The sequence below is a fragment of the Scyliorhinus torazame genome, chromosome 1, assembly GCF_047496885.1.
Source record: "Scyliorhinus torazame isolate Kashiwa2021f chromosome 1, sScyTor2.1, whole genome shotgun sequence".
In the NCBI taxonomy this organism is placed as follows: domain Eukaryota; kingdom Metazoa; phylum Chordata; class Chondrichthyes; order Carcharhiniformes; family Scyliorhinidae; genus Scyliorhinus; species Scyliorhinus torazame.
In genome coordinates, this window is record NC_092707.1 from 406,661,009 (window position 1) to 406,730,397 (window position 69,389).

The 69,389-nt window shown below is 52.6% G+C and overlaps 1 protein-coding gene across 2 annotated transcripts; it reads left to right on the top strand.

Moving 5' to 3' along the window:
* The first annotated feature begins 11,745 nt into the window (after positions 1-11,745).
* Positions 11,746-45,311, top strand: fuca2 (alpha-L-fucosidase 2). 2 transcript variants are annotated; one of them, XR_011948728.1, is made up of 8 exons: positions 11,746-12,099; positions 13,831-14,018; positions 24,332-24,671; positions 26,415-26,625; positions 33,041-33,231; positions 40,192-40,300; positions 40,408-43,035; positions 43,077-45,311. XR_011948728.1 is itself a non-coding variant. In XM_072514313.1 (7 exons), the coding sequence occupies exons 1-7, from the start codon at positions 11,897-11,899 to the stop codon at positions 40,546-40,548; spliced, it is 1,383 nt and encodes a 460-aa protein (XP_072370414.1). In that variant the 5' UTR covers positions 11,746-11,896; the 3' UTR covers positions 40,549-45,311. The 2 variants fall into 2 exon arrangements, 1 of the variants encoding a protein (XP_072370414.1); XM_072514313.1 differs by having other exon boundaries at positions 40,408-45,311.
* Positions 45,312-69,389: the final 24,078 nt, after the last annotated feature.

Below are 69,389 nucleotides of genomic sequence, written 5' to 3' on the forward strand. Positions count from 1 at the left end.
CCACCCTCAACCAAGCAGGCAGACCGGTAGCGTTCTTTTCACAAAGCTTCACCACCTCCGAAATTCGACACTCCTCGGTCGAAAAAGAAGCCCAAGCCATCGTGGAAGCCATGCGGCACTGGAGGCACTACCTCGCTGGTAGGAGGTTTACCCTCGTCACCGACCAACGATCGGTTGCCTTCATGTTTGACGATACGCAGCGGGGCAAGATCAAGAATGATAAGATCTTGAGGTGGAGAATCAAACTCTCCACCTATAACTACGATATAGTATATCGTCCTGGGAAGCTCAACGAGCCCCCAGATGCCCTGTCCTGCGGCACATGCGCCAGTGCGCAAGATGACCGATTACGTGCTATCCACGCTGACCTCTGCCACCCGGGGGTCACCCGGCGCGCCCATTACATCAAGGCCCGCAACCTGCCTTACTCCACCGAGGAGGTCAGAGCTATAACCAGGGACTGCCAAATCTGTGCGGAGTGTAAACCGCACTTCTATCGACCAGGTAAGGCCCACCTGGTAAAGGCATCCCGGCCCTTTGAACGCCTCAGTATCGATTTCAAAGGGCCACTCCCCTCCAATAACCGCAACACATACTTCCTTAACATCATAGATGAGTTCTCCCGCTTCCCGTTTGCCATCCCCTGCCCTGATATGACCACCCCCACTGTCATTAAAGCCCTGCATAGTGTCTTCACCCTGTTTGGTTTCCCCAGTTATGTCCACCGCGACAGGGGCTCATCATTCATGAGTGACGAACTGCGTCAGTACCTGCTCAGTAAGGGCATCGCCTCGAGCAGGACTACCAGTTATAACCCCAGGGGAAACGGGCAGGGGGAGAGGGAGAACGCGACGGTCTGGAAGACCGTCCTACTGACCCTACGGTCCAGGAATCTCCCGGTTTCTCACTGGCAGATGGTCCTACCCGATGCGCTCCACTCTATTAGGTCCCTCCTTTGCACGGCCACAAACCAGACCCCTCATGACCGTTTGTTTGTTTTCCCGAGGGGAGCTACCTCAGGGGCTTCGCTTCCGCTCTGGCTGATGCCACCGGGTCCAGTCCTCCTCCGAAAACATGTTCGGAGCCATAAGACCGACCCCCTGGTAGAGAGGGTCCAGCTCCTGCACTCCAACCCACACTGTGCGTACGTCGAACACCCCGATGGCCAGCAGGATACCGTCTCCCTCCGGGACCTGGCGCCCGCAGGCTCCAACACCACTCCCACTACTGCATCTCCCACACTATGTCCCGTCCAACCTCCCATGTTCAGCGCCCCCACCCCTTTATGGTTCCCGCGCTCCCTCCCACCCGCCGCACCGGTCCACAGGAATGAAGCTCCGGAAGAGCCGCTCCCGGAGTCCACGCCTGTGCCTGCTCCGGACCCACTTCCACAGCCACCCGAATAGGCTGCAACACCAGTGCTTCGGCAGTCGCAACGTACGATCCGGGCACCGGACCGACTGAATCTATGAGCCCGTCACCCCCGCCGGACTTCATTTTTTAATCAGGGGGTGAATGTGGTGAATGTATAATTACTGATAATTCACCAGTGCACTGATGTTATTAACCCTGTGGGCTCTACCTATGGGCCATTGTGTGGCTTCACCCACAGGGAATATGTTGGGGCATGTACGGGCTCCGCCCATGGCTCCACCCCCTTTACAGGAAGTATAAGAGCTGCTGACCTGCGGGGCCACCTCCAGTGTTGTACCGGTCGCAGGCAGGCTCAGTTCTAAGCTGATTAAAACCAAGGTTTACTTCTCCACGTGTCTTCGAGTGAATAGATGGTCGCATCACCGAGCAGGGGATTTGGTCCAGGTAGGGTGGTTTTTCGAAGTGTCGGTGCAGACTCGATGGGCCGAATGGCCTCTTTCTGCACGGTAGAGATTCTATGATTATTCCAGACTCATTCCATTTCAGATGCAGCTGTAGGTAGGACTGAGTGGAAGCTTAAATTCTCCACCCAACAGTATCGGCAGCACCTTCGCCACACAGACTGAACAGCTCAAGTTAAGTTGGAAGAGAATTTGAATCTCTTGTATTTTTGGGAGATCTGTACTTCTTCACAGTAGAAACAAAGGATGAAAAGGTTTGTCACACCGTAGGTTACTGAACTAGCTGGTCAGACCTGATTAGAGAGCTGCTCACAGTCTAAAGTGAAAGAGAGGGAAAATCTCGCGCGGGCAGGATTCTCCGGCCTCCCAGCCGCGTCTTTCACGGCAGCGGGATTCTCTGCTCCCACCGCACTCAGTAGGATTTCCCATTGGAGCCACCCCGCACAGCCGGGAAACCCGGGGCCAGGGTGCATTGGAGCCATCCCGCACAGCCGGGAAACCCGCGACGAGGATGCATTGGAGCCACCCCGCACAGCCAGGAAACCCTCGGCCAGGGTGCATTGGAGCCATCCCGCACAGCCGGGAAACCCGCGGCGGGGGTGCATTGGAGCCACCCCGCACAGCCGGGAAACCCAGGGCCAGGGTGCATTGGAGCCATCCCGCACAGCCGGGAAACCCGCAGCCGGGGTGCATTGGAGCCATCCCGCACAGCCGGGAAACCCGGGCCCAGGGTGCATTGGAGCCATCCGCACAGCCAGGAAACACGGGGCCAGGGTGCATTGGAGCCATCCCGCACAGCCGGGAAACCCGGGGCCAGGGTGCATTGGAGCCACCCCACACAGCCGGGAAACCCGGGGCCAGGGTGCATTGGAGCCACTCCGCACAGCCGGGAAACCCACGGACGGAATGCATTGGAGCCACCCTGCACAGCCGGGAAACTTGCGGCAGGGGTGCATTGGAGCCATCCCGCACAGCCGGGAAACCCGGGGCCAGGGTGCATTGGAGCCACCCCACACAACCGGGAAACACGGGGCCAGGGTGCATTGGAGCCATCCCGCACAGCCGGGAAACCCGGGGCCAGGGTGCATTGGAGCCACCCCGCTCAGCCGGGAAACCCGGGGCCAGGGTGCATTGGAGCCACCCCGCACAGCCGGGAAACCCGGGGCCAGGGTGCATTGGAGCCATCCCGCACAGCCGGGAAACCCGGGGCCGGAATGCATTGGAGCCACCCCGCTCAGCCGGGAAACCCAAGGCTGGGGTGCATTGGAGCCACCCCGCACAGCCGGGAAACCCACGGCCGGAATGCATTGGAGCCACCCTGCACAGCCGGGAAACTTGCGGCAGGGGTGCATTGGAGCCAACTCGCACAACCGGGAAACCCGCGAGCAGGGGTGCATTGGAGCCAACTCGCACAACCGGGAAACCCGCGAGCGGGGTGCATTGGAGCCACCCCGCACAACCGGGAAACCCGCGAGCAGGGGTGCATTGGAACCACCCCGCACAACCGGGAAACCCGCGGCGGGACTGCATTTGAGCCACCCCGCACAACCGGGAAAGCCGCGGCGGGACTGCATTTGAGCCACCCCACACAGCCGGGAGACTGGCGGCGGGGGATGCACTGGAGCCACCCCGCACAACCGGGAAACCCGCGAGTGGGGGTGCATTGGAGCCAACTCGCACAACCGGGAAACCCGCGAGCAGGGGTGCATTGGAGCCACCCCGCACAGCCGGGAAACCCGCGAGCGGGGGTGCATTGGAGCCAACTCGCACAACCGGGAAACCCGCGAGCGGGGGTGCATTGGAGCCACCCCGCACAACCGGGAAACCCGCGAGCAGGGGTGCATTGGAACCACCCCGCACAACCGGGAAACCCGCGGCGGGACTGCATTTGAGCCACCCCGCACAACCGGGAAAGCCGCGGCGGGACTGCATTTGAGCCACCCCACACAGCCGGGAGACTGGCGGCGGGGGATGCACTGGAGCCACCCCGCACAACCGGGAAACCCGCGAGCGGGGGTGCATTGGAGCCAACTCGCACAACCGGGAAACCCGCGAGCAGGGGTGCATTGGAGCCACCCCGCACAGCCGGGAAACCCGCGAGCGGGGGTGCATTGGAGCCAACTCGCACAACCGGGAAACCCGCGAGCGGGGGTGCATTGGAGCCACCCCGCACAACCGGGAAACCCGCGAGCAGGGGTGCATTGGAACCACCCCGAACAACCGGGAAACCCGCGGCGGGACTGCATTTGAGCCACCCCACACAACCGGGAAAGCCGCGGCGGGACTGCATTTGAGCCACCCCACACAGCCGGGAGACTGGCGGCGGGGGATGCACTGGAGCCACCCCGCACAACCGGGAAACCCGCGAGCGGGGGTGCATTGGAGCCAACTCGCACAACCGGGAAACCCGCGAGCGGGGGTGCATTGGAGCCACCCCGCACAGCCGGGAAACCCGCGAGCGGGGGTGCATTGAAGCCACCCCGCACAACCGGGAAACCCGCGAGCGGGGGTGCATTGGAACCACCCCGCACAACCGGGAAAGCCGCGGCGGGACTGCATTTGAGCCACCCCGCACAACCGGGAAAGCCGCGGCGGGACTGCATTTGAGCCACCCCACACAGCCGGGAGACTGGCGGCGGGGGATGCATTGGAGCCATCCCGCACAACCGGGAAACCCGTGAGTGTGGAATGCATTGGAGCCATCCCGCACAGCCGGAAAACCCGTGAGCGGGGGTGCATTGGAGCCAACTCGCACAACCGGGAAACTCGCGAATGTGGGTGCATTGGAGCCACCCTGCACAGCCGGGAAACCCGTGGCGGCACTGCATTGGAGCCACCCCGCACAACGGGGAAACCCGCGGCGGGGGTGCATTGGGGCCACCCCACACTGCCGGGAAACTTGCAGCGGGGGATGCATTGGAGCCACCCCGCACAACCGGGAATCCTGCGAGCGGGGGATGTATTGGAGTCATCTCGCACAACCGGGAATCCTGCGTGCGGGGGTGCATTGGAGACACCACGCACAACCGGGAATCCTGCGAGCGGGGGATGTATTGGAGTCATCTCGCACAACCGGGAAACACGCGAGCGGGGGATGTATTGGAGTCATCTCGCACAACCGGGAAACCAGCGAGCGGGGGTGCATTGGAGCCACCCCGCACAGCCGGGAAACCCGCGAGCGGGGGTGCATTGGAGCCACCCCGCAGAACCGGGAAACCCGCGAGCAGGGGTGCATTGGAGACACCCCGCACAACCGGGAATCCTGCGAGCGGGGGATGTATTGGAGTCATCTCGCACAACCGGGAAACCCGCGAGCGGGGGTGCATTGGAGCCACACCGCACAACCGGGAATCTTGCGAGCGGGGGATGTATTGGAGTCATCTCGCAGAACCGGGAAACACGCGAGCGGGGGTGCATTGGAGCCACCCCGCACAGCCGGGAAACCCGCGAGCGGGGGTGCATTGGAGCCAACTCGCACAACCGGGAATCCTGCGAGCGGGGGATGTATTGGAGTCATCTCGCACAACCGGGAAACCCGCGGCGGGGGTGCATTGGAGCCACCCCGCACAGCCGGGAAACCCGCGAGCGGGGATGCATTGGAGCCAACTCGCACAACCAGGAAACCCGCGAGCAGGGGTGCATTGGAGCCACCCCGCACATCCGGGAAACCCGCGAGCGGGGGTGCATTGGAGCCAACCTGCACAACCGTGAAACCCGCGAGCAGTGGTGCATTGCGAATGGTCGGAAAATCCCGGCCCAAGTGCCTCTGATGATGTCACCACATAATCACGTGACACACTACACTGAGCGACATTGGTCACAGTACATAACATCCCTTCCTCTTTACTTCACTAGTACGGCAACTAACATTAACTTTTACTCTCGCGGCTTCCGGTGGCAACATGTAGGTGGAGGTCACACGTTGGGTGGCTCCTGCTAGAGTCTTTGTTTTTTGGGTCTTTATGCCCGGTCTCAGGGGTACGTTTTGGATGAGTTGATGTGGGAAGTTACATCGGAACATAGGAATTAGAAGCAGAAGTCGGCAAATGATCACTTCGAGCCTGCTCTGCTATTCAATCAGATCGTGGCTGATCTCTTCCTGGTCTCAAATCCACCACCCTGCCTGTTCCCCATATCCCTTTAACCCATTTTTTATATCAGAAATGTATCACTCTCCTCGAAACCATTTAATGTTTCAGGGTCCCACCGCACTGTGGAGCAGCGAGTTCCACAAATTCACCACCCTCAGCGAGAAGTATTTCCTCCTCATCTCAGTTTTAAATCTACCGCCTCTCGACCAATATCCGCGACCTCTCGTTCTAGAAGAGACTTAAGGAGTCGGTGGAACGTTGAAGCCACCAAGGATGGTTATAGTCTGCTTCCACAGTTACCAGGTGTTGGCTGGGCTTGCGAGGGAGATGAGAGGGGTTGGCCCATCAAGATTTTCACCCGTGGGATCGGGAGTGTTCGTTTTTTCTCCCCGGTGCACAAAGTGTTTTCGAGGAATGATTTTTTTTGTGGTGGAAAAGACACTGTTGGCTGGAGTTAAGAGGGCAGAGTATTCAGTAATTGTGGTATTGGATCACGCTCCACATTGGATGGACATGGTCCTGGAGAAGGGTTTTGGCTTAGAAGCCGGGGTGGAGGCTTGATGTGAGGTTGTTGGCGGACAGAGATTGTGTGATAGGATGGGGAAGGTGAGGAGTATGTGGGGTTTCACTGTATGGGATTGGCTTTCGCCATCTGTGGTTTGGGAGGCTCTGAAGGCAGTGGTGAGGGGAGGTGTTTTTGTTTAAGGCTAAGGTGGATAAGAGGAGAGGGAGGTACACTAACGAAGAGATTTTGGAGGTAGACGGTGTGATGTTCCTGGTGATGCTAAATTCAGGATGGGTGGCGTAGTGTTCACAAAGGCCACAGAATAGCTTTAACTTCAACAAAGCTATGATGTTATAACACTACTAATTTGGATTTGACACATACTCCTAAAATATTATACAGTTGATTGTTAACATATAAACGCCACTCATCTACAATGAGTGAATGAATAGGATGAATTCAGGGTATTTTTCGTTGCTCCAGGGAATGAGGCAGGTGTGGCCCTTCTGTTTGTGTTAGCGATAGAGCCTTTGGCCATTGCACTGAGGAGCTCAGAGTTGTGGAAGGGGATTGTGACTGGGTATAAGGTTTCCTTGTATATGGGTGATTTGCTGTTGTACATTTCGGAGCTGGGCTCCTTGGTGGGGGACATAATGTGTTTGCTTCAGGGATTTGTGACATTTTCAGGGTATAAGCCAAATTTGGGGGAAAGTGAGTATTTTGTGGTTTGCTCTCCAGGGTTGGGGTAGGGGAGTTGCCGTTCCATATGGCAGCGGCTCATTTTAGGTTTCTGGGGGTGCAGGTGACTTGGGACTGGACAGATCTTCGGAAGTTGCCAAGGGGGCGGTGCAGACTCGATGGGCCAAATGGCCTCTTTCTGCACTGTAAATTCTATGATCTCGGGGTTTTGCATGTGGATATGGAGCCTGGTCCCCTGAGGCCGTATTCGGGGTATCGGAGTCGCAGATTGGAGCGGGGTCAGGTGTTTTAACCTTCACCTCGCTGATTGCTCACGGGTTGTCCTGTTGGGATGGAGGTCAGCTTATCCCTCCTGTGGCCCCGGGGTGGCAGGGGGATCTGCTGGAGTTGTTAGCCCTGGAGAGGTGAAATATGCGCTAAGGGGGGAGCTAGTGACGGGTTCCACGAGAGTTGGTGGTTATTCATTCTACATTTTGGAGAGTTGGTTACTGTTGAGGTGGGGGAGAGGGAGGAGGGGGCTTCTTATTGGGTGGGGGAGGGATTTAAGGTGTTGGGTGTGTTTATTTTGTTGTAGAATGTAAAATGTAGTAAATAGTAACAAAAATACTTTAAAAAACTTTTACTCTTACTCACTATAAACAACATTTATTTCACCAAGAATCATTATTCCCACATCAGTACGAGGGTCCTTTTGATGGAGGTTGGTTCCACTTCGGCAGAATCCGGTGTTCAGGAGTGTTTGCTTTCACATTCTCGGTGGTCTGTCCCACACTTGGTCCAGGCACATCATCGAATAAAGTTGCTTCTTCTTCAGCTTCTCCAGATGCTATTCATTCAACTGCTGCAGAGACTGAATTCGGCTCAGTCATTATCATAGACTCAGAGATTTCCAAACCTTGAGTGTTAGCTGCTGGCCATTCAGATACCGACCCTGCAAATACTCTGTTTGAAGTGAGGATTTGATTTGTGTGTCTCTTCTAAATTCTCTGAAATGCACTGGCTGGTCTGAAATGCACTGGCAGGTCTGGACTGCACTGGCAGGTCTGGAATGCACTGGCAGGTCTGGAATGCACTGGCAGGTCTGGAATGCACTGGCAGGTCTGGAATGCACTGGCAGGTCTGGAATACACTGGCAGGTCTGGAATGCACTGGCAGGTCTGGAATGCACTGGCAGGTCTGGAATGCATTTGCAGGTCTGGAATACACTGGCAGGTTTGGAATGCACTGGCAGGTCTGGAAAGCACTGGCCTGTCTGGAATGTACAGCTACTCTGGAATGCACTGGCAGGTCTGGAATGTACTGGCTGGTCTGGAATGCCCTGGCTGATCTGGAATGCACTGGCAGGTCTGGAATGCCCTGGCTGGTCTGGAATGCACTGGCAGGTCTGGAATGCACTGGCAGGTCTGGAATGCCCTGGCTGATCTGGAATGCACTGGCAGGTCTGGAATGCACTGGCTGGGCTGGAATGCACTGGCAGGTCTGGAATGCACTGGCAGGTCTGGAATGCCCTGGCTGATCTGGAATGCCCTGGCAGGTCTGGAATGCACTGGCAGGTCTGGAATGCACTGGCAGGTCTGGAATGTACTGGCAGGTCTGGAATACACTGGTAGGTCTGGAATGCACTGGCAGGTCTGGAATGCCCTGGCAGGTCTGGAATGCATTGGCAGGTCTGGGATGCAGTGGCAGGTCTGGAATACACTGGCAGGTTTGGAATGCACTGGCAGGTCTGGAATGCACTGGCAGGTTTGGAATGCGCTGGCAGGTCTGGAATGCACTGGCAGGTCTGGAATACACTGGCAGGTCTGGAATGCACTGGCAGGTCTGGAATACACTGGCAGGTTTGGAATGCACTGGCTGGTCTGGAATGCACTGGCACTATGGAATGCACTGGTCAATCTGGAACCCCCGTGGCAGATTCAGAAAGCAATGATGGGCCTGGAAAGCACTGGCCAATCTGGAATGTCCTGGCAGGTCTCGAATGTACTTGCAAGTCCCAAATGCACTGCCTGGTGAGACACGGTCAATTTGGCTGGAGACGAAGTTGAATTCAAACTGAGGCTTTATTAGTATCTGAAGTGTGGCCTCCTACAGCAGCTGACAAAATGGCTGCGAGCTGGAGGCCACGCATATTTATAACCTGCCTCCTGGGCGGAGCTAGCATGCAGGGGCCCAGGTGAAATACAACCCTTAATATGGGAACACAGTGGTTTACCACACTTGAAATGAAAATGAAATGAAATGAAAATCGCTTATTGTCACAAGTAAGCTTCAAATGAAGTTACTGTGAAAAGCCCCTAGTCGCCACATTCCGGCGCCTGTTCAGGGAGGCTGTTACGGGACCATTACCTGGTCTGTAATGTACTGGTCCGTCTGGAACTTACTGGCTGGTTTGTAATGTACTGGCCCGCCTGGAATGCACTGGCAGGTCTGCAATGTATTGACTGGTCTGGGAACCACTGACCATTCTGGAATGCACTGGGAGCCCTGGGATGCACTGGCCAGTCCAAAATGTACTGGCTGATCAAAAATGTACTGGCTGGTCTGGAATGCACTGGCAGGTCTGGAATGTACTGGCCAGTCTGGAATGTACGGCTACTCTGGAATGCACTGGCAGGTCTGGAATGTACTGGCAGGTCTGGAATGCACTGGCAGGTCTGGAATGCACTGGCCTGTCTGGAATGTACAGCTACTCTGGAATGCACTGGCAGGTCTGGAATGTACTGACACGTCGGGAATGCACTGGCAGGTCTGGAATGCACTGCTCAATCTGGAATGCACTGGCTGGCCTGGAATGCACTGACCAGTCTGGAATGTACGGCTACTCTGGAATGCACTGGCAGGTCTGGAATGTACTGGCAGGTCTGGAATGCACTGGCAGGTCTGGAATGCTCTGGCCGGCCTGGAATGTACGGCTACTCTGGAATGCACTGGCAGGTCTGGAATGTACAGGCAGGTCTGGAATGCACTGGCTGGCCTGGAATGCACTGGCCAGTCTGGAATGTACGGCTACTCTGGAATGCACTGGCCAGTCTGGAATGTACAGGCAGGTCTGGAATGCACTGGCAGGTCTGGAATGTACTGGCTGGTCTGGAATGTACGGCTACTCTGGAATGCACTGGCAGGACTGGAATGCACTGGCAGGTCTGGAATGTACGGCTACTCTGGAATGCACTGGCAGGGCTGGAATGCACTGGCAGGTCTGGAATGTACGGCTACTCTGGAATGCACTGGCCAGTCTGGAATGTACTGGCAGGTCTGGTATGTGCAGGCAGGTCTGGAATGCACTGGCAGGTCTGGAATGTATTGGCAGGTCTGGAATGTACGGCTACTCTGGAATGCACTGGCAGGACTGGAATGTACGGCTACTCTGGAATGCACTGGCCAGTCTGGAATGTACTGGCAGGTCGGGTATGTAGGGCTACTCTGGAATGCACTGGCAGGTCTGGAATGCACTGGCAGGTCTGGAGTGCACTGGCCATGTTTGGAATATACAGGCTGCTCTGGAGTGCACTGGCAGGTCTGGAATGCACTGGCCAGTCTGGAATGCACTGGCAAGTCTGGAATGCACTGGCAGGTCTGGAATGTACGGCTACTCTGGAATGCACTGGCCAGTCTGGAATGTACTGGCAGGTCTGGTATGTGCAGGCAGGCCTGGAATGCACTGGCAGGTCTGGAATATTTTGGCAGGTCTGGAATGTACGGCTACTCTGGAATGCACTGGCCAGTCTGGAATGTACTGGCAGGTCTGGTATGTAGGGCTACTCTGGAATGCACTGGCAGGTCTGGAATGCACTGGCAGGTCTGGAGTGCACTGGCCATGTTTGGAATATACAGGCTGCTCTGGAGTGCACTGGCAGGTCTGGAATGCACTGGCCAGTCTGGAATGCACTGGCAAGTCTGGAATGCACTGGCTGCTCTGGAATGAACTGGCAGTTCTGGAATTCAGTGGTTGACAATGTGCTAGAGGCCGATTGAACCGAGGCATTTAAAGCGAAATTGGATTGTGATCTGAAAAGGGAGAACATGCGTCAGTATGTGGAGCTGGCAGGAGAATGGCACTGATGAATTGCTCATTAAGAGCTAGTGCAGGCCTGATGGGCCGAATGGTCACCTTCTGCGCTGCAGCAATTCTGTAAATCTTTGATTCTGTGATCACCATTCTCCAGTTTCCTATCTCAAATCTAAGTAGCTGGCTGGCATCGTCATCTATCCTGAGCCAATTGTCGAAGCCGGAAGGTCAATTTAAACGGTCAGAACTGAGCTGAGTAGATATGTGTCCGGGATGTTTCCAGAGATATAACCTAGCTGCTCAGTGAAGGGTCATCACAGCCGTGATCTGAGTGAGGAAGCGGGGCTCAGTGACCGGCTGCTGGCGACACAGGGATTTCAGTGTTGCATTTTCCCACAACCTGGTTATTTCAGGCAATGGACAGCTAGCTGACAAGAAATAGACAGACGGATGTTACAGCGACCAAGAGTGAAATGTGCGAGGTGCAGCAGTTACAAAGATGTCCAGTAACAATTCACGGTCTAATTGCTGTTGGCATACTGCTGGTTAGTTCGGGCAGCGCAGGGAGGAGTCAGCGGAAGTTGCAGAGAGAGCCCTCCTCCTGGCCACTTCCTGGTTGCAGTGAGTGGCAGTGTCAGCGCTGGCAGCAGGCACTGGCAGTGTTGGCACTGGTTGCAGTGAGTGGCAGTTTTGGCGCTGGGAGCAGGCAGTGGCAGTGTTGGCTCTGGGAGCAGGCACTGGCACTGTGTGAGTAGCCATGCTGCCCTCTCTGCCCAGCTGCAGTGTGTGCTGCGGGCTGCTGGCTCTGCTCTGCCCCCCCGGCTGTCAGTCAGTGTCACCTCCCAGCTGGCAATCCATCGACTCCCGCCCCCTGCCCCCCTGGTATGACCAGGCCAAGTTCGGCATCTTCATTCACTGGGGGGTCTTCTCCGTGCCCAGCTTCGGCAGCGAGTGGTTCTGGTGAGTGAGGGAGGGAGTGGGGGACTGAGTGAGTGAGGGAGTGAGTGGGGGACTGAGTGAGTGAGGGAGTGAGTGAGGGACTGGGTGAGTGAATGAGTGAGGGACTGAGGGAGTGAGTGAGGGACTGGGTGAGTGGGCAGCGATGTGCAGCAACAATGATCAACAATAACACTTCCTCCTCTCGCTGTAAACCTCCCACTGTCTCTGCTTTACTTCCGCCTCCATCACAGCTCCTGTGTTACTTCCGCGTGGTTGGGTTTGTGGTTCACACCGGGATTATCCCGGGAAATTCCCGCCCTGCCAAATGCAACAGCCCAGAGGGCAGAGCTTACTGCTCATTGTCCAGTTGGGGTTGATGGTCACTCACTGTGGTTGATGGTCACTCACTGTGGTGAGGTTGGGTTTGATGGTCATTCGCTGTGGTGAGGTTGGGGTTGATGGTCACTCACTGTGGTTGATGGTCATTTGCTGTGGTGAGGTTGTGGTTGATGGTCACTCGCTGTGGTTGATGGTCATTCGCTGTGGTGAGGTTGGGTTTGATGGTCACTCGCTGTGGTGAGGTTGGGGTTGATGGTCACTCACTGTGGTTGATGGTCACTCACTGTGGTTGATGGTCACTCACTGTGGTTGATGGTCACTCGCTGTGGTGAGCTTGTGGTTGATGGTCACTCACTGTGGTTGATGGTCATTCGCTGTGGTGAGGTTGGGGTAGATGGCCATTCGCTGTGGTGAGGTTGTGGTTGATGGTCACTCACTGTGGTGAGGTTGGGGTTGATGGTCACTCGCTGTGGTGAGGTTGGGGTTGATGGTCACTCACTGTGGTGAGGTTGGGGTTGATGGTCACTCGCTGTGGTGAGGTTGTGGTTGATGGTCTCTCTCTGTGGTTGATGGTCACTCACTGTCGTGAGGTTGGGGTTGATGGTCACTCACTGTGGTGAGGTTGGGGTTGATGGTCTCTCGCTGTGGTTGATGGTCACTCACTGTGGTGAGGTTGTGGTTGATGGTCACTCACTGTGGTGAGGTTGGGTTTGATGGTCACTCGCTGTGGTTGATGGTCACTCACTGTGGTTGATGGTCACTCACTGTGGTGAGGTTGTGGTTGATGGTCACTTGCTGTGGTGAGGTTGGGGTTGATGGTCACTCACTGTGGTGAGGTTGTGGTTGATGGTCACTCACTGTGGTTGATGGTCACTCGCTGTGGTGAGGTTGGGGTTAATGGTCATTTGCTGTGGTGAGGTTGGGGTTGATGGTCACTCACTGTGGTGAGGTTGGGGTTAATGGTCATTTGCTGTGGTGAGGTTGGGGTTAATGGTCATTTGCTGTGGTGAGCCTGTGGTTGATGGTCACTCACTGTGGTGAGGTTGGGGTTAATGGTCATTTGCTGTGGTGAGGTTGGGGTTGATGGTCACTCGCTGTGGTTGATGGTCACTCACTGTGGTTGATGGTCACTCGCTGTGGTGAGGTTGGGGTTGATGGTCACTCACTGTGGTGAGGTTGGGGTTGATGGTCACTCACTGTGGTGAGGTTGGGGTTGATGGTCACTCACTGTGGTGAGGTTGGGGTTGATGGTCACTCACTGTGGTGAGGTTGTGATTGATGATCACTCACTGTGGTGAGGTTAAGGTTTGTGGTCATTTTCCATTAACAGTGTCTATAGGTGGAAATGGCCACACCATGCACCACCGTCTGGCAGAATTAATAGCACCTGTATTATTTGTGTTTTTATTTCAGGTACTACTGGCAGAAAGAAAAGTTGAAACCCTATGTGGAGTTTATGGAAAGAAACTATCCTCCGGGGTTTACCTACGCGGACTTTGCTCCCATGTTCTCTGCTTCCTTCTTCGATGCAGCAGAATGGGCTGATGTCCTCAGTGCCTCAGGGGCTAAGTATATCGTCTTGACCTCCAAACACCATGAAGGTAACGGACTATTCAATACACCGGCTTTAGACCCATTACCGAAATGGAGCAATCCACCAAAAATGGAGCGAATTGGTTCGAGATTGGCATAGAAGCTGCAAGGATCAAATGTGCAACTGGTCATAACTTTAATTTGAAGCAGAGTTTATTCTTATTTCCCAATTCTGCATCATCAGGTGGAATTTATATTTTGTTTTTCTGTAAGATAATTTTAAAGGGACCGCAGGAGCAGGGAGTCCTCCAATCAGCTTCTGGTTTATTATTTATTCATTTGTGGTATAAAGGCAGCTCTGTCTAGGTCCATCCCTGTCTGGGTCCATCCCTGTCTCGCTCCATCCCTGTCTGGGTCCATCCCTGTCTCGCTCCATCCCTGTCTCGCTCCATCCCTGTCTCGCTCCATCCCTGTCTGGGTCCATCCCTGTCTCGCTCCATCCCTGTCTCGCTCCATCCCTGTCTTGGTTCATTCCTGTCTCGGTCCATTCCTGTCTCGGTCCATCCCTGTTTCGGTCCAATCCTGTCTCGGTCCACCCATGTAACGGTCCATCCATGTTTCGCTCCATCCCAGTCTCGGCCCATCCGTGTCTTGGTCAATCCGTGTTTTGGTCCATCCCAGTCTCAGTCCATCCCTGTCTGGGTCCATCCCTGTCTGGGTCCATCCCTGTCTCGGTCCATCTGTGTGTCGGTCCTTCCCAGACTCGGTCCATCAGTGTTTCGGTCCATCCCTGTCTCGGTCCATCCCTGTCACGGTCCATCCCTGTCTTGGTCCATCCCCGTTTCGTTCATTTCCTGTCTGGGTCCATCCCTGTCTGGGTCCATCTCTGCCTGGGTCAATCCCTGTCTGGGTCCATCCCTGAATCGGTCCATTCTAGTATCGGTCCATTCCCTGTTTCAGTCAATCCTTGTCTGGGTCCATCCCTGTCTGGGTCCATCCCTGTCTGGGTCCATCCCTGTCTGGGACAATCCCTGTCTGAGTCAATCCCTGTCTGGATCAATCCCTGTCTGGGTCCATCCCTGTCTCGGTCCATCCCTGTCTCGGTACATCCCTGTCTCGGTACATCCCTGTCTCAGTTCGTCCTTGTCTGGGTCTATCCCTGTCTCAGTCCATCCCTGTCTGGGTTCATTCCTGTCTCGGTCCATCCCTGTCTCGGTCCATCCATGTCTCGATTCATCCTTGTCTCGGTCCATCCATGTCTCGATCCACCCCTGTCTCGTTCCAGCTCTGTCTCCATCCATCCCTGCCTCGGTTAATTCCTGTCTCGATCAATTCCTGTCTCGGTCCATCCGTGTCTCGGTCCATCCGTGTTTCTGTCCATCCCAGTCTCGGTCCATCCATGTCTCGATCCATCCGTGTTACGGTCCATCCCAGTCTCGGTCCATCCCAGTCTCGGTCCATCATTGTCTGGGTCCATCTTTGTCTGGGTCCATCCTTGTCTGGGTCAATCTCTGTCTGGGTCCATCCCTGTCTGGGTCCATCCCTATCTGGGTCAATCCCTGTCTAGGTCCATTCCTGTCTGGGTCCATCCCTCTCTGGGTCCATCCCTCTCTGGGTCCATCCCTGTCTGGGTCCATCCCTGTCTGGGTCCATCCCTGTCTCGGCCCATCCCTGTATCGGTCCATCCCTGTCTGGGTCCATCCCTGTCTGGGTCCATCCCTGTCTCGGTCCATCCCTGTCTCGGTCCATCCCTGTCTGGGTCCATCCCTGTCTCGGTCTATCCCTGTCTCGGTCCATCCCTGTCTCGGTCCATCCTGTCTCGGTCCATTCACGTTTCGGTCCATCCCTGTCTTGGTCCATCCCTGTCTTGGTCCATCCCCGTCTCGGTCCATTCATGTCTCGGTCCATCCCTGTCTGGGTCCATCCCTGTCTGGGTCCATCCCTGTATTGGTCTATCCCTGTCTCGGTCCATCACTGTCTGGGTCCATCCCTGTCTGGGTCCATCCCTGTCTGGGTCCATCCCTGTCTCGGCCCATCCCTGTATTGGTCTATCCCTGTCTCGGTCCATCCCTGTATCGGTCAATCCTGTCTCGGTACATTCACGTTTCGGTCCATCCCTGTCTTGGTCCATCCCTGTCTTGGTCCATCCCTGTCTTGGTCCATCCCCGTCTCGGTCCATTCATGTCTCGGTCCATCCCTGTCTGGGTCCATCCCTGTCTGGGTCCATCCCTGTATCGGTCAATCCCTGTCTCGGTCCATTCACGTTTCGGTCCATCCCTGTCTTGGTCCATCCCTGTCTTGGTCCATCCCCGTTTTGGTACATTCATGTCTCGGTCCATTCATGTCTCGGTCCATCCCTGTCTGTGTGCATCCCTGTCTGGGTCTATCCCTGTCTGGGTCCATCCCTGCCTTGGTCCATCCCTGTCTGGGTCCATCCCTGTCTGGGTCCATCCCTGTCTTGGTCCATCCCTGTCACAGACCATCCCTGTCTTGGTCCATCCCTGTCACAGACCATCCCTGTCTTGGTCTATCCCTGTCTGGGTCCATCCCTGTCTCGGCCCATCCCTGTATCAGTCCATCCCTGTGTCGGTCCATCCCTGTCTCGGTCCATCCCTGTCTGGGTCCATCCCTGTCTCGGCCCATCCCTGTATTGGTCTATCCCTGTCTGGGTCCATTCCTGTCTGGGTCCATCCCTCTCTGGGTCCATCCCTCTCTGGGTCCATCCCTGTCTGGGTCCATCCCTGTCTGGGTCCATCCCTGTCTCGGCCCATCCCTGTATCGGTCCATCCCTGTCTCGGTCCTTCCCTGTCTCGGTCCATCCCTGTCTGGGTCCATCCCTGTCTGGGTCTATCCCTGTCTCGGCCCATCCCTGTATTGGTCCATCCCTGTCTTGGTCCATCTCTGTCTTGGTCCATCCCCATCTCTGTCCATTCATGTCTCGGTCCATCCCTGTCTTGGTCCATCCCTGTCTGGGTCCATCCCTGTCTCGGCCCATCCCTGTATTGGTCTATCCCTGTCTCGGCCCATCCCTGTCTGGGTCCATCCCTGTCTCGGTCCATCCCTGTAATGGTCAATCCCTGTCTCGGTCCATTCACGTTTCAGTCCATCCCTCTCTTGGTCCATCCCTGTCTTGGTCCATCCCTGTCTTGGTCCATCCCCGTCTCGGTCCATTCATGTCTCGGTCCATCCCTATCTGGGTCCATCCCTGTTTCGGTCCAATCCTGTCTCGGTCCACCCATGTAACGGTCCATCCATGTTTCGCTCCATCCCAGTCTCGGCCCATCCGTGTCTTGGTCAATCCGTGTTTTGGTCCATCCCAGTCTCAGTCCATCCCTGTCTGGGACCATCCCTGTCTGGGTCCATCCCTGTCTGGGTCCATCCCTGTCTCGGTCCATCCGTGTGTCGGTCCTTCCCAGACTCGGTCCATCCGTGTTTCGGTCCATCCCTGTCTCGGTCCATCCCTGTCACGGTCCATCCCTGTCTCGGTCCATCCCCGTTTCGTTCATTTCCTGTCTGGGTCCATCCCTGTCTGGGTCCATCTCTGCCTGGGTCAATCCCTGTCTGGGTCCATCCCTGAATCGGTCCATTCTAGTATCGGTCCATTCCCTGTTTCAGTCAATCCTTGTCTGGGTCCATCCCTGTCTGGGTCCATCCCTGTCTGGGTCCATCCCTGTCTGGGACAATCCCTGTCTGAGTCAATCCCTGTCTGGATCAATCCCTGTCTGGGTCCATCCCTGTCTCGGTCCATCCCTGTCTCGGTACATCCCTGTCTCGGTACATCCCTGTCTCAGTTCGTCCTTGTCTGGGTCTATCCCTGTCTCAGTCCATCCCTGTCTGGGTTCATTCCTGTCTCGGTCCATCCCTGTCTCGGTCCATCCATGTCTCGATTCATCCTTGTCTCGGTCCATCCATGTCTCGATCCACCCCTGTCTCGTTCCAGCTCTGTCTCCATCCATCCCTGCCTCGGTTAATTCCTGTCTCGATCAATTCCTGTCTCGGTCCATCCGTGTCTCGGTCCATCCGTGTTTCTGTCCATCCCAGTCTCGGTCCATCCATGTCTCGATCCATCCGTGTTACGGTCCATCCCAGTCTCGGTCCATCCCAGTCTCGGTCCATCATTGTCTGGGTCCATCTTTGTCTGGGTCCATCCTTGTCTGGGTCAATCTCTGTCTGGGTCCATCCCTGTCTGGGTCCATCCCTATCTGGGTCAATCCCTGTCTAGGTCCATTCCTGTCTGGGTCCATCCCTCTCTGGGTCCATCCCTCTCTGGGTCCATCCCTGTCTGGGTCCATCCCTGTCTGGGTCCATCCCTGTCTCGGCCCATCCCTATATCGGTCCATCCCTGTCTGGGTCCATCCCTGTCTGGGTCCATCCCTGTCTCGGTCCATCCCTGTCTCGGTCCATCCCTGTCTGGGTCCATCCCTGTCTCGGTCTATCCCTGTCTCGGTCCATCCCTGTCTCGGTCCATCCTGTCTCGGTCCATTCACGTTTCGGTCCATCCCTGTCTTGGTCCATCCCTGTCTTGGTCCATCCCCGTCTCGGTCCATTCATGTCTCGGTCCATCCCTGTCTGGGTCCATCCCTGTCTGGGTCCATCCCTGTATTGGTCTATCCCTGTCTCGGTCCATCACTGTCTGGGTCCATCCCTGTCTGGGTCCATCCCTGTCTGGGTCCATCCCTGTCTCGGCCCATCCCTGTATTGGTCTATCCCTGTCTCGGTCCATCCCTGTATCGGTCAATCCCTGTCTCGGTACATTCACGTTTCGGTCCATCCCTGTCTTGGTCCATCCCTGTCTTGGTCCATCCCTGTCTTGGTCCATCCCCGTCTCGGTCCATTCATGTCTCGGTCCATCCCTGTCTGGGTCCATCCCTGTCTGGGTCCATCCCTGTATCGGTCAATCCCTGTCTCGGTCCATTCACGTTTCGGTCCATCCCTGTCTTGGTCCATCCCTGTCTTGGTCCATCCCCGTTTTGGTACATTCATGTCTCGGTCCATTCATGTCTCGGTCCATCCCTGTCTGTGTGCATCCCTGCCTGGGTCCATCCCTGTCTGGGTCCATCCCTGTCTGGGTCCATCCCTGTCTTGGTCCATCCCTGTCACAGACCATCCCTGTCTTGGTCTATCCCTGTCTGGGTCCATCCCTGTCTCGGCCCATCCCTGTATCGGTCCATCCCTGTCTCGGTCCATCCCTGTCTCGGTCCATCCCTGTCTGGGTCCATCCCTGTCTCGGCCCATCCCTGTATTGGTCTATCCCTGTCTGGGTCCATTCCTGTCTGGGTCCATCCCTCTCTGGGTCCATCCCTGTCTGGGTCCATCCCTGTCTGGGTCCATCCCTGTCTCGGCCCATCCCTGTATCGGTCCATCCCTGTCTCGGTCCTTCCCTGTCTCGGTCCATCCCTGTCTGGGTCCATCCCTGTCTTGGTCTATCCCTGCCTCGGCCCATCCCTGTATTGGTCCATCCCTGTCTTGGTCCATCTCTGTCTTGATCCATCCCCATCTCTGTCCATTCATGTCTCGGTCCATCCCTGTCTTGGTCCATCCCTGTCTGGGTCCATCCCTGTCTCGGCCCATCCCTGTATTGGTCTATCCCTGTCTCGGTCCATCCCTGTATTGGTCAATCCCTGTCTCGGTCCATTCACGTTTCGGTCCATCCCTCTCTTGGTCCATCCCTGTCTTGGTCCATCCCTGTCTTGGTCCATCCCCGTCTCGGTCCATCCCTGTCTTGGTCCATCCCTGTCTGGGTCCATCCCTGTCTCGGCCCATCCCTGTATTGGTCTATCCCTGTCTCGGTCCATCCCTGTATTGGTCAATCCCTGTCTCGGTCCATTCACGTTTCGGTCCATCCCTCTCTTGGTCCATCCCTGTCTTGGTCCATCCCTGTCTTGGTCCATCCCCGTCTCGGTCCATTCATGTCTCGGTCCATCCCTATCTGGGTCCATCCCTGTCTGGGTCCATCCCTGTATCGGTCAATCCCTGTCTCAGTCCATTCACGTTTCGGTCCATCCCTGTCTTGGTCCATCCCTGTCTTGGTCCATCCCCGCCTCGGTCCATTCATGTCTCGGTCCATTCATGTCTCGGTCCATCCATGTCTCGATTCATCCTTGTCTCGGTCCATCCATGTCTCGATCCACCCCTGTCTCGTTCCAGCTCTGTCTCCATCCATCCCTGCCTCGGTTAATTCCTGTCTCGATCAATTCCTGTCTCGGTCCATCCGTGTCTCGGTCCATCCGTGTTTCTGTCCATCCCAGTCTCGGTCCATCCATGTCTCGATCCATCCGTGTTACGGTCCATCCCAGTCTCGGTCCATCCCAGTCTCGGTCCATCATTGTCTGGGTCCATCTTTGTCTGGGTCCATCCTTGTCTGGGTCAATCTCTGTCTGGGTCCATCCCTGTCTGGGTCCATCCCTATCTGGGTCAATCCCTGTCTAGGTCCATTCCTGTCTGGGTCCATCCCTCTCTGGGTCCATCCCTCTCTGGGTCCATCCCTGTCTGGGTCCATCCCTGTCTGGGTCCATCCCTGTCTCGGCCCATCCCTGTATCGGTCCATCCCTGTCTGGGTCCATCCCTGTCTGGGTCCATCCCTGTCTCGGTCCATCCCTGTCTCGGTCCATCCCTGTCTGGGTCCATCCCTGTCTCGGTCTATCCCTGTCTCGGTCCATCCCTGTCTCGGTCCATCCTGTCTCGGTCCATTCACGTTTCGGTCCATCCCTGTCTTGGTCCATCCCTGTCTTGGTCCATCCCCGTCTCGGTCCATTCATGTCTCGGTCCATCCCTGTCTGGGTCCATCCCTGTCTGGGTCCATCCCTGTATTGGTCTATCCCTGTCTCGGTCCATCACTGTCTGGGTCCATCCCTGTCTGGGTCCATCCCTGTCTGGGTCCATCCCTGTCTCGGCCCATCCCTGTATTGGTCTATCCCTGTCTCGGTCCATCCCTGTATCGGTCAATCCCTGTCTCGGTACATTCACGTTTCGGTCCATCCCTGTCTTGGTCCATCCCTGTCTTGGTCCATCCCTGTCTTGGTCCATCCCCGTCTCGGTCCATTCATGTCTCGGTCCATCCCTGTCTGGGTCCATCCCTGTCTGGGTCCATCCCTGTATCGGTCAATCCCTGTCTCGGTCCATTCACGTTTCGGTCCATCCCTGTCTTGGTCCATCCCTGTCTTGGTCCATCCCCGTTTTGGTACATTCATGTCTCGGTCCATTCATGTCTCGGTCCATCCCTGTCTGTGTGCATCCCTGTCTGGGTCTATCCCTGCCTGGGTCCATCCCTGTCTGGGTCCATCCCTGTCTGGGTCCATCCCTGTCTTGGTCCATCCCTGTCACAGACCATCCCTGTCTTGGTCTATCCCTGTCTGGGTCCATCCCTGTCTCGGCCCATCCCTGTATCGGTCCATCCCTGTCTCGGTCCATCCCTGTCTCGGTCCATCCCTGTCTGGGTCCATCCCTGTCTCGGCCCATCCCTGTATTGGTCTATCCCTGTCTGGGTCCATTCCTGTCTGGGTCCACCCTCTCTGGGTCCATCCCTCTCTGGGTCCATCCCTGTCTGGGTCCATCCCTGTCTGGGTCCATCCCTGTCTCGGCCCATCCCTGTATCGGTCCATCCCTGTCTCGGTCCTTCCCTGTCTCGGTCCATCCCTGTCTGGGTCCATCCCTGTCTGGGTCTATCCCTGTCTCGGCCCATCCCTGTATTGGTCCATCCCTGTCTTGGTCCATCTCTGTCTTGGTCCATCCCCATCTCTGTCCATTCATGTCTCGGTCCATCCCTGTCTTGGTCCATCCCTGTCTGGGTCCATCCCTGTCTCGGCCCATCCCTGTATTGGTCTATCCCTGTCTCGGTCCATCCCTGTATTGGTCAATCCCTGTCTCGGTCCATTCACGTTTCGGTCCATCCCTCTCTTGGTCCATCCCTGTCTTGGTCCATCCCTGTCTTGGTCCATCCCCGTCTCGGTCCATTCATGTCTCGGTCCATCCCTATCTGGGTCCATCCCTATCTGGGTCCATCCCTGTCTGGGTCCATCCCTGTATCGGTCAATCCCTGTCTCAGTCCATTCACGTTTCGGTCCATCCCTGTCTTGGTCCATCCCTGTCTTGGTCCATCCCCGCCTCGGTCCATTCATGTCTCGGTCCATTCATGTCTCGGTCCATCCCTGTCTGGGTCCATCCCTGCCTGGGTCCATCCCTGTCTGGGTCCATCCCTGTCTGGGTCCATCCCTGTCTGGGTCCATCCCTGTCTCGGCCCATCCCTGTATTGGTCTATCCCTGTCTCGGTCCATCCCTGTATCGGTCAATCCCTGTCTCGGTACATTCACGTTTCGGTCCATCCCTGTCTTGGTCCATCCCTGTCTTGGTCCATCCCTGTCTTGGTCCATCCCCGTCTCGGTCCATTCATGTCTCGGTCCATCCCTGTCTGGGTCCATCCCTGTCTGGGTCCATCCCTGTATCGGTCAATCCCTGTCTCGGTCCATTCACGTTTCGGTCCATCCCTGTCTTGGTCCATCCCTGTCTTGGTCCATCCCCGTTTTGGTACATTCATGTCTCGGTCCATTCATGTCTCGGTCCATCCCTGTCTGTGTGCATCCCTGTCTGGGTCTATCCCTGCCTGGGTCCATCCCTGTCTGGGTCCATCCCTGTCTGGGTCCATCCCTGTCTTGGTCCATCCCTGTCACAGACCATCCCTGTCTTGGTCTATCCCTGTCTGGGTCCATCCCTGTCTCGGCCCATCCCTGTATCGGTCCATCCCTGTCTCGGTCCATCCCTGTCTCGGTCCATCCCTGTCTGGGTCCATCCCTGTCTCGGCCCATCCCTGTATTGGTCTATCCCTGTCTGGGTCCATTCCTGTCTGGGTCCATCCCTCTCTGGGTCCATCCCTCTCTGGGTCCATCCCTGTCTGGGTCCATCCCTGTCTGGGTCCATCCCTGTCTCGGCCCATCCCTGTATCGGTCCATCCCTGTCTCGGTCCTTCCCTGTCTCGGTCCATCCCTGTCTGGGTCCATCCCTGTCTGGGTCTATCCCTGTCTCGGCCCATCCCTGTATTGGTCCATCCCTGTCTTGGTCCATCTCTGTCTTGGTCCATCCCCATCTCTGTCCATTCATGTCTCGGTCCATCCCTGTCTTGGTCCATCCCTGTCTGGGTCCATCCCTGTCTCGGCCCATCCCTGTATTGGTCTATCCCTGTCTCGGTCCATCCCTGTATTGGTCAATCCCTGTCTCGGTCCATTCACGTTTCGGTCCATCCCTCTCTTGGTCCATCCCTGTCTTGGTCCATCCCTGTCTTGGTCCATCCCCGTCTCGGTCCATTCATGTCTCGGTCCATCCCTATCTGGGTCCATCCCTATCTGGGTCCATCCCTGTCTGGGTCCATCCCTGTATCGGTCAATCCCTGTCTCAGTCCATTCACGTTTCGGTCCATCCCTGTCTTGGTCCATCCCTGTCTTGGTCCATCCCCGCCTCGGTCCATTCATGTCTCGGTCCATTCATGTCTCGGTCCATCCCTGTCTGGGTCCATCCCTGCCTGGGTCCATCCCTGTCTGGGTCCATCCCTGTCTGGGTCCATCCCTGTCTTGGTCCATCACTGTCTCAGACCATCCCTGTCTGGGTCTATCCCTGTCTCGGTCCATCCCTGTCTGGGTTCATTCCTGTCACGGTCCATCCCAGTCTCGGTCCATTCCTGTCTGGGTCCATCCCTGTCTGGGTCCATCCCTGTCTGGGTCCATCCCTGTCCGGGTCAATCCCTGTCCGGGTTCATTCCTGTCTCGTCCATCCCAGTCTGGGTCCATTCCTGTCTGGGTCCATCCCTGTCTGGGTCCATCCCTGTCTCGGCCCATCCCTGTATTGGTCTATCCCTGTCTCGGTCCATCCCTGTATCGGTCAATCCCTGTCTCGGTCCATTCACGTTTCGGTCCATCCCTGTCTTGGTCCATCCCTGTCTTGGTCCATCCCCGTCTCGGTACATTCATGTCTCAGTCCATCCTTGTCTGGGTCCATCCCTGCCTGGGTCCATCCCTGTCTGGGTCCATCCCTGTCTGGGTCCATCAGTCTTGGTCCATCACTGTCTCAGACCATCCCTGTCTTGGTCTATCCCTGTCTGGGTCCATTCCTGTCTTGGTCCATCCCAGTCTCGGTTCATCCTGTCTGGGTCCATCCCTGTCTGGGCCCATCCCTGTCGTCTGTCCAACCCTATTTAGGTCTATCCCAATTTAGGTCCATCCCTGACCAGCTCCATCGCTTGCCTTGACAGCCACTTTCTCAGGTTTACTATTTACAAAGAAGTTGGTGTGATAAAAGCAAAATGATGTAAATATTCAGTTGGTCTGGCAGCAACAGTGGAGATAAACAGAGATACTGTATCAGCTTGATGATCTCCTTTATGTGATTTATTTAGGCTTTACACTGTGGGGATCGAAGTATTCCTGGAACTGGAATGCCCTTGACTCTGGTCCTCATCGTGACCTTGTTGGAGAGCTGGCTGATGCTGTTCGAAACCGGACCCAGCTAAGATTTGGCCTTTACCATTCCCTCTTTGAATGGTTCAACCCGGCCTTCCTGCAAGATGCTGCAAATGTGTTTAAAACCAACAAGTTCCCCACCACTAAGAGCTTGCCTGAGCTGTATGAAATCGTCAACAAATACCGCCCGGAAATCCTGTGGTCTGATGGAGATGGAAATGCTCCTGACACCTACTGGAACAGCACCGGCTTCCTGGATTGGCTGTATAACCACAGGTACTGACGGGCCTGCGTACACAGGTGAACAATGGCTTGTACCAATTTGAACCCCTCTCACCTGGCAGGAACTCAGCCGGGACGGGATGTTAAAGAAAGGGTACTGACTACCCCTGCCGTAATCCCTTTCCCAATTCTGATCCCATGGCCTTTCCCTCTCTGATCCCACTCCCCACTCTGATTAATCGATAATCAGTGAGGGAATCCAGGGTTATGGGGAAAAGGCAGGAAAGTGGAATTGAGGATTATCTATTAATCAGGGTAGCGAAAAAATATTCATTAGCACCTCTCCTATCTCCTCGGACTCCACGCACAACTTCCCACTACTGTCCTTGACTGGCCCTACTCTTACCCTAGTCATTCTTTTATTCCTGACATATCTATAGAAAGCTTTCGGGTTTTCCTTGATCCTACCTGCCAAAGACTTCTCATGTCCCCTCCTGGCTCTTCTTAGCTCTCTCTTTAGGCCCTTCCTAGCTAACTTGTAACTCTCGAGCGCCCTAACTGAACCTTCACGTCTCATCTTTACATAAGTCTCCTTCTTCCTCTTGACAAGTGAATCAACTACTTTAGTAAACCACGGTTCCCTCGCTTGGCCACTTCCTCCCTGCCTGACAGGTACATACTTATCAAGGACATGCAGTAGTGCATCACACGATAATTCCTGGCAGCCAGAAATGTGACAACATTCAACTCTAGGTAAAATGAATGAAGGCTTTTGACAGGAAAAAGGGCTGAAACAGCAGGAGAATCACTATTGGCTCAAAGGACTTTATTTCTCCGAAGTAATGTCACATCATCATTGTTGTTTTTGGGCTATCTGTTTGCTGGAACCCAGATTCTGATATTTATCACAGTTTGTAACAGGACTCTGCAGCTGACACTCGAATCATGGGGCAGCACGGTGGTGCAGTGGTTAGCACTGCTGCCTCACAGCATCAAGGACCCGGGTTCAATTCTGGCCTTGGGTGACTGCCTGTGTGGAGTCTGCATGTTCTCCCCGTGTTTGTGTGGGTTTCCTCCGGGTGCTCCGCTTTCCTCCTACAGTCCAAAGATTTGCAGGGTAGGTGGATTGGCCATGATAAATTGCCCCCTAGTGTCCAGGGATGTGCAGGTTAGGTTACAGGGATGAATAGGTTACAGGGTGATTGCATTTTGGTGAGGGCTGGACCTTCGGTAGTGTGCTCTTTCCAAGGGTCGGTGTAGTCTCGATGGGCCGAATGGCCTCCTTCGGCACTGTAGGGATCCTATGACTTCTATGAACCAGTCTCTACCCCGCTCCCCTCACCCCACCCTCTTTCCCCCAAGCCCCACAACCCACCTATTACTGCACTTAGCAACCCAAGGCCTCGGCTAAAGATCCAGAGAAGGGGACTCAGTGTATTCAAATCTAAAACTGGATAGTACAGCACAGAATGAAGACACTCGGCCCATCAAGTCAGTCTGTTCCGGCTATTTGGAGGCCAATCGGGTTAGTCCACGCACCCCCCCCCCGCCTCCCCCCCCCCCCCCCCCCCACCCCCCCCCCCCCCCCCCCCCCACCCCCGTCCCGACTACTTTTCCTGCCGCAAATTATTATCCAAATTTATCAAGAGAGAAGTATCTGGCATCAGTAAATAAATCTGATGGATTGCTGTAAAATCCAAATTGGTTCATTCATTTTGTTTTTTCGGGTGAGGTGTGTTGTATATAAAGCCTTTTGATGGTACACAGTTAATCCCTGCTCCGTTACTGTTATTCCAGCCCGGTTCGGAACACGGTTGTAACCAATGACCGCTGGGGATACGGCACAATCTGCAAACACGGTGGTTTCTACACATGTGCCGATCGGTATAATCCAGGCCACCTCCTGGCCCACAAGTGGGAGAATTGCATGACCCTAGACAGAAAATCCTGGGGATACAGGAGAGAGGCAAAGCTCAGTGATTATCTTCCAATAGAACAACTGGTGAAGGTAAAACCTACCCCTCTGTCTGTCTGTCACTCCTGAAATTCACCTCGGATGTCTGGCTCTCGCTGGGGTTCAGAAGAATGAAGGAGGATCTCTTAGAAACCTATAAAATACCAACAGGACTAGTCGGCGTAGATTCAGGAAGGATGTTCCCAATGGTGGGGGAGTCCAGAATGAGGGGTCTCAGTCTGAGGATACAGGGTAAACAGTTTAGGACTGAGATGAGGAGACATTTCTTTACCCAGAGAATGGTGAGCTGTGGAATTCTGTGCCGCAGAAATCAGTTGAGGCCAAAACATGGTAGGCTTTCAAGAAGCAGTTAGATAGAGTACTTGGGGCTGAAGGGATCAAAGGATATGGGGGGAAAGTGGGAAGAGGTTACTGAGTTAGATGATCAGCCATCATCATAATGAATGGAAGAGCAGGCTCTTCCTATTTTCTATATTGCTATGTCTGCACTTTTCAGCTCTGACTTAAGCTGGGCGTCTCTCTCGCTCTCTGCTCCTGACTTGACTGAACAGAACCCTCTTTCCAAATTTGTGTTCTTAACTCCTGGAACTGTCATTTCCTGATTTCTGACTCTTTAGCTCCTGTGACTTGCTTTCTGTCTATCTGTACTGTTCTGCCTGTAGTTGCAGTTTCTGTGGGAGCTGCTTCCTTCGGTGTTACCTGCTTCAAACTTATTGTTAGAGGTCAGGGTTTAGAGAATTCCAAAGTGTATCATGGAGTCCACCTGACCCACAACTTATAATAGATTGTGGTCTGGGGAGCACACGGCCCACTCGACAGGTGTGGTACAGCAGAAATGGACCAGTATTTTTCTAAAACAAAACAATGTTTATTCTATGAACTCAAGTTAACCTTTTTAAAACAAACAGTGAATATCTTAGCAACCATTAATTCAAAGATAACCCCAAAGAATACAACACTAAGTAATCCTTTAAACTGTCCTTTTAACATCCAAAATACTTAACAAACCTTTAAACAGGAGCACATGAGGTTCACATTCACTATTGAGAACATTTATAATTCTGAATTCACCAAATGATCCAGAGATAGTCTTTGGATGGCAGAGCTCAACAGGACAGCTCTTTGTTTAACTTCAGCTGCAGCTGGAAAACCCAGACACACCCAAGCTTTTCTCAAAGTGAAACCAAAAAGCAGAAACAGAGCTCAGCTCCACCCACACTCTGACATCACTGCAGTAACATGAGCAGCTACCATTTCTTAAAGCGACATTCTCATGACACCTGGTTCAAACTAAACACTTAACTCCTCATCAGTAATGGCCTCTGGTTGCCAAGCAACAGCTTTTTTTTTAAACCTGGAATTGCTTTTAAGTCATAAACCCTTAATTACAATGCAGAAAATTTAAAGTACAACTAAACCATAGACTTCTCGCCACCTCGTCTAACATGAAACCAAACTGAAATTTTAATCCTTCCTGAGCACACAGATACAGAAACACAAATTAAGCTTAAACGAAATGTATATCTTATTTCAAACACACACAATACGAATATAAATTACATACACACATAGTTTTAAGGGATTTACATTTGTATTAGTAAACATGAGAAATAAGGTATAGTTTTAAGTAGGTTTAATTTAATGTTTCTGTGGAAGGGGCGACACGGTAGCACAGTGGTTAGCACTGTTGCTTTACAGCGCCAGGGTATCAGGTTCGATTCCCGGCTTGGGTCACTGTCTGTGCGGAGTCTGCACATTCTCCCTGTATCTGCGTGGGTTTCCTACTGGCGCTCCGGTTTCCTCCCACAAGTCCCGAAAGACGTGCTGTTAGGTGAATTGGACATTCTGAATTCTCCCTCTGTGTACCCGAACAGGCGCCAGAATGTGGCGACGAGGGGCTCTTCACAGTAACTTCATTGCAGTGTCGATGTAATGCAGTGACAATAAAGATGATTATTATTAAAATTATAGAAGGAAGGGTAAACCTCTCATTAAATTAATGCTGGACTCCGGCGCTTATGTGTGTGGTGGTTGGTTCAATTCAAACTGTGCTTCTATTGTGCTTAGAGAGGGTTATGGTGTGAAGAATAAATAGGGACTGGCAGAAGTAGCAGTGGTTGCTTCGCAACTTTGGGCTTTTTAAGGGAGAAAGGCCTTGGAATTTAGATATTAGCGTTTTGCAGTTGAAGATAGAACATTGGTGAGAAGGGAAGTGGGGTGAGGAGTAGAGCATTAGTCATTGGAAACTCCATCGTTAGTGGGATAGATAGGAGATTCTGTGGGAACGAGAGAGACTCGCGGTTGGTGTGTTGCCTCCCAGGTGCCTGGGTGCGCGATGTCTCGGATCGTGTTTTCGGGATCCTTAAGGGGGAGGGGGAGCAGCTCCAAGTCGTGGTCCACATAGGTACCAACGACATAGATAGGAAAAGGGATAGGGATGTAAGGCAGGAATTCAGGGAGCTAGGGTGGAAACTTAGATCTAGGACAAACAGAGTTACTATCTCTGGGTTTTTACCCGTGCCATGTGCTATCGAGACGAGGAACAGGGAGAGAGAGGAGTTGAACACGTGGCTACACGGATGGTGCAGGAGGGAGGGTTTCAGATTTCTGGATAATTGGGCCTCATTCTGGGGTCGGTGGGACCTCTACAAATGGGATGGTCTACACCTGGACCAGAGGGGTACCAATATCCTGGGGGGGAAAATTGCTAATGCTCTTCGGGTGGGTTTAAACTAGTTCAGCTGGGGCTTGGGAACCTGAATTGTAGCTCCAGTATAGAGGAGGTTGAGAGTAGTGAGGTCATGAGTAAGGTTTCAAAGTTGCAGGAGTGTACCGGCAGGCAGGAAGTTGGTTTAAAGTCTGTCTTCTTCAATGCCAGGAGCATCCGGAATAAGGTGGGTGAACTTGCGGCATGGGTTGGTACCTGGGACTTTGATGTTGTGGCCATTTCGGAGACATGGATAGAGCAGGGACAGGAATGTTTGTTGCAGGTGCCGGGATTTAGATATTTCAGTAAGCTCAGGCAAGGTGGTAAAAGAGGGGGAGGGGTGGCACTGTTAGCCAAGGACAGTATTACGGTGGCAGAAAGGATGTTTGATGAGGACTCGTCTACTGAAGTAATATGGGCTGAGGTTAGAAACAGGAAAGGAGAGGTCACCCTGTTAGGGGTTTTCTATAGGCCTCCAAAAAGTTCCAGAGATGTAGAGGAAAGGATTGCAAAGATGATTCTGGATAGGAGCGAAAGCAACAGGGTAGTTGTTATGGGGGACTTTAACTTTCCAAATATTAACTGGAAACGCTATAGTTCGAGTTCATTAGATGGGTCTGTTTTGTCCAATGTGTGCAGGAGGGTTTCCTGACACAGTGTGTAGATAGGCCAATGAGAGGCGAGGCCATATTGGATTTGGTACTGGGTAATAAACCAGGACAGGTGTTAGATTTTAGGTAGGTGAGCACTTTGGTGATAGTGACCACAATTCGATTACGTTTACTTTAGTGATGGAAAGGGATAGGTATATACCGCAGGGCAAGAGTTATATCTGGGGGAAAGGCAATTATGATGCGATGAGGCATTACTTTGGATGCATGAAATGGAGAGGAAAACTGCAGGGGATGGGCACAATGGAAATGTGGAGCTTGTTCAAGGAAAGTATGTACCTGTCAGGCAGGGAGGAAGTGGTCAAGCAAGGAAACCGTGGTTTACTAAAGCAGTCGAAACACTTGTCAAGAGGAAGAAGGAGACTTATGTAAAGATGAGACATGAAGGTTCAGTTAGGGCGCTCAAGATTTACAAGTTAGCTAGGAAGGACCTAAAGAGAGAGCTAACAAGAGCCAGGAGGGGACATGAGAAGTTTTTGGCAGGTAGGATCAAGGATAACCCTAAAGCTTTCTATAGATATGTCAGGAATAAAAGAATGACTAGGGTAAGAGTAGGGCCAGTCAAGGTCAGTAGTGGGAAGTTGTGCTTTGAGTCCGAGGAGATAGGAGAGGTGCTAAATGAATATTTTTCATCAGTATTCACACAGGAAAAAGACAACATTGTCGAGGAGAATACTGAGATTCAGGCTACTAGACTAGAAGGGCTTGAGGTTCATAAGGAGGAGGTGTTAGCAATTCTGGAAAGTGTGAAAATAGATAAGTCCCCTGGGCCGGATGGGATTTATCCTAGGATTCTCTGGGAAGCTGGGAGGAGATTGCTGAGCCTTTGGCTTTGATCTTTAAGTCATCTTTGTCTACAGGAATAGTGCCAGAAGACTGGAGGATAGCAAATGTTGTCCCCTTGTTCAAGAAGGAGAGTAGAGACAACCCCGGTAACTATAGATCATCCCGCGCCCCCCCAGGACCCCGGAGCCTGCCCGCGCCGCCTTGTCCCGCCGGTAAGGTAGGTGGTTTAATCTACGCCGGCGGGACAGGCATTTTAGCGGCGGGACTTTGGCCCATCCGGGCCGGAGAATCGCGTGGGGGGGCCCGCCAACCGGCGCGGCGCGATTCCCACCCCCGCCGAATATCCGGTGCCGGAGACTTCGGCAAACAGCGGGGGCGGGATTCATGCCAGCCCCCGGCGATTCTCCGACCCGGCGGGGGGTCGGAGAATCTCGCCCAGGATGTATTATCATCTGGAAAGGAATAATTTGATTAGAGATAGTCAACACGGTTTTGTGAAGGGTAGGTCGTGCCTCACAAACCTTATTGAGTTCTTTGAGAAGGTGACCAAATAGGTGGATGAGGGTAAAGCAGTTGATGTGGTGTATATGGATTTCAGGAAAGCGTTTGATAAGGTTCCCCACAGTTGGCTACTGCAGAAAATACAGATGCATGGGATTCAGGGTGATTTAGCAGTTTAGATCAGAAATTGGCTAGCTGGAAGAAGACAAAGGGTGGTGGTTGATGGGAAATGTTCAGACTGGAGTCCAGTTACTAGTGGTGTACCACAAGGATCTGTTTTGGGGCCACTGCTGTTTGTCATTTTATAAATGACCTGGAGGAAGGCGTAGAAGGATGGGTGAGTAAATTTGCAGATGACACTAAAGTCGGTGGAGTTGTGGACAGTGTGGAAGGATGTTACAAGTTACAGAGGGACTTAGATAAGCTGCAGCACTGGGCTGAGAGATGGCAAATGGAGTTTAATGCATAAAAGTGTGAGGTGATTCATTTTGGAAGGAATAACAGGAAGACAGAGTACTGGGCTAATGGTAAGATTCTTGGCAGTGTGGATGAGCAGAGAGATCTCGGTGTCCATGTTGGTAGATGCCTGAAAGTTGCCACCCAGGTTGAGAGGGTTGTTAAGAAGGTGTACGGTGTGTTAGCTTTTATTGGTAGAGGGATTGAGTTTCGGAGCCATGAGGTCATGTTGCAGCTGTACAAAACTCTGGTGCGGCCGCATTTGGAGTATTGCGTGCAATTCTGGTCGCCGCATTATAGGAAGGATGTGGAAGCATTGGAAAGGTAGCAGAGGAGATTTACCAGAATGTTGCCTGGTATGGAGGGAAGATCTTATGAGGAAAGGCTGAGGGACTTGAGGCTGTTTTCGTTAGAGAGAAGAAGGTTAAGAAGTGACTTAATTGAAGCATACAAGATGATCAGAGGTTTGGATAGGGTGGACAGTGAGAGCCTTTTTCCTCGGATGGGGATGTCTAGCACGAGGGGAGATAGCTTTAAATTGAGGGGAGATAGATATAAGACAGATGTCAGAGGTAGGTTCTTTACTCAGAGAGTAGTAAGGGCGTGGAATGCCCTGCCTGCAACAGTAGTGGACTCGCCAACACTATGGGCATTTAAATGGTCATTGGATAGACATATGGACAATAAGGGAATAGTGTAGATGGGCTTTAGAGTGGTTTCACAGGTCGGCGCAACATCGAGGGCCGAAGGGCCTGTACTGCGCTGTAATGTTCTATGTTCTATGTTCTAAACACCTCTCAACTCTGCCAGGAGAAGAAAGACTGGACAGGACAACAATAATAATCTTTTATCAGTGTCACAATTAGGCTGATATTAACACTGCAATAGGAGCGGCGTGGCGGAGCAGTGGTTAGCACTGCTGCCTCATGGCGCTGAGGGCCCGGATTCGATCTCGGCACTGGGACAATGTCAGTCTGGAGTTTGCACATTCACCCCGTGCCTGGGTGGTCCTCACCTCCACAACCCAAAGATGTGCACCGTACGTAGATTGGCCACGCTGAATTGCCCCTTAATTGGAACACAAAGAATTGGGTACTCTAAATTTATGGAAAGAAAAACACTGCAATGAAGTTACTGCGAAAAGCCCCTAGTCGCCATTTCGGTGTCCGTTCGGGGACACTGAGGGAGAATTCAGAATGTTCAATTTACCGAACAGGCACATCTTTCGGGACCTGTGGGAGGAAACCGGAGCTCCCGGAGGTAGAGAAGGATTGTCTGTAAACGGTATTTTCATTGTGAAGCGACCTGCATTGTGTCCTCCTTTCAGACCCTGGTTGAAACGGTGTCCTGTGGAGGGAATCTCCTGCTGAACATCGGACCCACACACGATGGACGGATACTCCCCATCTTTGCGGAGAGGCTGAAACAGATGGGGCAGTGGCTCCAAGTCAATGGAGAAGCGATATACAATACAAAAACCTGGAGAAGGCAGAACGACACCATCAGTCCCGCTGTGTGGTAGGTTTATAAAGAAAGCAGCATGGGAGGGGTTTTACACAAAATGTCACTGACAAGGGGCGGGATTCTCCCATAGCCGGCGGGGCGGGGGGTCCCGGCGGGATGGAGTGGCGGAAACCACTCCGACGTCGGGCCACACCAAAGGTGTGGATTTCTCCGCACCTTTCGGGGCCAAGCCCTCACCGTGAGGGGTTAGGCCCGCGCCGGAGTGGTTGGCGCACCGCCGGCCGGCGGGAAAGGCCTTTGGCGCCACGCCAGCCGGGGCCGAAGGGACTTCGATGGGCGGGGGAAGTCCGCGCATGCACAGGAGCGTCAGCGGCTGCTGAAGTCATCCCCGCGCATGCGCGGGGGGGGGTCTATTCCGCGTCGGCCATGGTGAAGACTGTGGCCGAGGCGGAGGGAAAAGAGTGCCCCCAGGGCACAGGCCCGCCCGTGGATCAATGGACCCCGATCGTGGGCACCCCCCCGGGGCCAGATCGCCCCGCGCACCCCCCAGGACCCCGGAGCCCGCTCGCACCGTCTGGTCCCATCGGTAAGGGAGGTGGTTTAATTCGCGCCGGCGGGAGAGGCATTCCAGCAGCGGGACTTCGGCCCATCGCGGGCCGGAGACTCGCCCGGGGGGGGGGGGTGGGGGGGGGGGGCGCCGACCAGCGCGGCGCGATTCCCGCCCCCGCCAAATATCCGGTGCCGGAGAATTCGGCAATCGGCACTGGCAGGATTCACGCCAGCCCCCGGCGATTCTCCGACCCGGCGGGGGGTCAGAGAAACCCGCCCAGGATGTGTGACACCCTGGTTTCAGTCATGGCTGATTGGGTAACATTCTCACTTTTCAGTCAGCTAGTTGTGCTTTCAAGTTCCAGGACAGAGACAAGAGCACAGAATTCAGGCAGACACTCCAGTGCAGTACGGAGGGAGTACCTCACTGTCAGAGGGTCAGTACTGAGGGAGTGCTGCACTGTCAGAGGGTCAGCACTGAGGGAGCGCTGCACTGTCAGAGGGTCAGTACTGAGAGAGTGCTGCACTGTCAGAGGGTCAGTGCTGAGGGAGTGCTGCACTGTCAGAGGGTCAGTACTGAGAGAGTGCTGCACTGTCAGAGGGTCAGTACTGAGAGAGTGCTGCACTGTCAGAGGGTCAGCACTGAGGGAGCGCTGCACTGTCAGAGGGTCAGTACTGAGAGAGTGCTGCACTGTCAGAGGGTCAGTGCTGAGGGAGTGCTGCACTGTCAGAGAGTCAGTACTGAGGGAGTGCTGCACTGTCAGAGGGTCAGTACTGAGGGAGTGCTGCGCTGTCAGAGGGTCAGTACTGAGGGAGTGCCGCACTGTCAGAGGGTCAGTACTGAGGGAGTGCTGCACTGTCAGAGGATCAGTACTGAGGGAGAGCCGCACTGTCAGAGGGTCAGTACTGAGGGAGTGCTGCACTGTCAGTGGGTCAGTACTGAGGGAGTGCTGCACTGTCAGAGGGTCAGTACTGAGGGATTGCTGCACTGTCAGAGGGTCAGTACTGAGGGAGTGCTGCACTGTCAGAGGGTCAGTACTGAGGGATTGCTGCACTGTCAGAGGGTCAGTACTGAGGGAGTGCTGCACTGTCAGAGGGTCAGCACTGAGGGAGTACCTCACTGTCAGAGGGTCAGCACTGAGGGAGTACCTCACTGTCAGAGGGTCAGTACTGAGGGAGTGCTGCACTGTCAGAGGGTCAGTACTGAGAGAGTGCTGCACTGTCAGAGGGTCAGTACTGAGGGAGTGCTGCACTGTCAGAGGGTCAGTACTGAGGGATTGCTGCACTGTCAGAGGGTCAGTACTGAGGGAGCGCTGCACTGTCAGAGGGTCAGTACTGAGGGAGTGCTGCACTGTCAGAGGGTCAGCACTGAGGGAGTACCTCACTGTCAGAGGGTCAGTACTGAGGGAGTGCTGCACTGTCAGAGGGTCAGTACTGAGAGAGTGCTGCACTGTCAGAGGGTCAGTACTGAGGGAGTGCTGCACTGTCAGAGGGTCAGTACTGAGGGAGTACCTCACTGTCAGAGGGTCAGTACTGAGGGAGTGCTGCACTGTCAGAGGGTCAGTACTGAGGGAGTACCTCACTGTCAGAGGGTCAGTACTGAGGGAGTGCTGCACTGTCAGAGGGTCAGTACTGAGGGAGTGCCGCACTGTCAGAGGGTCAGTACTGAGGGAGTGCTGCCCTGTCAGAGGGTCAGTACTGAGGGAGTACCTCACTGTCAGAGGGTCAGTACTGAGGGAGTGCTGCACTGTCAGATGGTCAGTACTGAGGGAGTGCCGCACTGTCAGAGGGTCAGTACTGAGGGAGTGCCTCACTGTCAGAGGGTCAGTATTGAGGGAGTGCCGCACTGTCAGAGGGTCAGTACTGAGGGAGTACCTCACTGTCAGAGGGTCAGTACTGAGGGAGTGCCGCACTGTCAGAGGGTCAGTACTGAGGGAGTGCTGCACTGTCAGGGGGTAAGTACTGAGGGAGTGCTGCACTGTCAGAGGGTCAGTACTGAGGGAGTACCTCACTGTCAGAGGGTCAGTACTGAGGGAGTGCCGCACTGTCAGAGGGTCAGTACTGAGGGAGTGCCGCACTGTCAGAGGGTCAGTACTGAGGGAGTGCTGCCCTGTCAGAGGGTCAGTACTGAGGGAGTACCTCACTGTCAGAGAGTCAGTACTGAGGGAGTGCTGCACTGTCAGATGGTCAGTACTGAGGGAGTGCCGCACTGTCAGAGGGTCAGTACTGAGGGAGTGCCTCACTGTCAGAGGGTCAGTACTGAAGGAGTGCCGCACTGTCAGAGGGTCAGTACTGAGGGAGTGCTGCACTGTCAGAGGGTCAGTACTGAGGGAGTACCTCACTGTCAGAGGGTCAGTACTGAGGGAGTGCCGCACTGTCAGAGGGTCAGTACTGAGGGAGTGCTGCACTGTCAGAGGGTCAGTACTGAGGGAGTACCTCACTGTCAGAGGGTAAGTACTGAGGGAGTGCCTCACTGTTAGAGGGTCAGTACTGAGGGAGTGCCTCACTGTCAGAGGGTCAGTACTGAGGGAGTGCCGCACTGTCAGAGGGTCAGTACTGAGGGAGTGCTGCACTGTCAGAGGGTCAGTACTGAGGAAGTACCTCACTGTCAGAGGGTCAGTACTGAGGGAGTGCCGCACTGTCAGAGGGTCAGTACTGAGGGAGTGCTGCACTGTCAGAGGGTCAGTACTGAGGGAGTACCTCACTGTCAGAGGGTAAGTACTGAGGGAGTGCCTCACTGTTAGAGGGTCAGTACTGAGGGAGTGCCTCACTGTCAGAGGGTCAGTACTGAGGGAGTGCCGCACTGTCAGAGGGTCAACACTGAGGGAGTACCTCACTGTCAGAGGGTCAGTACTGAGGGAGTGCCGCACTGTCAGAGGGTCAGTACTGAGGGAGTGCCGCACTGTCAGAGGGTCAGTACTGAGGGAGTACCTCACTGTCAGAGATCAGTACTGAGGGAGTGCTGCACTGTCAGAGGGTCAGTACTGAGGGAGTGCTGCACAGTCAGAGATCAGTACTGAGGGAGTGCTGCACTGTCAGAGGGTCAGTACTGAGGGAGTGCTGCACTGTCAGACGGTCAGTACTGAGGGAGTGCCTCACTGTCAGAGGGTCAGTACTGAGGGAGTGCCGCACTGTCAGAGGGTCAGTACTGAGGGAGTGCCTCACTGTCAGAGGGTCAGTACTGAGGGAGTGCCTCACTGTCAGAGATCAGTACTGAGGGAGTGCTGCACTGTCAAAGGGTCAGTACTGAGGGAGTGCTGCACTGTTAGAGGGTCAGTACTTAGGGAGTGCCTCACTGTCAGAGGGTCAGTACTGAGGGAGTGCCTCACTGTCAGAGGGTCAGTACTGAGGGAGTGCCGCACTGTCAGAGGGTCAGTACTGAGGGAGTGCTGCACAGTCAGAGATCAGTGCTGAGGGAGTGCCGCACTGTCAGAGGGTCAGTACTGAGGGAGAGCCGCACTGTCAGAGGGTCAGTACTGAGGGAGTACTTCACTGTCAGAGATCAGTACTGAGGGAGTGCTGCACTGTCAGAGGGTTAGTACTGACGGAGTGCTGCACTGTCAGAGATCAGTACTGAGGGAGTGCTGCACTGTTAGAGGGTCAGTACTTAGGGAGTGCTGCACTGTCAGAGGGTTAGTACTGAGGGAGCCCCGAAGCGTGGTACATTGGCGAGACCATGCAGACGCTGCGACAACGAATGAACGGACATCGCGCAACAATCACCAGCAGGAATGTTCCCTTCCAGTCGGGGAACACTTCAGCAGTCAAGGGCATTCAGCCTCTGATCTCCAAGGCGGCCTTCAGGACGCGCGACAACGCAGAATCGCCGAGCAGAAGCTTATAGCCAAGTTCCGCACACATGAGTGCGGCCTCAACCGGGACCTGGGATTCATGTCGCATTACATTCATCCCCCACCATCTGGCCTGCAAAATCCTACCAACTGTCCTGGCTTGACACAATTCACACCTCTTTAACCTGGGGTTACCCCATCTCTGGATCTGTAAAGATTTAATCACCTGCTAATGGTCGCATTCCAAGCATTGTTTGGCATCTTTGAATTTGTCTATATATGTGTTTCTGGAACATACCTCTTCATTCACCTGAGGAAGGAGCAGCGCTCCGAAAGCTAGTGACATCAAAACAAACCTGTTGGACTTTAACCTGGTATTGTAAGACTTCTTACTGTGCTCACCCCAGTCCAACGCCGGCATCTCCACATCAAAGAAATGAACAGCACAGGAACAGGCCCTTCGGCCCTCCAAGCCCGTGCCGACCATGCTGCCCGACTAAACTACAATCTTCTACACTTCCCGGGTCCGTATCCCTCTATTCCCATCCTATTCATGTAATTGTCAAGATGCCCCGAAAATGTCACTGTCGTCCCTGCTTCCACCACCTCCTCCGGTAGCGAGTTCCAGGCACCCACTACCCTCTGTGTAAAAAACTTGCCTCGTACATCTACTCTAAACCTTGCCCCTCTCACCTTAAACCTATGCCCCCTAGTAATTGACCCCTCTACCCTGGGGAAAAGCCTCTGACTATCCATTCTGTCTATGCCCCTCATAATTTTGTAGACCTCTATCAGGTCGCCCCTCAACCTCCTTCGTTCCAGTGAGAACAAACCGAGTTTATTCAACCGCTCCTCATAGCGAATGCCCTCCATACCAGGCAACATTCTGGTAAATCTCTTCTGCACCCTCTCTAAAGCCTCCACATCCTTCTGGTAGTGTGGCGACCAGAATTGAACACTATACTCCAAGTGTGGCCTAACTCAGGTCCTATCCAGCTGCTGCCTTTCCCGCCCGTGTCCGCGCACAGACCTGCCCGTCTTGGCCAGCGCAGTGAAATAGAATTCCTGCCCCTGGGAGGTTAGCCACCGTTTGTCGGGGTAGAGCACTTCCAAACCGCACCCCACTCTTGTGCAGGGTCACCTTGGCTGCGGTATATTCGGCACGGCGCTTGGCCAGGTGTGCCCCACTGTCCCGCTAGACTCGGATTGAATGGCCTTCCCACTGGCAAGACCGAGAGTGCCCTGCCCAGTTCGGGATCTCCTCCCGATCCAGGTGTCGGTGCAACTTGGCTATTACGTCCCTTGGCCGCTTCCCCGCTTTAGGTTTGGGTGGAGTGACCTGTGGGCTCTGTCTGATCCCAGGGGGGTTGGGAAAGCTGTCCCACCCCACCGGGTTACCCAGCATCTGGGCCACATATCCCTTGCGGTTCCTACCCTCAACGCCCTCCGGCAGGCCCACAATTCAGAGGTTGTGGCGGCATGACTGGTTCTCCTGGTCCGGGTCCTCGACCTCCCCCTTCAGTGCCCCTTGCGGTGCCACCAACCCCGCCACTTCTGTTTCCAGGGAGACGATTCGGTCACTCTGGTCGGTTGCCATTTTTCTAGGTCCCTGATTGTTGCCCACTGTGCTTCCAGTCTCTTTCTCTGTTTTATCCAGGGAGGGGGCCAGGGAGTCCGTGACTGCCACCTTCACCGTCACCATCATTTCCAGCTTGGTGGCATCTCCGAGTCAGGAGGTCCATCCATTCGATTATCGGTGGACAGCCTGGCGTGGGTCCTGGGTACCCAGCCCGCGGGGGTGTGGCCGGCTCCGACTCGCTCCTCGTGTTCGCCGTCATCCCGTTCCTCCGCTTCAGGCTTTTGCCGGCTCTGCCATCCTTTTTGGTGTCCTGGAATTATTGCCGGGCATTTCGCGGTAGTTGCGGCTGTCTTGAGGGGCGGGGGGGGGGGGGGGGGTCGATATTTAACAGGTTTGGCGGGCTACTTTTGTGCTAGAAATGGCGACTTTCTGAGTTCCCAGCGGAGAGCTGCCTTCCCTGCACATGCTCACCACAATCCCCTCACCGGAAACTTCTACCAGAGCCACTCCCCACAGGCACTGGAACCACTCTGTAAGGCTCAACTCTAAAGGTAGCAACAACAACAAAAAAAAGTCCTTGAATGACATGTTAAATATTCCTTTTAATCAATTCTCTCTCCCAGCATTTTGATTTGCTTATTTTTCACATGAAAAGGAGGTCATTTAGCCCCTTAAACATACCCGCCTTTTCCCATCTTCCTGAATAATAATAATAATCTTCATTGTCACAAGTATGCTTACATTAACACTGCACTGAAGTTACTGTGAAAATCCTCTAGTCGCCACATTCTGGCACCTGTTCGGGTACACAGAGGGAGAATTCAGAATGTCCAATTCACCTAACAGCACGTCTTTCGGGACTTGTGGAGCACCCAAAGGAAACCCACGCAGACACGGGGAGAACATGACGACTCCGCACAGACAGTGACCCAAGCTGGGAATCGAACCTGGGACCCTGACGCTGTGAAGTAACAGTGCTAACCACTGTGCTACCGTGGTCTAGGCAATGGCACCTCGGCATCCTTTACCATTGTAACTGTGTGAGATCAATTGCGGTTAAAACACTTCCTGAACATGGATTATCTCTTTTGCCAGGTACACATCTGCAGCTGAGGAAGGAGTGGTTTATGCAATATTCCTCGCCTGGCCTGAACTGGGATTTCTGGTCCTTGGTGCTCCCGATGTTACAGCAGGGAGAACAAAGGTTTGAATTATTTAACAACACATCATCAAGTGATACCTGATTAACCACAGCTCAGTCCAGGTCCCATCTCATTGTGTTTCTAATGGTGTATCATTTTTATTAATAAGGTCAACCTTGTTGGATATCCTGAGCCTCTGCAATGGGAGATGTTTGGACACCAGGGGCTGCTGGTAATGCTGCCCAGAGTCAACATCAGACAACTACCCTGTCAGTGGGCTTGGACGCTGAAACTCAGTAATACATTTTGATGAGATCGAGCAGTATCGAGTGACAATCTGCAAGGACTATTGCACTAAATGGCTGACGTCTCTGCAATTGGACAATCGTCATTGCTTTTCTTTTTCACTTGCTTTGTTTAACCTTTTACTTTGGACATTGGAAATTTCAGTTACTGACAAAAATTGTAGTTTTAGCAGATGTTGATGATTATTTTGTTGGTGCAGTGAAGAGGATGCACAATTAACCTTTATATCTCCCCTTCGTTGGACGGGATTCTTCCCTCCCCTGGCGGGGCGGGGGGTCCTGGTGGGATGGAGTGGTGGGAACCACTCCGGCGTCGGGCCGCCCAAAACGTGCGGATTTCTCTGCACCTTTAGGGGCCAAGCCCTCACCTTTAGGGGCTAGGCCCGCGCCGGACTGGTTGCCGTCCCACCGGCTGCCGTGGAAGGCCTTTGGCGCCATGCCAGCCGGGGCCGAAGGGACTCCGCCGGCCGTCGGAAGTCCGCGCATGCGCGGGACCGTCAACGGCTGCTGATGTCATCCCCGCGCATGCACGGGGGGAGAGTCACCTCCGCGTCGGCCATCGCCGGAGACCTACACGGCCGACGCGTAGTAAAAGAGTGCCCCCATGGCACAGGCCCGCCCGCTGATCGGTGAGCCCCGATCGCGGGCCAGGCCACCGTGGGCGTACCCCCTGGGGCCAGATCGCCCTGCAGGACCCCGGAGCCCGCTCATGCCGTCTGGTCCCGTCGGTAAGGGAGGTGGTTTAATTCACGCCGGCGGGACAGGCATTACAGCAGCGGGACTTCGGCCCATAGCAGGCCGGAGAATCGCCGGGGGGGGGGGGGCGCCGACCGGCGCGGCGTGAATCCTTTCCCCGCCGAATCTCCGGTGCCGGAGAATTCGGCGACCGGCAGGAGCGGGATTCACGCTGACACCCCGCTGATTCTCCGACCCGGCCGGGGGTGGGGGGGGGGGGGGGGGGGTCGGAGACTCCCGCCCCTTATTTCTATCTGCAAGGGTATAAAATATTATCACACTCGCCTTGATCGATGTCGTTCAAATTGGTTCACCGTCAAGTTAATAATAATTTTTAATAATGTCACAAGTAAGCTTACATTAACACTGCAATGAAGTTACTGTGAAAATGTGCCAAACTGTTGCCGGGCACTGTCTGGTGGCTACATCGTTAATTGTGTCTCGTCTTAGATTCCAAAGTCAGTGTGGGTCTGACCAGGGAGGAGGGCTCTTTTTGGGATGCAAAACTTCCAAAGTTAATTTTGACAAGGGCTCCGTTTTGAATTTTGGAGGCTGCTATTTTAGATACAAAAGTGCAAGTTTACAAATCTATTCGTTTGAAAATATGGGCTTCTGCCAATGCACGAGTCCGGAACTTCCACACACAAGTCTTTACCCTTCTCCTACTTGTTGGTGCACAGGTTATTTGATCTTGTTGTGACTGCTGATGGCGCCCTCTCTCTCTCTCTCTCGCTCTCTCTCTCTCTCTCTCTCGCTCTCTCTCTCTCTCTCTCAGGTTTGTTGCCAGGGCCTTGTAGGCTACAGTAGATGGAATTTGACAACTTTGGTCACTCAAAGCACTGCATACACCCCTCTCCCTCCCTGTGACAATGCGGGTGGAGAGGCATCGCACTCTTAATAAAAGCAAATTTCTGCGATGCTGGAATCTGAAAGCAAAGAGAAAATGCTGGATAATCTCAACAGGTCTGGCAGCATCTGTAGGGAGAGAAAAGAGCTAACGTTTTGAGTCCAGGTGACCCTTTGTCAAAGCTAAGTTTCTCTGTTAGTTTCTATGCTCGTGTCTATGTTAGTTTCTTTGCTGTTTGGCCTTTCACACCTTTTTTTCTCTCAGGGGACTGCCATTAGCACTTTTTCCCCTTGTTTTCTGTTGCTATTAGCACTCTGTTCCCTTGGTTTCTGTGGCTATCAGCACTCTGTTCCCTAGGTTTCTGTGGCTATCAGCACTCTGTTCCCTTGGTTTCTGTTCCTATTAGCACTCTGTTCCCTTGGTTTCTGTGGCTATCAGCACTCTGTTCCCTTGGTTTCTGTTGCTATTAGCACTCTGTTCCCTTGGTTTCTGTGGCTATCAGCACTCTGTTCCCTTGGTTTCTGTTGCTATTAGCACTCTGTTCCCTAGGTTTCTGTGGCTATCAGCACTCTGTTCCCTTGGTATCTGTGGCTATCAGCACTCTGTTCCCTTGGTTCCCTCGGGTTCTGTGGCTATCAGCACTCTGTTCCCTAGGTTTCTGTGGCTATCAGCACTCTGTTCCCTTGGTTTCTGTTGCTATTAGCACTCTGTTCCCTTCGTTTCTGTTGCTATCAGCACTCTGTTCCCTTGGTTTCTGTTGCTATTAGCACTCTGTTCCCTTGGTTTCTGTGGCTATCAGCACTCTGTTCCCTTGGTTTCTGTTGCTATTAGCACTCTGTTCCCTAGGTTTCTGTGGCTATCAGCACTCTGTTCCCTTGGTTTCTGTGGCTATCAGCACTCTGTTCCCTTGGTTCCCTCGGGTTCTGTGGCTATCAGCACTCTGTTCCCTAGGTTTCTGTGGCTATCAGCACTCTGTTCCCTTGGTTTCTGTTGCTATTAGCACTCTGTTCCCTTCGTTTCTGTGGCTATCAGCACTCTGTTCCCTTGGTTTCTGTTGCTATTAGCACTCTGTTCCCTTGGTTTCTGTGGCTATCAGCACTCTGTTCCCTTGGTTTCTGTTGCTATTAGCACTCTGTTCCCTAGGTTTCTGTGGCTATCAGCACTCTGTTCCCTTAGTTTCTGTGGCTATCAGCACTCTGTTCCCTTGGTCCCCTCGGGTTCTGTGGCTATCATCACTCTGTTCCCTTGGTTTCTGTGGCTATCAGCACTCTGTTCCCTTGGTTTCTGTTGCTATTAGCACTCTGTTCCCTTCGTTTCTGTGGCTATCAGCACTCTGTTCCCTTGGTTTCTGTTGCTATTAGCACTCTATTCCCTTGGTTTCTGTGGCTATCAGCACTCTGTTCCCTTGGTTTCTGTTGCTATTAGCACTCTGTTCCCTAGGTTTCTGTGGCTGTCAGCACTCCGTTCCCTTGGTTTCTGTGGCTATCAGCACTCTGTGCCCTTGATTTCTGTGGCTATCTGCACTGTGTTCCCTTGGTTTCTGTTGCTATTAGCACTCTGTTCCCTTGGTTTCTGTGGCTATCAGCACTCTGTTCCCTTGGTTTCTGTGGCTATTAGCACTCTGTTCCCTAGGTTTCTGTGGCTATCAGCACTCTGTTCCCTTGGTTTCTGTGGCTGTTAGCACTCTGTTCCCTTGGTTTCTGTGGCTATCTTGGTTTCTGTGTCTCTCAGCACTCTGTTCCCTTGGTTTCTGTGGCTCTTAGCACTCTGTTCCGTTGGTTTATGTGGCTTTCAGCACTCTGTTCCCTTGGTTTCTGTGGCTATCTTGACTTCTGTGGCTATCAGCTCTCTGTTCCCTTGGTTTCTGTGGCTGTTAGCACTCTGTTCCCTTGGTTTCTGTGGCTATCAGCACTCTGTTCCCTAGGTTTCTGTGGCTATCAGCACATTGTTCCCTAGGTTTCTGTGGCTATCAGCACTCTGTTCCCTTGGCTTCTGTGGCTATCAGCACTCTGTTCCCTTGGTTTCTGTGGCTATCAGCACTCTGTTCCCCAGGTTTCTGTGACGATCAGCACTCTGTTCCCTTGGTTTCTGTGGCTATCAGCACTCTGTTCCCTAGGTTTCTGTGGCTATCAGCACTCTGTTCCCTTGGTTTCTGTGACTGTGACTCATCTTTCATTCTCTCATCCCACAGTATAAATATTTCCCACTTTCTAAGTATTTTAGCTTTGGTGGTGGGCAGACCTTTCCTTCAGCATTTTGAATGTTTCGCCCGCCACCTCATGTATTTTGAACCTTGCGTTTGATCCAAACACAGAGCAAGTGGAAGGCGAATTGCGTTGACCCGATGCTTAATTCTGGGTGAGTGCAAAGGTCAGAGGGGCAGTACTTTCAGATAATAGTTCAAAACAAGTGGGAGCACATGGACCTCTCCATCATCCAATGTTCTGATCCATTGTCAGGCAGGTAGGTCTAGAACATAGAACACACAATGCAGAAGGAGCACTGTATATATCAGGCAATCGGTGCCAAAACACACAAGGCTCATTTTTACCCCCTTAATACTGATTCAACAACAATGTCATTAACATTTTTACAGCAATTTTAACTTTGTAATATGTCCCAATGTGTTTCAGAGGAGCAGAATCAAACAAAATATGAAAACAAGAATATAAGGAGATGCTAGGATCTAACAGAGGTGAGAGGTAGACGTGCTTGAGAGTCAGAAAACTGAAGGCAAGGCTGCCAAAAGCGATGGAAATCAGGGTGCCCAGGAAACGGGATTAGAGGAACACAGATATCTCGGAGGGCGGAGAAGATTCCGGAGATGGAGAGGGGTGGGGCCACGGAGAGATTTGAAAAGGAGGAGGAGAATTTAAAAACTGCGGTATTACTGGACCGGGAGCCGGTGTCGGCCAGTGAGCCAAGTGGTGCAGGGTGAAGGGGATTTGGTGCAGGTTAGGATCCAGACAGCAGAGTTCTGGTTCTGGAGGGTGGGTGGCCAACCAGGGGGAGTGCTGGATTAATCAATGCCAGAGGTGATGAAGGCTTGACTGAGGGTTTCAGCAGTAGATGAGGTGAGGCAGGGATGGAGTCAGGCGATGTTACTGCGGCGGGGGAGGGTTTGTACAAATTTTCACCGAATCTTAATTTGAATAATCAAAATTAGAATAAATATCAAGTAAATAAGTGGCTGGTTGTTCCAATTATTTACTAGCAATGTTGGATATTTAAAGTTGCAAATTAGCAGTTGTAGCACAATCAATTACTCACGAGATGAGAGAGATGAAGTCAATCGAAGGCTTTATTAAGCAGCCTTGTTCCCCAGCAGCTCAGTTACAGAATGCGGCTGCTGGGAGAACCCGGGTTCTTATACTCCGCCTTACTGGGTGGAGCCAGCAGGCGGCAGATCCAATCAGGACCCAGTGCCTATCTACCAATAGCCTCTCGGCATCACAGGTACCGTACTACCCCTAATACATACCACCACATTCACCCCTTGTTAAAAAAGAACCGGCGGGGTGGTGGGTCGCATGGTGGTAGGGGTTTACAAAGCTGGTACTGGAATTATCTTAACACAGTGGCAATGCATCGATCTCCACGGTGAACTATTTACACTGCCGCTTTACTGGGCTATTGAATTATTTACAGGTTTAGCTTTGTCACGCGGATTCCACGTGTCGAGTGGGTGCCCTGGTCGTCCTTGTCGATCGTCTCAGCCCCGGTGCTGGTGCAGGTGCTGGCTCGGGCACTGTCGTCTCTGGGAGCATTGCGCTGTTTGTTCCTGTTTCACTAATCCTGGGCGGGCACGGGAGGAGGACCGATCCACCCGGGAAGGGAGCGGCCGTGGGGTGCGCCGGCGGGAGGGAGGGGGTGATTGGTGTTGGGGGGGGGGAGTGGTTCCGGCGGGCGCCAGGTCCCGCAGGGAGACCGTGTCCTGTCGGCCGTCTGGGTATGCCACGTAGGCATATTGGGGGTTTGCATGGAGAAGGTGAACCCTCTCGACCAACGGGTCCGATTTGTGTGCCCGCACATGCTTTCGGAGCAAGATGGGTCCCGGGGCTGCCAGCCAGGTCAGAAGTGACGTTCCGGAGGAGGACTTCCTAGGGAAGACAAGGAGGCGCTCGTGAGGCGTTTGATTAGTTGTGGTACACAGCAGCGACCGGATGGAGTGGAGGGCGTCCGGGAGGACTTCCTGCCAACGGGAAACTGGGAGACCTCTGGACCGTAGGGCCAGTAGGACGGTCTTCCAGACCGTACCGTTCTCCCTCTCTACCTGACCGTTTCCCCGGGGGTTGTAACTAGTCGTCCTGCTTGAGGCAATGCCCTTGCTGAGCAGGAATTGACGCAGTTCGTCGCTCATGAAGGAGGACCCCCTATCGCTATGGATGTATACGGGGAAACCGAACAGTGTAAAGATGGTGCAGAGGGCTTTAATGACCGTGGCCGCTGTCATGTCGGGACAGGGGATGGCGAAAGGGAAACGCGAGTATTCGTCCACCACGTTTAGGAAGTACGTGTTGCGGTCAGTGGAGGGGAGGGGGCCTTTGACATCCAGACTGAGGCGCTCAAAGGGTCGGGAAGCCTTTATCAGGTGCGCCCTATCTGGACTGAAAAAGTGCGGCTTGCACTCTGCGCAGATTTGGCAGTTCCTGGTGGTGGTCCTGACCTCCTCGATGGAGTAGGGGAGGTTGCGGGTCTTTACGAAGTGATAGAACCGAGTGACCCCCGGGTGGCAGAGGTCCTCGTGGAGGCGGTCTACTTGTGCGTTGGCACATGTGCCACGGGATAGGGCATCGGACGGCTCGTTCAGCTTTCCGGGACGGTACAAGATCTCATAGTTATAGGTAGAGAGCTCGATCCTCCACCTCAAGATCTTGTCATTCTTGATTTTGCCCCGCTGTGCATTATCGAACATAAAGGCTACCGACCGTTGGTCGGTGAGGAGAGTGAATCTCCTGCCAGCCAGGTAATGCCTCCAATGTCGCACAGCTTCCACTATGGCTTGGGCTTCCTTTTCCACTGAGGAGTGGCGGATTTATGAAGCGTGGAGGGTTCGGGAGAAAAAGGCCACGGGTCTGCCTGCTTGGTTGAGCGTGGTCGCGAGAGCTACGTCGGATGCGTCGCTCTCGACTTGGAAGGGGAGGGACTCGTCGATTGCGTGCATTGTGGCCTTTGCAATATCTGCTTTGATGCGGCTGAAGGCCTGGCGGGCCTCTGTCGACGGGGGGAAGGTAGTGGACTGGATTAGTGGGCGGGCCTTGTCCGCGTAGTGGGGGACCCACTGGGCGTAATAAGAGAAGAAGCCCAGGCAGCGTTTCAGGGCTTTGGAGCAGTGGGGGAGGGGGAACTCCCTAAGGGGGCGCATGTGTTCAGGGTCAGGGCCTATCACGGGGCTGGTTTAGCACAGGGCGAAAGAGCTGGCTTTGAAAGCAGACCAAGGCAAGCCAGTAGCACGGTTCAATTCCCGTAACAGCCTCCCCGAACAGGCGGCGGATTGTGGCGACTAGGGGCTTTTCACAGTAACTTCATTTAAGCCTACTTGTGACAATAAGCGATTTTCATTTTTCATTTCATTACGCACCACTTGGCCAAGGATGGCTAGACGGTCGGTGCTAAACACGCATTTTTCCTCGTTATCGGTGAGGTTCAGTGCGTTAGCGGTCTGGAGAAATTCGCGGAGGTTGGCATCGTGGTCCTGCTGGTCATGGCCGCAGATGGTTGCATTGTCGAGGTTTGGGAACGTGGCCCGCAAACCGTGCTGGTCAACCATTTGGTCCATCTCCCGTTGGAAGACCGAGACTCCGTTAGTGACGCCAAATGGGACCCTTAAAAAGTGGTAGAGCCGCCCATCTGCCTCGAAGGCCGTGTACTTGCGGTCGCTCGGGCGGATCGGGAGCTGATGCTATGCGGACTTAAGGTCCACGGTGGAAAATACCTTGTATTGTGCAATCCGATTGACCATGTTGGATATGCGGGGGAGAGGGTACGCATCTAGCTGTGTGTACCTATTGATGGTTTGACTATAGTCTACGACCATCCTCTGCTTCTCCCCGGTCTTTACAACTACCACCTGGGCTCTCCAGGGACTATTGCTGGCCTGGATTATGCCTTCCTTCAGCAGCCGCTGGACTTCAGACCGGATAAATGCTCGGTCCTGGGCGCTGTACCGTCTGGTCCTAGTGGCGACGGGTTTGCAATCCGGGGTGAGGTTCGCAAACAAGGAAGGCGGTTCAACCTTGAGGGTCGCGCGGCTGCAGATAGTGAGTGGGGGTATTGGGCCGCCGAATTGGAACATTAAGCTCTGGAGGTTACATTGGAAATCTAACCCTAGGAGAGTGGGAGCGCAGAGGTGGGGGGGGGACATAAAGCCGATAATTCTTAAACTCTCTCCCTTGCACTGTTAGGTTCGTGATGCAGAACCCTTTTATCTCTACTGAATGGGACCCAGCCGCCAGAAAATATTTTTGATTACTCGGGTGGATCGGAGTGCTGCACTGTCAGAGGGTCAGTGCTGAGGGAGTGCTGCACTGTCAGAGGGTCAGTGCTGAGGGAGTGCTGCACTGTCAGAGGGTCAGTGCTGAGGGAGTGCCGCACTGTCAGAGGGTCAGTACTGAGGGAGTGCTGCACTGTCAGATGGTCAGTGCGGAGGGAGTGCTGCACTGTCAAGAGGGTCAGGACTGAGGGAGTGCCGCACTGTCAGAGGGTCAGTACTGAGGGAATACCGCACTGTCAGAGGGTCAGTACTGAGGGAGTGCTGCACTGTCAGAGGGTCAGCACTGAGGGAGTGCTGCACTGTCAGAGGGTCAGTACTGAGGGAATACCGCACTGTCAGAGGGTCAGTACTGAGGGAGTGCCTCACTGTCAGAGGGTCAGTACGAAGGGAGTGCTGCACTGTCAGAGGGTCAGTACTGAGGGAGTGCTGCACTGTCAGAGGGTCAGCACTGAGGGAGTGCTGCACTGTCAGAGGGTCAGTACTGAGGGAGTGCCTCACTGTCAGAGGGTCAGTACTGAGGGAGCGCTGCACAGTCAGAGGGTCAGTACTGAGGGAGTGTTGCACTGTCAGAGGATCAGTACTGAGGGAGTGCTGCACTGTCAGAGGGTCAGTACTGAGGGAATACCGCACTGTCAGAGGGTCAGTACTGAGGGAGTGCCGCTCTGTCAGAGGGTCATACTGAGGGAGTGCCGCACTGTCAGAGTGTCAGTACTGAGGGAGTGCTGCACTGTCAGAGGGTCAGTACTGAGGGAGTGCCGCACTGTCAGAGGGTAAGTAATGAGGGAGTGCCGTACTGTCAGAGGGTCAGTACTGAGGGAGTGCCGCACTGTCAGAGGGTCAGTACTGAGGGAGTGCTGCACTGTCAGAGGGTCAGTACTGAGGGAGTGCTGCACTGTCAGAGGGTCAGTACTGAGGGAGTGCTGCACTGTCAGAGGGTCAGTACTGAGGGAGTGCCTCACTGTCAGAGGGTCAGTACTGAGGGAATACCGCACTGTCAGAGGGTCAGTACTGAGGGAGTGCCTCACTGTCAGAGGGTCAGTACTAAGGGAGTGCCGCACTGTCAGAGGGTCAGTACTAAGGGAGTGCCGCACTGTCAGAGGGTCAGTACTGAGGGAGTGCTGCACTGTCAGAGGGTCAGTACTGAGGGAGTGCCGCACTGTCAGAGGGTCAGTACTGAGGGAGTGCTGCACTGTCAGAGGGTCAGTACTGAGGGAGTGCTGCACTGTCAGAGGGTCAGTACTGAGGGAGTGCCTCACTGTCAGAGGGTCAGTACTGAGGGAATACCGCACTGTCAGAGGGTCAGTACTGAGGGAGTGCCTCACTGTCAGAGGGTCAGTACTAAGGGAGTGCCGCACTGTCAGAGGGTCAGTACTAAGGGAGTGCCGCACTGTCAGAGGGTCAGTGCTGAGGGAGAGCTGCACTGTCAGAGGGTCAGTACTGAGGGAGTGCTGCACTGTCAGAGGGTCAGTACTGAGGGAGTGCTGCACTGTCAGAGGGTCAGTACTGAGGGAGTGCTGCACTGTCAGAGGGTCAGTACTGAGGGAGTGCCTCACTGTCAGAGGGTCAGTACTGAGGGAATACCGCACTGTCAGAGGGTCAGTACTGAGGGAGTGCCTCACTGTCAGAGGGTCAGTACTAAGGGAGTGCCGCACTGTCAGAGGGTCAGTACTAAGGGAGTGCCGCACTGTCAGAGGGTCAGTACTGAGGGAGTGCTGCACTGTCAGAGGGTCAGTACTGAGGGAGTGCTGCACTGTCAGAGGGTCAGTACTGAGGGAGTGCTGCACTGTCAGAGGGTCAGTACTGAGGGAGTGCTGCACTGTCAGAGGGTCAGTACTGAGGGAGTGCCTCACTGTCAGAGGGTCAGTACTGAGGGAATACCGCACTGTCAGAGGGTCAGTACTGAGGGAGTGCCTCACTGTCAGAGGGTCAGTACTAAGGGAGAGCTGCACTGTCAGAGGGTCAGTACTAAGGGAGTGCCTCACTGTCAGAGGGTCAGTGCTGAGGGAGAGCTGCACTGTCAGAGGGTCAGTCCATTCCATACCCTAACCACTCTCTGCGTAAAGAACCTACCTCGGATATCCCTCCTATATCTCCCACACTGAATCTTATAGTTATGCCCCCTTGTAACAGCTACATCCACCCGAGGAAATAGTCTCTGAACGTCCACTCTATCTATCCCCCTCATCATCTTATAAACCTCAATTAAGTCGCCTCTCATCCTCCTCCGCTCCAAAGAGAAAAGCCCCGCTCCCTCAACCTTTCCTCATAAGACCTATCCTGCAAACCAGGCAGCATCCTGGTAAATCTCCTTTGCACCCTTTCCAATGCTTCCACATCCTTCCTATAATGAGGTGACCAGAACTGCACACAATATTGTTATATATATTATATATTATCGTATATATTCTACATTGAATTCCGATCCTATTATTGGCCTGGATTGAATCCAAAATTGCTTTTAGATTTTTTCAGTTGACTCCACAAATCTGACATCAATAACATTCTTACTGGCAAAGACCTCCTGCATGTGTAATGGCAGAACTGTTATTCACGCTCAGTATTCAGGACAACTGGGATAATTCTGCATTTGATTTCTACATTGCTTGGATTGGCTTCCCAGTTTAGACAATTTCTGCTTTGCCCAGTCACAATGTCACTGCTCCATGGCCGTGTGTCACTGCAGGGGAGATTTTAACTTTCTTTAGTGGAAACTGAGAGTTAAAGATCAGGGGCGAAATTCTCCGTAATCGGCGCGATGTCCGCCGACCGGCGCCAAAAACGGTGCAAATCAGTCCGGCATCGCGCCGCCCTAAAGGTGCGGAATCGTCCGCATCTTGAGCGGCCGAGCCCTAACCTTGAGGGGCTAGGCCCGCGCTGGACTGATTTCCGCCCCGCCAGCTGGTGGGAAAGGCCTTTGGTGCCCCGCCAGCTGGCGTGGAAATGACTTTGCCAGGCGGTGCATGCGCGGGAGCGTCAGTGGCCGCTCACGGCATCCCCGCGCATGCACAGTGGAGGGGGTTTCTTCCGCCTCCGCCATGGTGGAGACCATGGCGAAGGAGGAAGGAAAAGAGTGCCCCCACGGCACAGGCCCGCCCGCGGATCGGTGGGCCCCGATCGCGGGCCAGGCCACCGTGGGGGCACCCCCCGGGGCCAGATCGGCTCGCGCCCAGGACCCCGGAGCCCACCCGCGCCGCCTTGTCCCGCCGGTAAGAGAAGTGGTTTAATCCACGCCGGCGGGACAGGCATTCCAGCAGCGGGACTTTGGCCCAGGGCCGGAGAATCGCCAGGGGGGGCCCGCCAACCGGCACGGCGCAATTCCCGCCCCCGCCGAATCTCCGGTGCCGGAGAATTCGGCAACCGGCGGGGGCGGGATTCACGCCAGCCGTTGACTGCTCCAATGGTTGACTGCACCAGATTTGTACGTAAAACATTTAAAAACTGTTTATTTATAACAAGAGAATAGATAAACATGTAATGGTAACAATAGAACAATGGTCTACTAATCTAATGATTCCCCAACCCCGTCCCACCCTCCACCCAGACACACAAGACAGAGACATGGTGTGGGTAGGGAAATGAGTGAAAATAACAGGGATTGAAAGAGTGTCGGATCTTTTATTCCATCTTCTAATAAGAGGTGATTGTCCGGTTGATTGGAGGTGTCCAAAATACAACTTTATTGCAAGTGATTCACTTCAACACAGTACATTAGAACTAAATCAAAACTTAGAAATAAAATATTCAAATGCATGGCAAAGAGTTCATTAATCAAAAAACATAAATAAATCACCTTAGAATAAATGAATAGAATGATTCAAGAACTCGGGGCGATAGGAACTCAGGGCCGAACCTTGAACATGAGGTCTTACTCTGAAGGAAATCCTTATCTATGGTCTAGTTGCTCATTTACTCTCATTGGTTTCTAATTCGCAGCTGAGACATCCTGGTTCATTCAAGTAGCTTTCTGTCACTTCAAGGGCAATTTATTAATTAAACATTGGCCATTACCTAAGATTGACTGATATCTGTCAGGAATAATTTAGCGCCTACGAAAATGGGATTCTCATGCCCCGGCTAGCTATCAACCTTGCTGTAACTACTTAATTGATACATTCTTATTACTACATGCACTGGAATATAATGGTCAATTCATTGTATGAAACATTTATTGAAACAAGTATCTAAATTTCTGCAGACATGACTTGACTCTAAAGTTCAATACGTTTATTCATTATCTGAAACAATGACTATATTTTCACAGTCATGGCCTTTTGAATAATTCCATGCTCTAGCTATGCAGTTAATCAATACCTAAAGACACCAATAAATCAATGAGTCAATAAATCAATAACCTATCAAAGAGTATGAGATGAATCTTTGCTGTGGACGTGGTAGTCTTTGTAGTCTGTGGTCTTCCAAGGATGGAGTGTTGAAATCGTTGATTGGTTTGGATCTTCTAATGTTTGTCTTCAATTAGAACATGCAGGCTTTCGACTTCTTTCTGGGGAGTCTGTTTCTTTTGAATAACCTCCACCAAACTGGCGCTCAGCCTCACTGAAATAATATTGGAATTCTTCACCTGAGGATTTTAAATAGGTTTTGAAACAACCCCCTCTCCCTGCAGGTGGTGCCGAATTGCATCCTTCCACAAGTTGAACTGACTGCAGATAGAAAGGTCTTCAAACACAGGCCATCAGTGGAGAGAAATCATGTTCAGCTCCCCAGCCTTTTAATCAGAAGTGAAACTTTCAAAGGCAGGGCTGGAAATTGTTTTAATCACCAGCCTTAGCTGATGGAACCTGCTACTTATTAGGTTTTCACAGAACTGAGAGCCAAAATGGAAGCTGCCTTCTGTTCCAACATCTTCCGAAGTGCTCTACAAAACACAATTAAAGACAGGTGTCCTGGAGTTTCTGAAGAGTCAATTGGCTGCTAGCCAAGTCCATCAAAATGACATCACGGGTCTACACCACATAGCACACTGACTTAAGGGGACTGCCTGAGTCAGGTAAAATTACGCCTGAGAGCAGGGGTGTTTCAGGTTAAAACCAAAGTTTGCAGTTTAAAACCCAAATCTGACATTTAAAAGCAGCCTGCAAGGCAGGAATTAAAAAGGAAAACAAGGGTCAGATCAGGAATTATGGAGTTTATTTACACTATGTCCTGTTGAAGTCTATCACTTCCCTCCTCACAGTTCACAATACATGCATCTTTTGTGTGACCTGCATATTTTGAAATTGTGTCTTGTGAGCCTAAATCTAGATTATAATCAAGAAGAGCAATGGCTGCAATGCAATCTCTGGGGTACCCACAGGTTCGGGACCAGATTCCAATATATATATATATATAAGGAAGCCAGATCATATCCCAACAATTTTCAATTTGTAAAACTGTGTGGAAGGATACTTTGCCCCAGGAGTAATTCCACTGACAGACAGGGATCTTTTATATCACAAGAAACATTATTATTAACAAAAGATGACACATTTTAACACCACAGAAAACAGCTTTACAATTAACAGTTACACAATTCTTTAAATATTACAGGTTAAAAGCCACTGGTAAATAAAGTTAGCAAACACAGGGGGCGGGATTCTCTGAAATGGAGGCAGAGTGTTCGCGCCGTCGAGGATCATGGCAGCGTGAAACGGCCCCTATCCTGACCGATTCAGGGCCCGATAATGGGCTAGGAGCGGCGCCGCGTCATTTACGCACGCCAGGCCTTGGCGCCGCGTAAAGGCGGCGCCGCATACATGATGCGGCCAGCGCCGCATAACTGGCATCACCCGTGCATGCGTGGTTGCCGTCCTCTCCGAGTCCGCCCCGCAAGAAGATGTCAGACGGATCTTGCGGGGCTGCGGAAGAAAGGAGGTCCTCCTTCAGAGAGGACAGCCCGACGATCGGTGGGCACCGATCGCGGACCACACCCCATTTAAGGCCCCTCCCGGGCAGGATCCCCCCCCTCCCCCCGCAGGCCACCCCCCCCCCAGCGTTCCCGCCGGCAACGACGAGGTGTGGACGGCGCCGGGGGGGGGGGGGGGAACCCGCCGTTTTGGGCTGGCCGCTCGGCCCATCCGGGCCTGAGAATAGCAGGGGTGCCAGAGAATCGCCATTTTGGGTGTCTTGGGCGATTCTCCGGCCTGCGCCGCGCGGAACTCGACGGGGCCGTTCTCGCCGCTTGGGAGAATCGCGGGAGGGCGTTGGACATGCATCACGGGAAAATTTGGCGACCCAGGCGATTCTCCCAACCGGCGCAGGAGCGGAGAATCCGCCCAGGGTTCTCTTGTGCTGAGATTTCTTGGAAGAACTGCTTGAAGAGAGAGAGCGAGAGAAGCTCCTTTAGGGACAGTCTGCAGATTCTTCTGTCTTTGTCAGGCCAAGTAATCCTACAGCTAAAACTGCCTGCTACATACCTGCCTCCTCCCATTAATTGCATCCTCTCTATCCACTCAGATCCCATGACTGGCTTATCTAAATCTAAACACAATGTATCAAATTATTGACTCTCCTGAAAATCTCCAGCAATCATAACAAAGTTCCATTTAGCATCTCTTTGTAAAGAAGTAAATGGTTAAAATTGATCATGGCTTCACCTTTTATGACCCCTTAATTGCAGCTTCAGCAGACACATTGCCAGCCTGTGTGTTACACCAGGACTTTAAAAAATATTACTGCAACACATATATATACCTTACCGGGCTTTTAATACCATTGCAACATATATATGTATATATACAATCTATATTTTTAAAATCCTACATTCCTCACACCCCACTCTATACCATCCTCCAGATTGAAAAACAATTGTTCACCGCTGTTTCCTGCCACTCAGCCAACTTTGTATCCCTATTATTCTGCGGGCTTTGATTTCCCTGTCAAGCCTGTGAATTGTTGCACTGTGCGCCACTTCAATCGCATAACCCTCATCAACATTCTTTTTTCCCTCATCAAACACTCAGGCAAATTATTTAAACAACATTGGTCTTGAACAATTCTATTCTGACTTTCTTTCTTATTCATTCCATTAGCCTCACCTGGTGGAAATTGACTGCCTCAACACTGACTGGGGAATGGAATCTGAAACCACACTGTCTGCGGGGCTCAGATACTCTCCACGGGACGGTGGAAGGAGCTGAGCTACAGATCAGCCATTAGTAATTGAAAAGCTCGAGCGATTCAAGGGGCTGAATGGCCTCCTCAGTTATGTTCACTGCTCATACCCAGCTGAACTATTGCAGGAGCTGGGTTAACAGTTCTAATCCTAAATTACAGAAAGAAGTCTTACAACACCAGGTTAAAGTCCAACAGGTTTGTTTTGAATCACTAGCTTTCGGAGCACAGCTCCTTCCTCAGGTGAATGAAGAGGTGGATTCCAGAAACATACATATGGACAGAGTCAACTTTGAGAGAGGCAGGGACTCTCCTGGCCTGTCCGGGTTGGTAGTCACTGTGGAGAGAGGCAGGCACTCTCCTGGCCTGTCCGGGTTGGTAGTCACTGTGGAGAGAGGCAGGGACTCTCCTGGCCTGTCTGGGTTGGTAGTCACTGTGCAGAGAGGCAGGGACTCTCCTGGCCTGTCCGGGTTGGTAGTCACTGTGGGTCGGAGGAAACATTTGACAGACCTGCAAAAGGTTCATTGACTTCGGGCGCTGGAGGATTGCAGCCAGTTTAAATGCAAATCTTTGATTCACTGCTGTTGAATCTCACAACATGGTTTAGTATTCAGACCTCCCACAGTCACAATAATAATCTTTTAAAAAATATTCAGATATTCTTTGGCATCGAAAAATAAAAATATTTTTTAGCAACTTAAATAAATTAATCTGTTCCAAATATGCATCTTCAAATTAATGCCCTGGTTTTGAGTTGCTTAGGAAATGCAAATGCCTCAAAAATGTTAATTTGAATTGCAGCAGCTTTCATTTCCAGCCATCTCCCACCAGAGGGCAGTGCTGCACCAGGCTCTTCCCAACTCACCACAAGAGGGCAGTGCTGCATCCTGCTCTTCCCTCATTCACCGCAAGAGGGCAGTACTACATCCTGCTCTTAATAATAATAATCTTCATTGTCACAAGTAGGCTTACATTAACACTGCAATTAAGTTACTGGGAAAATCCCCTAGTCGCCACATTCCGGCCCCTGCTCGGGTACACAGAGGGAGAATTCAGAATGTCCAATTCACCTAACCTGCACATCTTTGGACTGTGGAAGGAAACCGGAGCACCCGGAGGAAACCCACGCACACACGGGGAGAATGTGCAGACTCCGCACAGACAGTGACCCAAGCCGGGAATCGAACCTGGGACCCTGGCCCTGTGAAGTAACAGTGCCAACCACTGCGCTACCGTGCCGCCCGAGACTACCCTAACTGCTGCCACTGTTCGCCACTCGAGGGCACTGCAGCAGCACGCTCTTCTCCAATTCACCACCATTGTCACAGGATGTGATTTAACGGAAAGGTTTAGAAGTGTGGTCGCGAGCGGGGACTGCCGCTAGCTTCCCGATGCTTGACCCGGCAAGGCCGTCACTGGTATCATACGTTAACTGGTCCACTTAATGAAGCCTCATAGGCTTCACGCCGCAAATGACGGTCCTGACCATCCTCCTCTGTCTCCTTCCACGAAGCCACGTTTGGATGCAATTTACCAAATTGTTCTGGATCGCATGGGCTTTAACCTTCTTGATCAGTCTCCCGTGCGGGACCTTGTATAAACTGCACCGCCCTCATCTAGACACCTCTTACCTCCTAAAGAAATTCAATCGATTTGCTAGACAGGATCTCCCCTTGACCAAACCGTGCGACTATCCACGATTAATCTCTGCCTCTCCAAATGGCGATTAATTCTGTCCTTCAGAATTATTTCCAATAATTTCCCTCCCACTGACGTTAGACTCACTGGCCTGTAGTTACCTGATTTTTCCCTTCTTGAATTATGATAACACATTAGATGTCCTCCAGTCCTCTGGCAACTCTCCTGTGGACAGAGAGGGCAGCGCAATGCCACAGTGCTTAGCACTGCTGCTGCACAGCGTCAGGGACCCGGGTTCAATTCCAGCCTTGGGTTAGCCTCTGTGCGGAGTTTGCACGTTCTCCCCATGCTGGCAGGTGTTTCCGACAGGGATTCCGGTTTTCTGCCACAGTCCAAAGATGTGCAGTGGAGGTGGATTGATTGGCCGGGTTAAATTGCCCATTCGTGTCCAAAGACGTGTTGGTTAGGTTGGGTTTGGGGATAAGGCTGGAGGGTGGGCCTAGATATCGCGAGGTTTCAGAGGTCGGTGCAGACTTGATGGACCAAATGGCCCTCTTCGGCTCTGCAGGGATTCGATGAGAGGATTTGAAAATCAGTGCCAGAGGGCAGTGCTGTGGACTGTTCTTCCCCCGATTCGAGAGCCGATGGACGTCATTGTTTGGATTTTCAAAAAGCTTTTGATAACTAGAAAAATAAAAGCATATTGTCATTGATCGAAGATTGATTAGCAGACAGCAGAGAGCAGGAATAAATGGATCATTCTTTATTGGCAGGCTGTGGCTACTGGGCTACTGCAAGTAATTGGGCCCCAACTGTTCACACCATAGATCAATGATTTGGACGTGGGAACCAAATGTAATGGGCTGGAGTCTCCGCACCACGACGCCGAAGTCGGATCGGCGAGGGGGCGGAGAATCCATTTCCCCACACGGAACTGGGACCGGCGCCGGTTTGCCGATTCTGCGGGCCCCGAAACGCGCACACCGAGCACGCCGTGCCGCCTAGCACCTACCTGGGGCCATTGCCAGAGGCTCGTTACGCCATTCTCCACCCCGGCCAGCCGAAGTCCCGACGGCGTGGATCGAATGTGGTCCAGCCGGTCCGGATACCCGCGCGGAGCTGCGGACGCAGTCTGCGGGCGCCCTGGCTGGGGGTAGGCCGATCGGGGCACGGCCGGGAAATGTTTGTGCGGGCATTGAGGGTCGGGCGCGCGGCCGATTGGGAAGTTAATTTTCAGGGTCCAGTTCCACGGTCCAAGTCCGCCATGGAGCACGGCGTGGCCGCTGGACGCCACCGCCTTGCCCATGCTCGGTCGCCGACCCGGAACTGCGGGGGCCCGTGTCTGCAGCGAAAGCTGCTGGATTTACGCCAGGCCCGTGCTAGCCCCCTGCAGGGCTGGGAATATGCGGCCCTTTCACACCTGTTTTTCTGGCCTGAAACTCCACACTTCTGGGGCGAAATTCTCCCCCAACGGCGGGATGCCCGCCGACTGGCGCCAAAGCCGGCGCAAATCAGACGGGCATCGCGCCGGCAAAAAGGTGCGGAAGTCTCCGCATCTTTGGGGGCCGAGCCCCAACATTGAGGGGCTAGGCCGACGTCGGAGGGATTTCCGCCCCGCCAGCTGGCGGAAATGGCGTTTGTTGCCCCGCCAGCTGGCGCGGAAATGCGGCGCATGCGCGGGAGCGTCAGCGGCCGCTGTCAGTTTCCCCGCGCATGCGCGGGAGCGTCAGCGGCCGCCGAAAGTTTCCCGCGCATGCGCAGTGGGGAGAGTCTCTTCCGCCTCCGCCATGGTGGAGGCCGTGGCGGAGGCGGAAGGGAAAGAGAGCCCCCACGGCACAGGCCCGCCCGCGGATCGGTGGGCCCCGATCGCGGGCCAGGCCACCGTGGGGGCACCCCCCGGGGTCAGATCGCCCCGCGCCCCCCCCCAGGACCCCGGAACCCGCCCACGCTGCCTGGTCCCGCCGGTAAATACCAGGTTTGATTTACGTCGGCGGGACAGGCAGTTTCTGGGCGGGACTTCGGCCCATCCGGGCCGGAGAATCCAGCGGGGGGTCCCGCCAACCGGCGCGGCTGGATTCCCGCCCCCGCCCAATCTCCGGGAGCGGAGACTTCGGCGGGGGCGGGGGCGGGATTCACGGCGGCCAACGGCCATTCTCCGACCCGGCGGGGGGTCGGAGAATGACGCCCCTGATGCTGGCGTGGGGACATAGTCCCATTAGCAGAGAATCCAGACAATATTTCCAAGTGTACGGATGATACAAAGCTAGGTGGGAATGTATATTGTGAGGAAGATATAAAGAGGCAACAGGAGGATTTGGACAGAAATAATGAGTGGGCAAGAGCATCGCAGGTGGAATAATACGTGGCAAAATGTGAGGTGATGCACTATGGTAGACGGAACAGGTGTGCAGAGTGTTTCCTGAATGGTCAGAGATTAGAAAGAGTAGACGTACAAAGTGTCATGTGAGAGTACCTTTAAGAAATGTATGTTTAAGCAATGTACCTTTAAGGAATGGAGTTGATCATATTACTGAAGTGATGTCACGGAGGGGGGGGGGGGGGGGGGGCGGGCGGTGGAGCTGAGCTCACTTCTGTTTTTGGTTTCAGTTTTGCTGAGAGCAGTTTAAAAGTGCCTGGCTGGTTTTGCTGAGAGCAGTTTAAAAGTGCCTGGCTGGTTTTGCTGAGAGCAGTTTAAAAGTGCCTGGCTGGTTTAGCTGAGGGCAGTTTAAAAGTGCCTGGCTGGTTTTGCTGAGAGCAGTTTAAAAGTGCCTGGCTGGTTTTGCTGAGAGCAGTTTAAAAGTGCCTGGCTGGTTTTGTTGAGAGCAGTTTAAAAGTGCCTGGCTGGTTTTGCTGAGAGCAGTTTAAAAGTGCCTGGCTGGTTTTGCTGAGAGCAGTTTAAAAGTGCCTGGCTGGTTTTGCTGAGAGCAGTTTAAAAGTGCCTGGCTGGTTTTGCTGAGAGCAGTTTAAAAGTGCCTGGCTGGTTTTGCTGAGAGCAGTTTAAAAGTGCCTGGCTGGTTTTGCTGAGAGCAGTTTAAAAGTGCCTGGCTGTTTTGCTGTGAGCTGCTTAAAAGTGCCTGGCTGGTTTAGCTGAGAGCAGTTTAAAAGTGCCTGGCTGGTTTAGCTGAGAGCAGTTTAAAAGTGCCTGGCTGGTTTTGCTGAGAGCAGTTTAAAAGTGCCTGGCTGGTTTAGCTGAGAGCAGTTTAAAAGTGCCTGGCTGGTTTTGCTGAGAGCAGTTTAAAAGTGCCTGGCTGGTTTAGCTGAGAGCAGTTTAAAAGTGCCTGGCTGGTTTAGCTGAGAGCAGTTTAAAAATGCCTGGCTGGTTTAGCTGAGAGAAGTTTAAAAGTGCCTGGCTGGTTATGCTGAGAGCAGTTTAAAAGTGCCTGGCTGGTTTTGTTGAGAGCAGTTTAAAAGTGCCTGGCTGGTTTTGCTGAGAGCAGTTTAAAAGTGCCTGGCTGGTTTTGCAGAGAGAAGTTTAAAAGTGCCTGGCTGGTTTTGCTGAGAGCAGTTTAAAAGTGCCTGGCTGTTTTGCTGTGAGCTGCTTAAAAGTGCCTGGCTGGTTTAGCTGAGAGCAGTTTAAAAGTGCCTGGCTGGTTTAGCTGAGAGCAGTTTAAAAGTGCCTGGCTGGTTTTGCTGAGAGCAGTTTAAAAGTGCCTGGCTGGTTTAGCTGAGAGCAGTTTAAAAGTTCCTGGCTGGTTTTGCTGAGAGCAGTTTAAAAGTGCCTGGCTGGTTTAGCTGAGAGCAGTTTAAAAGTGCCTGGCTGGTTTTGCTGAGGGCAGTTTAAAAGTGCCTGGCTGGTTTTGCTGAGAGCAGTTTAAAAGTGCCTGGCTGGTTTAGCTGAGAGCAGTTTAAAAGTGCCTGGCTGGTTTTGCTGAGGGCAGTTTAAAAGTGCCTGGCTGGTTTTGCTGAGAGCAGTTTAAAAGTGCCTGGCTGGTTTTGCTGGGAGCAGTTTAAAAGTGTCTGGCTGGTTTTGCTGAGAGCAGTTTAAAAGTGCCTGGCTGGTTTTGCTGAGAGCAGTTTAAAAGTGCGTGGCTGGTTTTGCTGAGAGCAGTTTAAAAGTGCCTGGCTGGTTTAGCTGAGAGCAGTTTAAAAGTGCCTGGCTGGTTTTGCTGAGAGCAGTTTAAAAGTGCCTGGCTGGTTTAGCTGAGAGTAGTTTAAAAGGGCCTGGCTGATTTTGCTGAGAGCAGTTTAAAAGTGCCTGGCTGGTTTTGCTGAGAGCAGTTTAAAAGTGCCTGGCTGGTTTAGCTGAGAGCAGTTTAAAAGTGCCTGGCTGGTTTTGCTGAGAGCAGTTTAAAAGTGCCTGGCTGGTTTTGTTGAGAGCAGTTTAAAAGTGCCTGGCTGGTTTAGCTGAGAGCAGTTTAAAAGTGCCTGGCTGGTTTTGCTGAGAGGAGTTTAAAAATGCCTGGCTGGTTTTGCTGAGAGCAGTTTAAAAGTGCCTGGCTGGTTTGCAGAGAGCAGTTTAAAAGTGCCTGGCTGGTTTTGCTGAGAGCAGTTTAAAAACGCCTGGCTGGTTTAGCTGAGAGCAGTTTAAAAGTGCCTGGCTGGTTTAGCTGAGAGCAGTTTAAAAGTGCCTGGCTGGTTTTGCTGAGAGCAGTTTAAAAGTGCATGGCTGGTTTAGCTGAGAGCAGTTTAAAAGTGCCTGGCTGGTTTTGTTGAGAGCAGTTTAAAAGTGCCTGGCTGGTTTTGTTGAGAGCAGTTTAAAAATGCCTGGCTGGTTTAGCTGAGAGCAGTTTAAAAGTGCCTGGCTGGTTTAGCTGAGAGCAGTTTAAAAGTGCCTGGCTGGTTTTGCTGAGAGCAGTTTAAAAGTGCCTGGCTGGTTTAGCTGAGAGCAGTTTAAAAGTGCCTGGCTGGTTTTGCTGAGAGCAGTTTAAAAGTGCCTGGCTGGTTTGCTGAGAGCAGTTTAAAAGTGCCTGGCTGGTTTTGCTGAGAGCAGTTTAAAAGTGCCTGGCTGGTTTTGCTGAGAGCAGTTTAAAAGTGCTTGGCTGGTTTAGCTGAGAGCAGTTTAAAAGTGCCTGGCTGGTTTAGCTGAGAGCAGTTTAAAAATGCCTGGCTGGTTTAGCTGAGAGCAGTTTAAAAGTGCCTGGCTGGTTTTGCTGAGAGCAGTTTAAAAGTGCCTGGCTGGTTTAGCTGAGAGCAGTTTAAAAGTGCCTGGCTGGTTTTGCTGAGAGCAGTTTAAAAGAGTCTGGCTGGTTTAGCTGAGAGCAGTTTAAAAGTGCCTGGCTGGTTTTGCTGAGAGCAGTTTAAAAGTGCCTGGCTGGTTTAGCTGAGTGCAGTTTAAAAGTGCCTGGCTGGTTTTGCTGAGAGGAGTTTAAAAGTGCCTGGCTGGTTTGCTGAGAGCAGTTTAAAAGTGCCTGGCTGGTTTTGCTGAGAGCAGTTTAAAAATGCCTGGCTGGTTTAGCTGAGAGTAGTTTAAAAGTGCCTGGCTGGTTTTGCTGAGAGCAGTTTAAAAGTGCCTGGCTGGTTTAGCTGAGAGCAGTTTAAAAGTGCCTGGCTGGTTTAGCTGAGAGCAGTTTAAAAGTGCCTGGCTGGTTTTGCTGAGAGCAGTTTAAAAGTGCCTGGCTGGTTTTGCTGAGAGCAGTTTAAAAGTGCCTGGCTGGTTTAGCTGAGAGCAGTTTAAAAGTGCCTGGCTGGTTTTGCTGAGAGCAGTTTAAAAGTGCCTGGCTGGTTTTGCTGAGAGCAGTTTAAAAGTGCCTGGCTGGTTTTGCTGAGAGCAGTTTAAAAGTGCCTGGCTGGTTTAGCTGAGAGATCAGTTTAAAAGTGCCTGGCTGGTTTGCTGAGAGCAGTTTAAAAGTGCCTGGCTGGTTTTGCTGAGAGCAGTTTAAAAGTGCCTGGCTGGTTTAGCTGAGAGCAGTTTAAAAATGCCTGGCTGGTTTAGCTGAGAGCAGTTTCAAAGTGCCTGGCTGGTTTAGCTGAGAGCAGTTTAAAAGTGCCTGGCTGGTTTAGCTGAGAGCAGTTTAAAAGTGCCTGGCTGGTTTTGCTGAGAGCAGTTTAAAAGTGCCTGGCTGGTTTAGCTGACAGCAGTTTAAAAGTGCCTGGCTGGTTTTGCTGAGAGCAGTTTAAAAGTGCCTGGCTGGTTTTGCTGAGAGGAGTTTAAAAGTGCCTGGCTGGTTTGCTGAGAGCAGTTTAAAAGTGCCTGGCTGGTTTTGCTGAGAGCAGTTTAAAAGTGCCTGGCTGGTTTTGCTGAGAGCAGTTTAAAAGTGCCTGGCTGGTTTAGCTGAGAGCAGTTTAAAAGTGCCTGGCTGGTTTAGCTGAGAGCAGTTTAAAAATGCCTGGCTGGTTTAGCTGAGAGCAGTTTAAAAGTGCCTGGCTGGTTTTGCTGAGAGCAGTTTAAAAGTGCCTGGCTGGTTTAGCTGAGAGCAGTTTAAAAGTGCCTGGCTGGTTTTGCTGAGAGCAGTTTAAAAGAGTCTGGCTGGTTTAGCTGAGAGCAGTTTAAAAGTGCCTGGCTGGTTTTGCTGAGAGCAGTTTAAAAGTGCCTGGCTGGTTTAGCTGAGAGCAGTTTAAAAGTGCCTGGCTGGTTTAGCTGAGAGCAGTTTAAAAGTGCCTGGCTGGTTTTGCTGAGAGCAGTTTAAAAGTGCCTGGCTGGTTTAGCTGAGAGCAGTTTAAAAGTGCCTGGCTGGTTTAGCTGAGAGCAGTTTAAAAGTGCCTGGCTGGTTTTGTTGAGAGCAGTTTAAAAGTGCCTGGCTGGTTTAGCTGAGAGCAGTTTAAAAGTGCCTGGCTGGTTTTGCTGAGAGCAGTTTAAAGTGCCTGTCTCTTTTGCTGAGAGCAGTTTAAAAGTGCCTGGCTGGTTTTGCTGAGAGCAGTTTAAAAGTGCCTGGCTGGTTTAGCTGAGAGCAGTTTAAAAGTGCCTGGCTGTTTTGCTGAGAGCAGTTTAAAAGTGCCTGGCTGGTTTAGCTGAGAGCAGTTTAAAAGTGTCTGGCTGGTTTTGCTGAGAGCAGTTTAAAAGTGCCTGGCTGGTTTAGCTGAGAGCAGTTTAAAAATGCCTGGCTGGTTTAGCTGAGAGCAGTTTAAAAGTGCCTGGCTGGTTTTGCTGAGAGCAGTTTAAAAGTGCCTGGCTGGTTTTGCTGAGAGCAGTTTAAAAGTGCCTGGCTGTTTAGCTGAGAGCAGTTTAAAAATGCCTGGCTGGTTTAGCTGAGAGCAGTTTAAAAGTGCCTGGCTGGTTTTGCTGAGAGCAGTTTAAAAGTGCCTGGCTGGTTTAGCTGAGAGCAGTTTAAAAGTGCCTGGCTGGTTTTGCTGAGAGCAGTTTAAAAGAGTCTGGCTGGTTTAGCTGAGAGCAGTTTAAATGTGCCTGGCTGGTTTTGCTGAGAGCAGTTTAAAAGTGCCTGGCTGGTTTAGCTGAGAGCAGTTTAAAAGTGCCTGGCTGGTTTTGCTGAGAGCAGTTTAAAAGTGCCTGGCTGGATTAGCTGAGAGCAGTTTAAAAGTGCCTGGCTGGTTTAGCTGAGAGCAGTTTAAAAGTGCCTGGCTGGTTTAGCTGAGAGCAGTTTAAAAGTGCCTGGCTGGTTTTGCTGAGAGCAGTTTAAAAGTGCCTGGCTGGTTTAGCTGAGAGCAGTTTAAAAGTGCCTGGCTGGTTTTACTGAGAGCAGTTTAAAGTGCCTGTCTGTTTTGCTGAGAGCAGTTTAAAAGTGCCTGGCTGGTTTTGTTGAGAGCAGTTTAAAAGTGCCTGGCTGGTTTTGCTGAGAGCAGTTTAAAAGTGCCAGGCTGGTTTTGTTGAGAACAGTTTAAAAGATGCCTGGCTGGTTTAGCGGAGAGCAGTTTAAAAGTGCCTGGCTGGTTCAGCTGAGAGCAGTTTAAAAGAGTCTGGCTGGTTTAGCTGAGAGCAGTTTAAAAGTGCCTGGCTGGTTTTGCTGAGAGCAGTTTAAAAGTGCCTGGCTGGTTTAGCTGAGAGCAGTTTAAAAGTGCATGGCTGGTTTTGCTGAGAGGAGTTTAAAAGTGCCTGGCTGGTTTGCTGAGAGCAGTTTAAAAGTGCCTGGCTGGTTTTGCTGAGAGCAGTTTAAAAATGCCTGGCTGGTTTAGCTGAGAGCAGTTTAAAAGTGCCTGGCTGGTTTTGCTGAGAGCAGTTTAAAAGTGCCTGGCTGGTTTAGCTGAGAGCAGTTTAAAAGTGCCTGGCTGGTTTTGCTGAGAGCAGTTTAAAAGTGCCTGGCTGTTTTGCTGTGAGCTGCTTAAAAGTGCCTGGCTGATTTAGCTGAGAGCAGTTTAAAAGTGCCTGGCTGGTTTTGCTGAGAGCAGTTTAAAAGTGCCTGGCTGGTTTTGCTGAGAGCAGTTTAAAAGTGCCTGGCTGGTTTTGCTGAGAGCAGTTTAAAAGTGCCTGGCTGGTTTAGCTGAGAGCAGTTTAAAAATGCCTGGCTGGTTTAGCTGAGAGCAGTTTAAAAGTGCCTGGCTGGTTTAGCTGAGAGCAGTTTAAAAGTGCCTGGCTGGTTTAGCTGAGAGCAGTTTAAAAGTGCCTGGCTGGTTTTGCTGAGAGCAGTTTAAAAGTGCCTGGCTGGTTTAGCTGACAGCAGTTTAAAAGTGCCTGGCTGGTTTTGCTGAGTGCAGTTTAAAAGTGCCTGGCTGGTTTTGCTGAGAGGAGTTTAAAAGTGCCTGGCTGGTTTGCTGAGAGCAGTTTAAAAGTGCCTGGCTGGTTTTGCTGAGAGCAGTTTAAAAGTGCCTGGCTGGTTTTGCTGAGAGCAGTTTAAAAGTGCCTGGCTGGTTTTGCTGAGAGCAGTTTAAAAGTGCCTGGCTGGTTTGCTGAGAGCAGTTTAAAAGTGCCTGGCTGGTTTTGCTGAGAGCAGTTTAAAAGTGCCTGGCTGGTTTAGCTGAGAGCAGTTTAAAAATGCCTGGCTGGTTTAGCTGAGAGCAGTTTAAAAGTGCCTGGCTGGTTTAGCTGAGAGCAGTTTAAAAATGCCTGGCTGGTTTTGCTGAGAGCAGTTTAAAAGTGCCTGGCTGGTTTAGCTGAGAGCAGTTTAAAAATGCCTGGCTGGTTTAGCTGAGAGCAGTTTAAAAGTGCCTGGCTGGTTTTGCTGAGAGCAGTTTAAAAGTGCCTGGCTGGTTTAGCTGAGAGCAGTTTAAAAATGCCTGGCTGGTTTAGCTGAGAGCAGTTTAAAAGTGCCTGGCTGGTTTTGTTGAGAGCAGTTTAAAAGTGCCTGGCTGGTTTAGCTGAGAGCAGTTTAAAAATGCCTGGCTGGTTTAGCTGAGAGCAGTTTAAAAGTGCCTGGCTGGTTTTGCTGAGAGCAGTTTAAAAGTGCCTGACTGGTTTAGCTGAGAGCAGTTTAAAAGTGCCTGGCTGGTTTTGCTGAGAGCAGTTTAAAAGAGTCTGGCTGGTTTAGCTGAGAGCAGTTTAAAAGTGCCTGGCTGGTTTTGCTGAGAGCAGTTTAAAAGTGCCTGGCTGGTTTAGCTGAGAGCAGTTTAAAAGTGCCTGGCTGGTTTAGCTGAGAGCAGTTTAAAAGTGCCTGGCTGGTTTTGCTGAGAGCAGTTTAAAAGTGCCTGGCTGGTTTAGCTGAGAGCAGTTTAAAAGTGCCTGGCTGGTTTAGCTGAGAGCAGTTTAAAAGTGCCTGGCTGGTTTAGCTGAGAGCAGTTTAAAAGTGCCTGGCTGGTTTAGCTGAGAGCAGTTTAAAAGTGCCTGGTTGGTTTTGCTGAGAGCAGTTTAAAGTGCCTGTCTCTTTTGCTGAGAGCAGTTTAAAAGTGCCTGGCTGGTTTTGCTGAGAGCAGTTTAAAAGTGCCTGGCTGGTTTAGCTGAGAGCAGTTTAAAAGTGCCTGGCTGGTTTTGCTGAGAGCAGTTTAAAGTGCCTGTCTCTTTTGCTGAGAGCAGTTTAAAAGTGCCTGGCTGGTTTTGCTGAGAGCAGTTTAAAAGTGCCTGGCTGGTTTAGCTGAGAGTAGTTTAAAAGTGCCTGGCTGTTTTGCTGAGAGCAGTTTAAAAGTGCCTGGCTGGTTTAGCTGAGAGCAGTTTAAAAGTGCCTGGCTGGTTTTGCTGAGAGCAGTTTAAAAGTGCCTGGCTGGTTTTGCTGAGAGCAGTTTAAAAGTGCCTGGCTGGTTTAGCTGAGAGTAGTTTAAAAGTGCCTGGCTGTTTTGCTGAGAGCAGTTTAAAAGTGCCTGGCTGGTTTTGCTGAGAGCAGTTTAAAAGTGCCTGGCTGGTTTAGCTGAGAGCAGTTTAAAAGTGCCTGGCTGTTTTGCTGAGAGCAGTTTAAAAGTGCCTGGCTGGTTTAGCTGAGAGCAGTTTAAAAGTGTCTGGCTGGTTTTGCTGAGAGCAGTTTAAAAGTGCCTGGCTGGTTTAGCTGAGAGCAGTGTAAAAGTGCCTGGCTGGTTTTGCTGAGAGCAGTTTAAAAGTGCCTGGCTGGTTTTGCTGAGAGCAGTTTAAAAGTGCCTGGCTGTTTTGCTGTGAGCTGCTTAAAAGTGCCTGGCTGATTTAGCTGAGAGCAGTTTAAAAGTGCCTGGCTGGTTTTGCTGAGAGCAGTTTAAAAGTGCCTGGCTGGTTTTGCTGAGAGCAGTTTAAAAGTGCCTGGCTGGTTTTGCTGAGAGCAGTTTAAAAGTGCCTGGCTGGTTTAGCTGAGAGCAGTTTAAAAATGCCTGGCTGGTTTAGCTGAGAGCAGTTTAAAAGTGCCTGGCTGGTTTAGCTGAGAGCAGTTTAAAAGTGCCTGGCTGGTTTAGCTGAGAGCAGTTTAAAAGTGCCTGGCTGGTTTTGCTGAGAGCAGTTTAAAAGTGCCTGGCTGGTTTAGCTGACAGCAGTTTAAAAGTGCCTGGCTGGTTTTGCTGAGAGCAGTTTAAAAGTGCCTGGCTGGTTTTGCTGAGAGGAGTTTAAAAGTGCCTGGCTGGTTTGCTGAGAGCAGTTTAAAAGTGCCTGGCTGGTTTTGCTGAGAGCAGTTTAAAAGTGCCTGGCTGGTTTTGCTGAGAGCAGTTTAAAAGTGCCTGGCTGGTTTTGCTGAGAGCAGTTTAAAAGTGCCTGGCTGGTTTGCTGAGAGCAGTTTAAAAGTGCCTGGCTGGTTTTGCTGAGAGCAGTTTAAAAGTGCCTGGCTGGTTTAGCTGAGAGCAGTTTAAAAATGCCTGGCTGGTTTAGCTGAGAGCAGTTTAAAAGTGCCTGGCTGGTTTAGCTGAGAGCAGTTTAAAAATGCCTGGCTGGTTTTGCTGAGAGCAGTTTAAAAGTGCCTGGCTGGTTTAGCTGAGAGCAGTTTAAAAATGCCTGGCTGGTTTAGCTGAGAGCAGTTTAAAAGTGCCTGGCTGGTTTTGCTGAGAGCAGTTTAAAAGTGCCTGGCTGGTTTAGCTGAGAGCAGTTTAAAAATGCCTGGCTGGTTTAGCTGAGAGCAGTTTAAAAGTGCCTGGCTGGTTTTGTTGAGAGCAGTTTAAAAGTGCCTGGCTGGTTTAGCTGAGAGCAGTTTAAAAATGCCTGGCTGGTTTAGCTGAGAGCAGTTTAAAAGTGCCTGGCTGGTTTTGCTGAGAGCAGTTTAAAAGTGCCTGGCTGGTTTAGCTGAGAGCAGTTTAAAAGTGCCTGGCTGGTTTTGCTGAGAGCAGTTTAAAAGAGTCTGGCTGGTTTAGCTGAGAGCAGTTTAAAAGTGCCTGGCTGGTTTTGCTGAGAGCAGTTTAAAAGTGCCTGGCTGGTTTAGCTGAGAGCAGTTTAAAAGTGCCTGGCTGGTTTAGCTGAGAGCAGTTTAAAAGTGCCTGGCTGGTTTTGCTGAGAGCAGTTTAAAAGTGCCTGGCTGGTTTAGCTGAGAGCAGTTTAAAAGTGCCTGGCTGGTTTAGCTGAGAGCAGTTTAAAAGTGCCTGGCTGGTTTAGCTGAGAGCAGTTTAAAAGTGCCTGGCTGGTTTAGCTGAGAGCAGTTTAAAAGTGCCTGGCTGGTTTTGCTGAGAGCAGTTTAAAGTGCCTGTCTCTTTTGCTGAGAGCAGTTTAAAAGTGCCTGGCTGGTTTTGCTGAGAGCAGTTTAAAAGTGCCTGGCTGGTTTAGCTGAGAGCAGTTTAAAAGTGCCTGGCTGGTTTTGCTGAGAGCAGTTTAAAGTTCCTGTCTCTTTTGCTGAGAGCAGTTTAAAAGTGCCTGGCTGGTTTTGCTGAGAGCAGTTTAAAAGTGC

Excerpts from the sequence above, each read along its gene's own strand:
- fuca2 (XM_072514313.1), top strand. The coding sequence starts at position 11,897 with ATGCTGCCCTCTCTGCCCAGCTGCAGTGTGTGCTGCGGGCTGCTGGCT. Across the intron at positions 12,100-13,830 it reads TTCGGCAGCGAGTGGTTCTG|GTACTACTGGCAGAAAGAAA; the intron begins GTGAGTGAGGGA and ends TTTTTATTTCAG. Across the intron at positions 33,232-40,191 it reads ACCATCAGTCCCGCTGTGTG|GTACACATCTGCAGCTGAGG; the intron begins GTAGGTTTATAA and ends CTCTTTTGCCAG.